The following is a 72089-nucleotide window of genomic DNA, read 5'->3' as shown; positions in this document are numbered from 1 at the left end:
GTTAGTTACTAGAATTTCACAGTCAGTCACTTCTGTCAGTCATTTGGCTAGGCAACATTACTGGTCTTACATTTATAACAATTTTATATGCCAAAAAAATTCCAGAGATTTGGTTGAAAAAATGTTTCTCTTTTGAAATTATACAGGTCACATACAATTGCCTTTTACTGTGTGGATGATTAATTCTGGGAGAATGTAGCCATCCGTGGAAATCCAGCAGGGTCAGTTAAAGTCCGTTTCTTATTGAATACAGAGAGGAAAAGAGAAAATATTGAATACTGGAGACTGAACCATGTCTGAGTCTTTCTGTGAGGAAAGGTGGCACATCTGAAGAGTCTGTGAATAGATAAATAGTTTTGGTGATAGTGGGTGCCTTAAGTAGAATCAATTGTTTATGGTGCATCCTGAAGTAACTTTCTTAACTACCACTTCTTACCTTGTAATCTCTCCCTCTTTGTTAGACTATATGCCATCTAATTCAAAGAAAGGGACAAAAAGACATTGATTTAGGGCGAAGGAGGCACTGCAGGCTCTGGAATGGGATTTCTGGTGGGGATCAGTTGGGCCCTGAGGCTCAGTTACGAGTGTCAGGTATCAGCGTCTCTGGAACAGCATCAACCTGCCCAGCATAAATGCTATGTGGAAATATATTCCCAGGTGTTTGTTAGGATGGTAATGAAATCATATAAGTGATGAAAAATAGGCTCATGGTGAGGTGTATTAATGTGTTATCAATAAATCATTTTAAGATGTTGACTAATTGTGTGATGAAGTAAACTACATCCTCAAAGAGCTTTCATGCTCATGGCCTAAAGTTTTTATTTAGCATTTTCTTGCCCACAGTCGTGCTTAGAGGAACTGAGTAAAAGTCTGGCAGTTTTGCTTGTTTGATGATTATGTTAAAGAAGATAAGAATTCCAGTACAAATATTCTCATATATGAAAATCTGATTTAAAGATTCCCCAAGCAATTTTGAAATTAATTGGTTTTCTGTGTGTTAAAGACTTTACTTGTAGATGAGAATTTTTAGTAATGCTACAGCAACCTAGAGAGCTAATGAGAAAAGTGAGATGAATTGAGTGTTCTCAGAAAAATTAATCCAGAACACATTGAACTCAATCTAAATCTTTCGACTGACTCCAGTGGGCTTGAGAGGAGGTCTGTGTTTTGAGGGATGGTGGTAGATAATAGAGCAATTCTTCTGCTATCTAAAGTTTCTAGGCCATTTAGAAGATCATATTTTCATTTAATAGAAAAAGAGGAAAAGGGAAGAGAGGTTTAGGGTTTTTTTCTCTTTCCATGAATTAAATTGGCCCTATGGTAAAGTTGGCAGAGAATACATGATATACATGAGGAAGAAGCAGAGGATAAAAAGAACCTTATGTTTCCTTATCTTTCTTCTTGCCACTAAATTACTGCTTTTGAGCATCGAGGTGCCAAGGTAGTTGTGAGTGAGTCAATCTCCATGGGTGGCCGGCAACTACATTCTTGGACTCAATGAATACCTCTCATAGCAGTACCTGTGGTGTTGCTTCAGCTACGAGCTTGTCTGGTATTGATTTAACTTCTCCATCTAATATTCGAAAAGGAGTGAGTGGACAACAGTGTTTAGTTGGTGAAATATTAAGAGACAAAGGAAAGCAAGAATCACAGGAGAAGGAAACTATTTTATCTATGGTTGTATGTGAAGATGGAAAGTTTGAATATGTATCTATTATTCCTGAGCAAATCCAGCCTTACAACAAAGGCTGAAAGGTCTGGAAATGACTTGTTAATTGCCATTAGCTCTCTGTAGGCAATAGGAAAAAATCTTTATACACCTACTGTAAAACAAGGCTTCGGTTATTCACATAGTCAAACTGTTGAGTGTATCTTTGCACATCAGTGGTGTGACAGAGAAATAAGATTACAGTCACGGCTCTGTTCTCCAGAATTCTTATTCTTATTCTTATTCTTATTCTTATTCTTATTCTTATTCTTATTCTTATTCTTATTCTTATTCTTATTCTTATCCTTATCCTTATCCTTATCCTCATTCTCATTCTTATTCTTATTCTTATTCTTATTCTTATTCTTACAATGTTATTTGATTGAAGTCTCTTGGCATATAAGGTAAGGCTGTGTTGTGAGAAAATAATATTTTTCTTATAAGAATTATGAGATGGAAATCTTATACGTGATTTTACATTTTCTAAATTGATGTAAGCCGTGTACATTGGCTGAAGAAACACTGTTTAGTTATTACCTGTGCGATAGTTTCGTAGTGTGCATTCTGGCAAAAGGAGGATAAAATTGTTTTCTTCCATAAAGTTTTAATTAAGGATAGTTTTCAGGGCTCCGTTGTTCCTTGGTGTTTGAGCTGAGTCTTCTGAAAGACAGGGGTTTCCTTTGTGTTTGTGACCTACCATGGAGCCGCTCAAGGGCATACACTGTATAAATAAACAAGCTCAATAGAGCTCCATGTCACTATTTTTCCTTCTATCAGAAAGTTGCCTCTAAAAGGCCAAAATACCAGGTACTGCTTGACAAAAGGATGGGAATAGGATACACTCCATAGCTTTTTTTGCCAGAGCTTGAAAAATACAAGAGCATAAGAGGTAAATAAAGCAGCTTGCTGAAGTAAAATGTCAAGGACAGAACAGAGGGGGATGTAATAGATTCTAAGTAATAATAACAGCTAGTGGACCAGCCACCAGGTAGCTGTACCTTGCTATTTGTATTGCAGTTACTAGAAGTGGTGGGTGTTGATAAGTATTTGCAATAAAACCCCCGTAACTCTGAGTTTTTGTTGCTTTTTTTTTCTTCTGTCTATTTTTATTGATTTAGAAAGGCAGAGGACTTTAATCCTGCAATACTATTGCCTAGTTATATCTAAGGAACACTGTTTTCCCAAGTTTTAAAGTGAATGAAACATTCGGGATCTTAGCCTTAATTTACATTAATTTATTCAAAATCATTCTGTGTTTATACTCCAAATATAATCTATTTTATTGTTAGCTTTTCTGAAGAATAATGCAAAGATCTAATTTTAGATCTTACTAGCTGTTTATCAGTCACAGCCTCTCTCAGGAGCCCTCTTTAGAAGGAAATGGAAATCATAGTAACTTCTGTTACTTAGAGAGCATGTTGCTGGCTTTCACCCCTCCACAAACTGAAATTTAGTAGTTCCCTAATGGAAGCAAGAATTCTGGTTCCAGATACTTACAAGTTGAATTCCTCCTAGACCTCCACCTAGAAGAAGTTTATAGACTCTGCTTCCTCTTTCCGTACTTCTGCATCTACATCCAACTTTTGGAAAACTGCATGTAGATAAGTGCAGAAAAGCTGAGTCTTCGTTCCTCCTTCATCATCTGAAAAGCCAGGATATTTCAGTAATAATGCAGCTCATATAGCTACAACTTAGTTTAACCAGATGAACTCCGACAGAGGACAAGAAAATAAAAGTAAATAAATGATTGAGAAGTTAAATTTAGAATAAGTTAAAGTTTTCCACGAGTAAGAACAACTTCTCTGGCTGATGCCCTACTTAGGAGGGGAAGTGAGTTGTTCTGGAAATTATACAGAACAGATCTGTAACTTTACAAGAAAGCTGAAGAGTAATCTTGACTACTTGGGAACTCTGGGGTAAATACATCAAATGGCAGGGACTTATTTCCCAAGCTGTAACTTTTATTTTGGTGGATAAGTAATTACCTTTTCAAAGGTGTTATTCTGATATTTAGAAACTCTGGTTCCCTAGGGACTAGCAGGTTTGCTCCATCAGACTGTATTAAGGAAGGAGATCTGAGTTCTGCACAGAAAGCAATGCTGGAGATGTTTCAGGTATGAGAAAAGCCAAAGAGGAGGAAGGCATGGTGGCCACTCATCAGTGAAGAACTCACTAGACTTAATAATAGAAATGTCTTCTTTTCTCCTAATGTAACTTCTTGCTGCTACCAGAAAATAACTTAATTTCAACACAGCTCTTGCAATAACAAAGGTGAAGTGTCCCTTTAATTTTTTTAACTATGAAATTTATTTATAAAGTATTTCAATCTTTTAATAAAATATTAACTTTGTTTTCATACTAAAGTTTATATTTTTTAGAACTCCATCTGGTAAACAATTGTTTAGTTATAAGTCTCTGGTAAATTTCTAGTGTGATGGAAGTAAACTTGAATTATTCAAACAGAATAATTTGTATGGGCTTTTGTAGATAACATTTCAGGCCCCCAACAAGCTACTCAGAATATTTTTACTGAGGATTTCCATTGACTATGGTAACAAAGAATGCTGTAAAATATTTCAAGAGGGAATTAAGAGCTGCTTAAAACTGATGCTGTCAATAATTCTAATTTGTGCGTGTGATGCTATATACATTGAACCTGAACATTTTCTCTAGCTATTTAAAAGACAACTTGAAAAAGTTAATACTACCTATGGAAAGCATGGGAGATTGGAATCCAGGACAATCTTTTTCCCTATTTTTTTTTTTAATTTTTTTTTTTTTAATCAAGGCAGTAGCCTTGACTTTGGAAGATCGTTTTTCTTTTAACTTTAGCTTTCCTAGGAGATCTCAAAAAGTGAAGGCAGAACATGTCTGTGCAATGTCTCTGAACTCAGAAGGTGCAGCAGTGATGGTTTTGCAGCACCTGCAGAGAAACAGGCTGTTATAAACTGCATATCGCATAAATTTTGAAGCCATCTAGAGTATCTGCCCAGATCCGAACATCACACTCAAGCTCTAACGTGTCATTTGTTCAGGTTACTGAAACTTTAATATAGGATTGAGTTCTAGTCTTTGTGCTGAAACTAGCTAGTCTTTTATTTCAGCGTAGAGACAAGAGTGTTTCCTTAGGTCACTGCACTGTATTAATATACTTGAGTGGGTGGTGTTTCACCTAGTCTATTTCAAGTATCCAAGCATCCTTCTCACTTTACTAACCACACACTGAAATTTCTTACACATTTAATTTTACAGCAGGATTTGTCAGCTTCAGCAGTTCTCAACTCCCACTTTACAAGTTGTCAAATGTTTACTGAGGCATTAAAATAAAAAAATAAATACATCCATGGAGTTTTATTTATTGTTAAAAGAAAGCTCAAAATCAGCTTATCCATGTCAATAGTAAATAAAAATATAATAATAAAAAAATAAATTAACATACCAAAAAGAAAAAGGAGAAAAAAAAAGAGCAATGACCTCTTTACTACTTTGCTGAAAAGACTGACAGTACCATATATAGAGTTATAATCAATAAAAAGGAAAACTATATCATTTGTGACATAATGTCCATTCAATCTGCTCTATGACTTATATAAATTATGACTTTGTGAACGCAAAGTTCCAAGTGACTATGAAGGGTCATATTAGAGCTTGTTCAATATTTTTTGTATTATGCTTTGTCATGCAAAATAGATATGACCTTACTTTGCTTCTGTATCAGGTATAACATGTGTCGGCCTTATTTTATTTAGGTTCCTAGGAACAAAAATGTTAATTCTAGTGAGCCTTTCTGACTTTAAAGTGGTAAGGACTATGTAAGATTAAGATATTCAGGAAGAAAAAGCTCCCACATTCACATGAAGTTAACAGGCTAGAAATTCAGAAAATTGCAACCTGAGCTTTTAATGCTACTGTTCTCCTATAAGTTCCACCACAACGTAGTTATGAGAGTCTCTTCTAATCAACAAATGAATTAGGAGAAAAAGGCAATTTCTGTCTTCCTTCACCTCTTCTTAAATGTTCCAGTTGGATCTTCACAGTCTCCAGCCTCCTAGACCAACACTCGGTGCTTTCAGTCCTAACAAACTGACTTCAGTGTACACTGCTTTAGATATTCTTATACTTGGAGACTATATGCTAAAGAGAATGTCCCAGACCCTAAGTTAAAAAGCATCAGAATTTGTTACTATGATAACTGATTTTATGTCCATGAAGAAAGCGTTAAAATAATATGATCAGAATAATTTACCATAGAAAATACATGGCAGATCAGCTACTGTGAGGAACAGTTCACAAAACCATCCTCTGCAAAAAAGGTCTCTTCCTGTCAATGGGAACTAAGTGTAATTTAACTTTCTCCCATATAGGTTTCCTTTTCTAAGGAACCCTTCACCTTCGCCCTGAATAATCTCAGTTTTCTCTGAGAAGAACTGAAGAAGCTATGCCAGATCTCACTGATAACAGTGGCTGGATCTCATTTTTGAAGAGCACTCCAGGCCAGTAATCAAGCTGGATTTGCTTGACTACATAGACTATGTAAACAATAAATAAGATTATAGGTCTACTGTGGCTTATTCAGCTCTAGAACCATGTTGTTTGCAAGGTTTTATCTTCTGTGAATACTGAAGTGTTTAAAACCATAAACATGATGTAAAACAAACATCACAGTTGAGAGGTTTTCCAGTGAATTTCTCCTGTGCCTGACAGTGAACTTGTGTTCTACTGCACCTGTAGTGTGACTTCAACCTTCATCAGCAATCACAGAAACTTCAAAGAACTGAAATCTCAAAATGGATTTTCTAGTGTCTAACAGGGTACAATCTCCAAATATATTTCTGGCTGTTCCAGGATCCATGACCTGTCTCTTGTATATATTTTTGTTTGAGTTCACAAAGCATTCTTTCCCTCACTGATAGCAATAATACAGTCTCTCATTTTCTTCGCTCTTCAGCTGAGCTGCCTGTTTTCAGAAATTGTGTCAGAAAACAGTATGCTTGAAATCTGTCTTCTGTATGGCAGTACGTTAAATTAATATTAAATGATATTCTTTAATAATATTACTATTTCAAATTGACATAAAATAAAACAATACATTTGACATTCACAAATTTCTTAAAATTAATTTTAAATTGTCCCATACTTAAAAATTCAGGAGAAGCAGAATTTAGAATGAAAATGAACGGAGACAAACCTGTCCATAGAAAGTATAGACACAGGAATTTGAGAAACCTAGGTTAAAAAAAGTGTTTAGGAAATGCATTTAGAAGAGTATAAAGCAGTCAAGTCTATGCCTGCATACAAATACGGGAAGTAGTGCCATAAAAACCATAAGGTTGTTAGCAAGTAAAGTAGCATGTTATTAGGATAGGAAGAAATGTATGCTGAGTCTACAGGCCCTAGGGGGAAAAACCATCTCGTCTAGTCTATAAACGTATTCTATAGCAAAAAAAATGGTGCTATCTTATCAAGTGGTTGCCAAGGAAACCCTGAATGAATGTGCAAGAACAGGACAGCTCATCACTTTCCAAGAACGCATTGGAGCACACAGAGGGACTGAGATCACTGCTTGGAGGTCACAGTCCGAGATAGTCTGCTGGTTATATTGGAGTGAACAGGTAACTATATAAACACCATTTCTGCAGGTGCTAAGTTTTGTTTGAATAAATCTAACACACACAACCTCCTGTTATTAGTAATTTAAAATTTTGAAAGGCAAAACTAAAATTCAATAAATCCCAATCAACAGATAGATATTAATTTCCTTGAAATATAAACAGAAATGTGAATTCATTCCAATTAATGCTTGCTAATTATTCTTGCACAAGATTTGTAAGAAATCTATAAATCCTCATCCCTTATTTGGTTCCAAATCTGCGCAGATTTTAATTTAATTTAATTCTGACTTTTTTAATTTGAAGTATATCAAAACCATTACTTTTTAAATATAGCTTCGATTCCTGTTCTGAGATATGAAAACTCATATTAAGTATGGTGGTATGGTAAACTAAACCAATATTCTATAAAATCATTGCGTAAGGCTTATGAATAAACATGACATATTTTTAATGAACATGTATCGAGACTTTTGAACTTGAAGTCATGTTTTTCTGTGAAGTCTGCCATAATATTGCTGGGTATGCCCAAATCATAAAGTACGATAATACACAAATTTAAATTAAAATATTAACTGAATTATGAACCCATCTTGAAACGTGAGATTGTTTCTAAGTTTTGTATTTTTTTTCATACATATGTAACTTTATTTCAGTTTTCAGTAACGAAATACAGACTTAAACTATTTGCTTAAAAAGCTGTCTGGTACTGTACATACACATTTAACAGGTTATAATTATGAAAAAAAAAAAAAGCATAATCTTTCAAAACACACTTGAACCCAAGTCTGGTTAGATATGATCAATTGTGTTAGCAGATTTGTATTTGAACACTGCAACTCACAAGATATGTGCTACTAAAGAAATAAGAGTTTTTTTCCTGAGCCCTCCACTTTGCCTTATACAATTTTCTGTTCCAATCTGGCTTGCACTGGAACAGCTCAAAGAGCACCAGCGTAAGCACAGGTCTCCCTGAAAAAGTCTATTTCACTTTAATGTTTTGGCAAGACCGAAAGACCAAATGTTGGGTTCAGATGCTTTGTGTTAAGCAGGCAGATGATAAAATAAACTGTGCTTTCGCTGTGAGAAATCCACAGAGCTTCCATTGTCAACGCGAGAAACTTGCTCCGTGACTTGCTGTGTCTGAGATGAGCAGAGGCACTTGACCTAAAGCCTGCGTCATACTCAAGGAGCCATAGCTGGGAATGATCTCCCAGAGGTCTATGGCTCTTTGCTTGCCTTTCTACTTAGCTTGAACTCCATGCCCTGCAGAAAAGAAAGGGAGAGATGTGATCATAGCCAGTTGCTGGAGAGAGATGTGGTTAGGCTTTTCATAATAACCGCAGGGCCTGAGGGAGAAGGAGAGAAACTGGTTACACTGAGTGGTGCTGTTGCATTTCACCTAAGCTGGAGTTGATGTTGTGCCTGTGAGACTACTTTGTAAAAATTCATTTAGCATTTATCACATGGTGATCTGCTTAAGTGCTAGTGTTTGGAGGGATAAACTAAGAACTGATACCGAAGTCTGTTAATATTCTTCCTTTATAATGGACTAAAAAAGTTTTCATTTAGTTCTGAAGATTTTTGTGAAAATATGTAAAAGTAGCTGCTCATGTGTGAGCTTGTGAAAACCAACTATATAATTGCCTTAATTATATGATAAATATTGCAGCCATTTAAAAAGACATGCTAGAAAAAAGCATAAATTTTTATTATTGAACTTAGAATGCCCCCCATGGTAGCAGGATTGGAACTAGATGATCTCTAAAGTCCCTTCCACCCCCAACTATTCTATGATTCTATGATTCTATGTATTTCTTTCTGTGCAAGGACCCTGCCATAACATCAATCAGCTGTAGTACTATGTTTCAAGCACTTTGGTGCAGCAGTAAAGCTGTATGAGTAAAGCACTCACCATCAGGTTTGCCAAAGCAGTGACAGAAAAATCTGGTGGAAATAAGTTTTATTTAACATACAATAATTTTTATTTATAAGAAAAGGACTGATTGTGATTCATGTTTGTTGTTGAAAAAATAATTTGGAAGCTAACACAATGATTTTCCCCAATTCTCTAAATGGGTACAAATTACTTTAATGTGTTACACCAGTATCCTGAATCTACATTTTATCAGCAATTTGTCACTCTTCTCCTGTTTCACATCTTCTTCTCTCGAATGTAATTATTTCTTATGTTGATGAGAACCTAACTCCTGTTAAACCTTTCAAGATAATATGCATGAATATGTAATTGCATGAAAGGCAGAACATTCATAAAATCATAGAATCATCGAATCGTAGAATGGTTTGATTTAGAAGGGACCTTAAAGATCATCTAATTCCAACCCCTTGCCATGGGCAGGGACAAGTCCCACTAGATCAGGCTGCCCAAAGCCCCATCCAGCCTGGCCTTGAGCACTTGCAGGGAGAGAACATCCACAACTTAAAGAACAGAACATATCAACTTCTCCAAAATATCTGTAAAAGCAAGTGAAAGAGGGCTTCTGACTAAAAGCAGAATTTGAGCTAAATCAAATCCCACATTCTCACATTGATGATAGTAGTGGGTTTAACAAACATTAGTTAATGGTAGATTCAGGAACTATTTCATTGTACTTCAATGAAATATCTATAGAAATATGGGGGTATGTGAGAAACTATAAATTGCATTATTATGAGTTTAAAATATATCTATATAACTTAACCAGAAAGATAAATAATATAAGTAGAAACCCATTGTTCCAATTTGTCCGTTCATTTACAATAATGAAAATTGTTCTAACTGGCAGATATTTTCCATATCTTTCACTTTTAAAATATTTTTACTATACATTCCCACGTATTCTATTAAAAGACACCTCAGAGGCGGTCTGCTTGTCACCTCTCCCAAAAAAACCACGCTGAAGTAGCAAGTTTTGGTTTTACTCCACTGACTTCACTGCTGGTGAAACCGAACGGTACAAATCATCAGCCTTTCCAGCCTGAGCAATTAGGCAGTACATGGAGCATTTTTAATTATATTTAATTGATATAAAAATAATTTACCATGTGATTCCAATGTTCCACAGGAGTAGGTTTTATTTGTTTAATCATCTCACCTTTCTCCCAGTATGCTGAGAAGAGGCAGCTAGTGCTTTTGCTCTAGTAGCCTAGCTTCTAACTAGCCTTTCCAAGCAGTATTTTGCTGTGGAGGGTGACAACCCACTGTTTCAGCATTTAGTTAGCACTTAAGAGAGATTTAATTCATCCTTCTGCTTAATCTGAATTAAGGGTGGTGAGCAAGCCTCCACTGAGATATCACTAAGTAAGGAGCAAACTAAGTAGCAGCCAATAAGACAACTGAACATAAAAATACACAATTAATTTGAGGAATAATGAGATAAGGAAAGGAAAAGCATGTCCGAAATGTATTTATGTTTGCATATATATGTGCAAATATGTGGTAGGCACACAGATAAAATTGGGTACCATGAAAGATTAGAGACTGAAGTGTCTAAATTTCCTGTTACCTAAGTTTTCTAATTTGCAGAAACCCTTTGTTCGCTGAGCTGTTGAAGCATGCTGGAAGTCTTCACCTTATTGGATCAGAATGCAAAATAAGTCGGTGTTTTTCAGGACTTTGCCTGTTCAGTTCCTTTTAATCTAGCAAAAATCCCCTAGTTGGTGAGTGGTAGGAAGATACGATCGTAGCACTTTGTTATGGAAGATGAGAGGAGGAAAGTGCCATTGGCCCTGATGTTTAGAGTATAAAACAGGGCTTGATGTCTAGAGGATACCTTGTTTGAAGTCACATTCTGTATGTGGACAATACAGAGGCTATTTTCTGTGTTGTTAACCCTAAAGGAACTTCATATGTCCAGCACGAATTTTGCAGCAAAAGTAGTTTTTTTGGGGTTAGCAGTGTATTTGTACATCTGTGTTCATTTCATAAAATACACAGAAGGCAGAAACAGTCACAATCCAAGAGAAGTGTAATTCTTGAAGAAAAGAATATATGGTGATAATATATGGTGATAATAATCCAGAAAACATTCCATTAATGTATTACTGTTTTTAATTATTCATATATGTAATTATAATAATTTATAATATAGGTATATTAATTTATATACGAAATATTTGCATAGTGTTCCCTTGATGCTGGTCGCTTTGAATGTTAAAAAACATGGTGAGTAGGCACATGCAATATATGCATTAAATACCACTGGACTGCACTTCTGAATCTCCTCTTCTGTTTGTGGCCTTTTGTAGTGACCTGGTAAAAGAGGAATGTGCTACCCACCCAGGGAAACCTCCCTGGTGCTGATGTGGAACATCAAGGTAGTTAAGTTCAACACGAGGCAACTGAGTGTACTGTAGCTTTTGAGAGGATTTCTTACCTGCTCTCCTCTGACCTTTCAGTTTATTTGCAAAATTTAAATTGAAATGTGATTGAGCTAGCTTTTTTGTAGCTAGAACCTCTGAAAAGTTTTCACGCTTCGAATTATTATCAATGCCTATTTTCAGTGTCCCTCATGCTCAGATGTTTCTGAGATAAGCCATTTTGTTTTCATCATCATATTATCAATTGGTTACAGAAGGAGTACTTAATTCAAAAGTATTTTGTTGAGTTTTCAGAGAGAAATAGTAGTCTACATATGGATTAAGGCATCCAGACTCTAGGACCAGCAGACTTTATGAGGTTTATGACTTCCATTTTGACAGGGATCCATTTCTTCAAGATGCTGAGCAACCCTTGAGGGTGACCATCTTAAAAGCCTGCAGCTGCTGGGGTCTCTGGACTAAGATGATTTGAACCTCAGAAAAGCCCTAGAGTTTTAAAATATCTCTACTCTCTCTACTGTGAAAAAAATGGGTAGAATTCTTAGTTTCTTTGCTGATGCTCAGGGGTGGGCAGCAGTGAAACATGGTAAAACATATATTTTTTTCACTGGCTTCTAATCCCTTCAAAGTCATACCTGCTTTCTTTTTACCTTGTCCTACTCAGCTATTATAAAAGCTTTTCAAGAAGATCATTTACCTCTAGAGTTTTGCTTGCAAATCATAAGCCACATTTCAAGCAACAAAAGCTTGAAGGTCAAGGGTTTTAAAAATGGTTATCTGTGATTTGTTTAAGTTATTTTAAAGCCTATGGTTGTAATTTTGTTGTTTCAGAGGTGAGAGGGGTCTGATGGATTTATTTGGATTTTAAGATTGTGTTTTGAACACAGCAAAACTGTTTCAAGCATTGGTTTCTTATTTTATGTGCGGATATCTCTGTTACTTGAATTAGCTTGGTAAAACCACAGTAGCTTAACTAAACCACAGTAGCTTAACTAAAATCTTAGGAAACTTGAATTCCATACAAGCTGTGTTTGCATAGCTATTGCCATCTGCTGACCCTGCCCTGCTGCCTATTGACTATGTGAACACAGAGGGCACTTTAACCAGTCTTTGAATTCATTGTTGTGCTTGTAATATAGGAAGTTGGATGAGATAGTTTTGAGGTTTGCTGTAGGGCTGCTTTTTAAAAAAACAAACAGTAGACTAGCCCCCACGGTTCTACAGCAGGATTAAATTTCTTTTCCATCTCAAAAGGATCTATGAGATAAAAGCATTCACATATAGAATGTTCAGGCACTGTAATAATGTGGCACACATATACCTTCATAAAAAGTAATATAAATGCATTATTTATAAAGCAACAGGACACTGAAAAATAAGATGTGGAAGCAAAGTGAACAGCAACAAAGTCCTCCATTGCCTCTTCTTTTTCTTTCTTAGAAAAACAATGCTGCTGAAGCTATGATGATTTGTGTTGTCTGGTGTAGCAATTGCATTTGAGAAATATTTAGCAAGAGCAAGCCACAAATGCATAGCCGTAACTATAAATACCAGCAAAGTAAACTGAGAGCTCAAGTGTTGTTTAATAGCTTGTCTCCAGACAGATTTCATAACTGAACAACTTGGTTTCCCTGTTATTGGATTTCTGCCCAAGAAATATTACACCACTAAAACTGTTATGCTGAGATTTGCCCAAGACAAAAACATCATTACGTATTGGGATAAAATTCATTCTCTATTCCTTGAAATTATTTTGATTCGTAAATGAGAGAATACCATGTTAAAATTACTATATAAAGGCAGTGCAACTTTGGTTCAGCTGAACAATAAGGTGGCTGATTTTTTATGATTGTATTTTGATAGTAGTAGACACATTTTCATTGAAATAACTTTTTTTGGATTAAAAGTCTTGATTTTTGTTTTTAAAATTTCATTTACATTTATTAACAAAAATTTTGATGCTGTAGCCTTTCTCTTTCTGTAGTTTGTATTAATACTGTATTGATGTATGGATATTTTGACTTTGTTAAAAATATTTACATTGTGACTTGTGCAAAGTGACCTCTTTCAGAATGAAAGAAAGAATAAAAATGCCAGATACTGCATGGATTCCTAAAGGTAACATCTCTGTCATTTACTCATATTCTTAATGTAGAAGCTAATATTTAGCATGACCAAATAATCCGTCTAAGATTGACTTGGGAGTTCGAGAATATGTATGTTTATGGGTATAAACGTTTCAGTAATGGCCTTCAGCAGTTTTTGTTAAAACAAACACTTTATTCAGAAGGTCGGAAAATATTTGTGCTCTTTACATAAATTGCCTTCAATGTGCAGCCTTAATAATATTAGAACTGGTGTTTACTGCAGCTGGCTATCAATTAACATTGTAATTAATTTTGTCAAGACACTTCAAAGTGGTGTGTAAATATCTGATATAAAAGCAAGACAACATTTCATTTTGCATGTAATACAAATTAAATAATATTGTTTTTAAAACCCTTCATTAATAAAAATAAAGCTAAAATATTGTCTTGTTTACAGTCTGGAATTGATTTTCCTCCTGCTGATAACTGGTAATGGAGACGGTTTGTGAAGAGCAGTAATGAAATTGGGGCTTCCAAGAATAAAGGCAAAGAGATGGTTGTTTACTGGGAATGAAGATTCTACGTTTAAAAAAAAAAATTAAAGGTAAAAAAAGGAAAAAAAGAGAAAGAAAATGTTCCTCTTGACAGGAAGAAGGTCGTAGGTGCTTCTGTAGAGGGAGAGGGTGTTTGCAGTGGAGGATTAGTATTCTATCCATTCACTTTTTGTAATGTTTTCTAAGCAAAAATAAACAAATGGATAAGTAATAAAAATGTTTTCTTTGTGGAGATTAGAGAGAAAAAACTAAGCAGCAAAAGACTGTCTCTTCTTAGACTGTGATTAGAATGACAGCTCAGAAAAAAAAATGGATTAGTGAAACAATGAATTTACAGACCATCAGAAAAACAGTGTATGAAAGGTTTTTGGTCAGAATGATAATTCCAAGTGGAAGCAGATAAAATGCTGCATAGTAAATTCTTTCCAAACTGTGAAAAATGATAGTTTAAAAAATGTTTAAAATACTTGCAGAAAGCCAGGAGACTGAATAAATTAGGGTAAGAAATCAGTAATTCAGAGGACAGACTATAAAAAAAAAGGACATGTTACGACTATCAGTGTCCAGGCAGCATAAAACTATTGGGATAGTTTTGAATGGATATGAGATTATTCTTTACAAATTGTGTTTCTTACATGAGCCACATTATTTGCAGTGGTTGACTCATTAGAAGAGCCATATATTATGACTTTATGCTTTGGGGTTTTTTTTCTGTTATAGAGTATAAAATCTACAAACTGATGCACTGGTTTTTAGGCATTCTGTGTTTAAAGCACAGGCTCCCTCTGTCTGTATATTTGAAGCTTGCATTAAAAAGTTGGTTTGATCAAATGGCATGATAGATCTGAGGTTTCATATTGAAAGACATAGTGACATGGAATGGGTATCAACATTTTTTTGACTTAATGTGCTCTTTAGTGTAAGAAAAAAAGTTATTTAACGGCTTGCTTGCATTTTCCAAATTTTTGCATGCAAAGGCATCACATCTAAGGCTTCTCTCTCTTTCATTTTTTTCCCTCAGTGACTCACAAATTTGACTGAACTACCCTTTGAAAACTTTGCCTTTAGTTTGCCTTTGCATGAAACTTATGCTCTTATGCAGTAAGACATCTTTCATAGCATAGGTTGACCCTGGCAATTATAAAAAATGAACAAGAAAGTGATTGCATTTTTTTTTTTCAAATTCTGTACTATCTTCATTGGTACACTTCATCTTTCCTTCCTGTGCAATGTGCAGTGCAAGGTGTATGGATATTGACCTCTTGCACAGAGTTGTTGTGTCATTGTATTTATAGAATCATAGAATCATAGATTCATAGAATCACCAGGTTGGAAGAGACCCACCGGATCATAGAGTCCAACCATTCCTGTGTCTTTCTTCAGAAGAATAAATGAAGCAACCCCTGCCTGCTGTAGATGTCTCAAAATATTCAATTAAAAAGATGGGAGACAGTTTCAGTGAACAAGATTTACACATGGATTTTATTTAAGATTTTTTTTTCCTTTATTATAAGTGAAGCATTTAATGTACCTTAAAAAGAATCAAACAACATCCCCCCCTCCCCTCCCTCCCCAAGAACAAGCATATGTAAATAAAAAAGAAGCTGAAAAAATTATCTGCAGTTCAGGATCTTTATAATAATTCTGAGCAAGATAGTTTAGTTTTTAAACAGACCTGAAAAGAGAGCAGGTGCTGAGTTTCTAAGGGTAATGACCAGTAATCTGTAAACAACCCTGTGTGACAGAGATAGATACTGCAGGCTCACAGGGAACCAAAAGACCTGAAGGCAAAAAAGAGATGGCTGATTAATTGGTGGCAGAAACAAAAAGTCACACTGCTGCCACATTCAGGTTTTGGATTAACAATGCCTGAAACTGCAGGAGAGAGAGATCTGTGATACAGAGGTGGTGGTAGATGTCAGACACATCTCTGAAGCATGTGACACCATTACAGTTAACCAAAATAAAATCATCAAGTGCAAGGGAGTTGTTAGAAATGGACTTTCTCCCTTGGGGAAAGGAAGACATTCAGTCTGAAATTAGCTGCTCCCAGCAGCTGATGTAGTAATAGGATAGGGCAATATTTATTAAGTATTTCCTGCTCTCACATGTGCACTCTCAGAAGATGCTTGTTCCTGACTAGATAGAGACTGCAAAAAAATAGAGTTCTTACTAAGGTAAACTTAGTCTAAAGAATAGACAAAAAACCCATCTAAATTTAACTTACCCTATGTTTATTTGCCAATCTGAGAGGGATGTTTAGCAAAGTTTTCAATGGGCTGATTAGTATTAGGGTGAAGTTTGCATCTGAATATCCACAGTTTGTAACATCCCAACAAGCCCCAGCATCCAAGAATATTAGAATGACAAACTGCATTTCCTTCTCAAATTTCTTCTCATCTTCTCATTCTTCTGAGGAGGAGTTCAGTGAGTGAAAAATAAATAACAACTGTTCATTTCATGTATTCTCTGGGCCAGGATTGTTCAAGCCAAAAATAAATGCAGGAGGGTGTGTTGTGAGTTGTCATACCATCCTCTCCTCCCTAGAGTCTCCTAAGAGCTAATACGGTTACCAAGCAGAGGTGTTTTTCTGTATGTAAAAGCAACAGGGAATATTATCTTAGATTGATGCTCTATTCATCATCTCAGTTTTAGACTAGTCTGCCACATTTATTTGTACTTATGGGTGAACTAAAAAAATAGCATGTGATCTTCATATATGAGATTAGATAAATTGATCACCTGAAACAACTGAAAATGGGTTCTTTTCTATGTCTGTAGTTGATTTCCAGTAAATCCTTTTTACTTCAAGGACTGAATAGTGCCATAGAGTGTCTGTGAACTTCTGTTGAGATTTTATCACAGATGTCAGTTACTAAATTTTATCAGCTTTGCATGACAGAAAGATAGCGAGCATTTTATTTTAATGCTCTGGGTAGAATAAAGTTTTCTGATAGGGCAGCTACCGCCTGTCTTCAACTTACTTTGACCCTAATTCCATTCCTATCTGGAGATGTAAAACAAAGAATTTCAGATTCAAGTATGGGCCAAATTAACCTCATAGGTCTTGCTAGGAGCGCTCTGTCCTTTCCCAGCTCCTCTGTGCAGCAGCAAGAGCAGACAACATTAGCATTAGGTTTGATTTGTTTTTTGATAGGAATGAATGGATGTTATTAGATTATATGAAAGGCTGCCGGTCTAAATCCACACTTTTAGCTGCTTATGTATTACGTTAACTTTGGCAGGGAAACTGTTAAAAACGTTCTTCAAAACTATTGTCAGTGCTAATCACTGGCTCATGTCACTCAGAGCAACTGTTGGAAATCCATCAGCCTTTGCATTTCATTTAGGAGTTACACATAATTTATTTTGCCATCCAACAAAACAGATGCCACAAATAAGCTGTTGTGTTTGCATGAGACACTTTTTGCTTCATGGATGGCTCCCACATTTTCATGTTTGAAGGGAAAATATTTCTTTCAAAGCTTTTAGACTGTATTTGAAGGCTATAAATTTTATACCTGTATCTTTGTTGGAAACTTGCTTCATACCGGATTATTAAGCAACGGATTCAGTACAAACAACAGATTTTATTAAACCTTTTCCACCCTATCTTCTAATATTGCCAGCATGAATGTGCTTTACACACACTGTTGGACTTTCATCACTGTTAAGCCCATATATATACTGTTAAGCTCACATATATGCAATTATATTACTCTTCATTTGCTGTTCTATACATTTTTTACTGAAAAGATTTTATACAGATTTCATGTTCTAACTGGTCTGCTAAAAATCAGAATATTTTTTTTTAATTTTACCAATACCATGAAAGCTTAAAGACGTACCAAAGCATCATGCAAGTTGTTTAACAACATAAACAAGCATTGACTTTTAGGCTATAAAACCTAATTTACCACATGAAATTTCTCTTATGTAGTTCTGTTTATATTCTAATACATTTGATTATTCCTGGTAAGTGTGAAATGCTATTCATAAAAACAACTTTTGTTCAAAGTCATGTATGCATATACAGATACCCAGTGCAAGTGAATTAAGTTCGATCACATAGATAAACAACACAACTAAGAGGCAAATTATGATTTCCAGCATTAATTGCAACCTGTCCATATTTAGAAACCATATGGTGCTATATGTAGCATTTATACTCATTATAATCAAAAAGCTCAATAAAATAAATGTATGATATTTAACAGCAGAGTATAAATGCTACACATGGCTATAGGAAACTAGTCGTTTATATAATAGCACTTTTTACTTAATTTGTCCCTAGGGTTTGTTTAAAACTATTTGTAGAATATTAAAATGATCTCCCTAGATCACAAGAGTGTGGATATAAATGAGAATTCTTTTGATTGATTAGCCAATTACCACAAAGCACAGTAGTTTATACTCTGTGTATTAACAGATATGTTATTAGGAGATGGAGAGAATTAAAGAGCTATAAATACACCAAATGGAGCACGTATGCATAGTTAAATAAAAATAGCATTCTGAAGTCATATTCTTCTGGTTTGCCATCTGTATTTTGTGTTTTGGTGAGAGAAAGAGATTCATTTGCTTATTTACTTAATGCAGTGTTTACCAAATATGCTTTCATTACATTCCTCCTGACTCTTTCATTCTTTTGTCCACTTACTTTGCATCTTTGCATCAGTGCGTATGGTGGTACTCGGACTCCTGTGATGCCATCCATGAGCTTCTTTTAACAGGATGTGAATGCATGGGTAGGATGACCCTGCTGCAACCTAGCACAGCTCTGTGGCCAGTTTCATGTTTAAAGTCTTTTCCTTGGGCCAAGTGCAGCAGTGCCTGTGATGCTATGCAAGTGCAGAAGTTGATAACTTTAATGTTTTCATTTTGATATACACCTAAATTAAGGATAGATGACTAACTCATAATATTCGCTCCAATTCTCCTTTTAACAAGCATAGACTCCTTAAAATCGTGAGGTAATTCAAAATATCACATAGCTTTTTAATTGTTTCAGTACATACTATGTGTTTAGAAAGTGGAACCCACTTGTCAAGGCAGGACACAGAGGAGTGTTACAGACGTCACACACGCCTGTTGCAGCTGGAAATTTGCTTTCTTGATATCCAGCAAGATGTTGATATTATTTATTTATTTACTTTAATTAATTTCTAGGTCACAGAAAGAATGATATATTTTGAGAAACCTTGCTTTGAGCAGTTTGAGAAAATTAACCTCAAAAACTTTTGACATCAACCCACTAAAGAACATCTACTCTTAAAATTAAAAGAATTGCCTGAAGCCCATCTTTTTTAGTTCTAAAACAACATGAAAATGCTCTTTTTAGTTACAGGAATATTTTTATGCGTCCAAACAAAGGAGGAAGAAGTACAACCTAGAACAACATCTCAGTATGCATTTATAAATGTGAAAAGCATATCAAAGTATATGATCAAGTGTACAGAACCAGATGAATTCTTATGAGGAACAAATCCTGCTACATCCGCTGCAACAAAAGGTGGATAGCAGTAAATTCATGCACTGTGCAAATATAGCTTCCTACTAAGTAGCTCTTCCACACCACCTAGTGCCTAACTCTGATTATGGATTTCTTTGTCATGTATATCTTGAAGCATGAAATGTCAGTCAGAGCTATAAAAGCACATTAGCCAAGGAGCTGAGCAAATGACTTGTGGCCTGCAATATCTCTGTAATTTAAGTATTATAATGCCTACATTGCTTGTGTTTTGCATTTGAAACATGTTAGCTAGACTGACTTCTCTGAGCAGCAGCAGCATGTTGTTTGTGCCCACAGCCTCATTTATTTTGCTTGCAGTCTGTATTGTCATGAAAACATTTCATATGGACATTCTGTTCCTTCAAAAGTATTCAAGACATCTTCACCTCACAGGCATTTAACCAAACTGGCAGAAGAATTGTTTGGAGCCACTTCCTTCTCAAACTGCTGGTGAAAAACAGTAGCAGGAGTTGACAATACGCTGCTTCACCCAGAAGATCAGTCCTAAAATTGTGGTCCTTGTAAGCATATGTATTCACAAGAAAAACTGAAAAATAATATTCCTAAGTGTTGTTTGTCTTTGTCTTTTTCTGTGCTGATGCCAGGAGAAGACCCTACAAGTCATGGATGGCATTGATCAGGAGGGTAACTGTTTCTGAGCAACCAATAATTTGATTTGTTGTGATTATTCCTTCTCTGCGAACACTGAGGGCAAAATGTTCGACTTGGTGCAGCTCATGCTTATCATATAGTGAAGTTAAACTATTTTCTGCAGAGCATTTGTACTTTGAAGTGAAAATGGTTTTGCCCCTGTGGCATCGCAAATATTGTGACACAATTTTTTACCACTTTAAAATAGAAAAGTTTTTAAAGGAAGCATATTGATTCCTAAGATAAACTATGCCTGGCCTTATTTCAACCACCTTATATCTTTTTATTTTTCTATCAGACACTGGAGATTTTGCCAGAGCTTTTGAACAATGCAAATGCCCCTGAGTTTTGCTTTTCTTTGGACCAATAGCAAGTCCTTCTGTCCTTCCCTAAAGCTGATCTTTCATAAGAGACTAAATGCAGATCAACATCCCATTGAGAAATACTCAATAAGTGTCTAATAAGTTTTTTACTAAGTTGCTGAATAGGGAATAGTAGAAACAGAATTTCCATAAATTGACCTTTTAGCTTCAGCTGAGAAGCTATCTGATGAATAATAAGTAAATAAACTTCAACAAAAGGGAAAACATCAAACAGACGCTGGGGAATAGCGAGGTTGGGTTGCTTCATGAAGTAAAATGTAAGCAAGCGCCGATGGTGACAGTGAGACAGGGAGGACCGATGTCTTCATCACCAGCGAGCAAGAAGGACAGAGCAGGACCAATGAGAGGAGACAGGTTTGGGCAGCAGCCCTGTGGTGGCCATGCAAGTCTGCAGTGATAAAGTAAGTTCATGGACATTCCCCACTTTTTTTTTAGGATATCAGTGTTATATTGCATTGCAGGATCTCTGGAAAGGTGAACTGTATTTTTTCACTAATTCCCTGTTTCTGCTTCTTAATAAGCCTCCCTTCTCCTCTCCCCAGTTCTTCTCTCTCTCTCTTTGCATTTCCATTCCTGTAGAGGCATGTTATTGCTTTCCACAGTTTATATACATATGCATGTTTGCATTTGTCACGAATCAATAGTTGTTTTATGCTAATAGAAAAACTGAATATGTGCAAACGGCCTTAGAATTGATAAATTAGTTAAAACCAGCCACATATCATTGATTCCATCTTAATTCACTTCTCAGAATTCTCTTTTAATGAACCACATTCCCCTTCCACTTGCCAGGTGGGAGTGAGACAAGACAATGCCAAATATGAAAATAGAAATGGGTAATGACTTCAGCTTTAGAGAGCCTTAGAAAATTTAGAAAGATACCTCTCTCAATGTCTCTCTCTCTCTCTCTCACACACACACTCTTAAGCAAATTGCCAGCTGAAAACCCTTATAGCAAAGACTTCTTAATTGGGGTTTGATTTGTAAGGAAATAAATTAAAATGCAAACTATTGTAAGTCTTCCAATCTTTCTTCCACAGAGAAATAAAAAAAAAAATTAAGCTGATTATTTAGGAAGGTTGATTTCCTACAGAGTCTAAGGTAGGTAGCTAATTTTAGATTAAATGAATACTCTTTTTCAAGGTCCTCATTAATGTATGAAGTGGAACTGAGTGACCCTGAGTGTGCTTCCTTCAAGAAAAGTCAGTAGAATTTGGGAATGTAATCTTTGTGTTATTCGAAAATTATTTTTAAACTCCATGACTTAATGTATAATTTTTAGCTTTGCTCATAAATTCCAATCATTTTTATGACTGATCTGTAATATTATTTTCAAAATATTTTTCCAAATCTGAAGCTTTTCTTTAAATATTATAAAGGAAATGTTCAAATCCAAGTCAGTCTTAGGAATTAATGTAATCTAATCACTGTGAGAGCACATTTGTCAAGCTGGTTTCCACATAAACACAGAGAATATTGAATTATGTAGTCATAATTGCTGAAAATTATGGGGAGAAAAGAGTCATACCATTAGAAGTAAAACCATTTATGTACAGGGAAAAAAATCAAAACAAAACCTGACCTTATATCTGCAGTTTCTAAATTTACAAGAACATGTTTGCTCCTGATTTTACCTGTAATGTTAGATTGCAAATACTTTCCTGTATTTTTTTTTTAATGACTCTTCATATATTCCTGCCAATGTAGCAAGACTTACTGTGATCCTGAAACAAAATATCATAGCACATTGGCACATTCTAGAAAGCTGGATTTTTGAGACAGTGCGGTGTGAGGACTTAAATCTTTCCAGAAGTTTCTACCGTGATCTAATATAACAGGCTTGGACAAGATGGAAAGAATGATAAGTAGTGGCTAGAGATCAAAGATAAATACAAGCAGCAACTGTGAAGGAGAATATGAGAGCAAAAGATGTGTGGTTTTGTGTCAAACTAATCATCCATTTATCTGTCTTCAATATTTGCAGTTGGAAATACGATGCTGGAAGAAACCATGACCCAGGCTTCTTCTCTGTCTTGTAGACTTCATAACGCTGCTAGCATCAACAACCAACAGAAATATTAGAGAATACATCCCTAAAAAAGGACAACGTAAAAATAATAATTCAAGGGTTCATTGAAAATGATAAAATGGTTTGAAATTTTTGCGTTTTTTTTAAACTTATATAAAGATTTTCTCTCCTGAGGTCCAGAAATTGCTTTTAACAAAGTAGAACAGAGACTCTTGTGAGATGTGCCTTGCCAAATGCCAAGTAAACAAATGAGATAAACTGCATGGCATGGCAATATTGTCAGGTATCGGTGTTAGTTTTACGGTTAGACTTGATGATCTCAAAGCTCTTTCCCAACTTCATGATTCCATGATTCTGTGACTCCTGCTGGACTGGATTTGTAATATTTTTGTAATAAACATTCCCAGCTTCACTCAACCAAGCTTAGACTCTTAGACTGATCCCATAACATTCATTCGAATGTCACAGTTTCCTCAGATATATTCTTTTTTTCAGTTTATGGTTTGTTCATGAATAACTGAAATGACATCTTTCTGTATTGTGAGCATTAACCTTAAATCAAGTAATACTTTTCAGATGTGAGGACAAGTTACATGGACTTTTAACTTCCATTACATTTTGTTCCTATAATAAATGTCAATGATATTACGAAAAATGAATCCTGAAAATTTTAATGCATATTGAAGTCAATGGGAAGACATTTTTTGAAGGAAGGAACAGTAATTTAGGATGCTTCCATCTAAGAAGACATGTAAAAAGATTTTATTGGTAGAAGAAAACAATCGAGAGGCGTTTATTCCATGAAATAGATAAAAAAATGTTGGAGTTAGAAGTCAGGGTAAATTACTGGCCAATGAGATGCATACTGTTCAAAAATGTAACTTAGTGGGAACATAACCCCAGGATTATTTAGTTCTAAAAATATGTTTGTTCACTTAGTTAAATATGCCACTTACTATGATTCTGTTATTGCTTTTCTGAGTACTTCCTACCAAGTTTTCAAATTAATGTTTTTATACATAGTTATCTGTGAAATTTTCATTTCAAATATGTTGGATAAACCTTCAGTTCCTGCTGAGCACACAGCCACTAGTGTGACATTGCCTGGAGAGAAAAAACATTGTTATTCTGCATGATTTTGTATAAGGCAGTACTTTCCTTACTTAATCCAAGGTCATTATTGTCAAACCACAGTGTGTTTTCACAAATATCAAGCATTTCCTCAAGAAGGAATAGTGGCAACATGGAAATTAAAAAGTTAAAAGCTGCTGATCAAAGGAGAGAAATCTTGTCAAAGGAAGAAATGGTACTTTCATTTAAAAGACTGAGCTGCTTACACAGAGAAACAGATAACAATGAGATACATTTTGGAACCAGGGAAAAATTATTTGTTTCTTTCATATGAAAAATGTTTTGGTTTTATTGTTGTTATTTCCTTTTTTCTTTGCCCCTCCCACTCCTCCTTTCCCCGCTCCCAACAGGAAAAAAAAATTAAATGACTTATGCTGAGACTTCTCTATGCTGCAATATAAACACTTGTGTCAGTATTGCTCTTAGGTTAAAACATTAGATTATACTGTTAGATAAAATGCTAATTTCTTAGCAAATTATTTATGGTGCATTTAAACCAAAAAATAAAATTTAACTACATAGTGTTCCCCATTTTATTCTAATGTGTTTATCTATTTCTTAACAGAGCTTGATGACAAATATTGAATTTTCACTCAGAATGATTAGTACTCTTCAGAAGAATGAAAGATGTTATGTTCAAATTATGGGAAGGAAGTGGAGGTAAAGTCATTGAAGTAGGCTGAAGCAAGCACATGAAAGGTCAATGTTAAATAAAGAGCTATACATGAAACTAAATAAGACAGTGGAAGATAAAAAAGGGGTTTCCTGCCTTTCTGAGATGTTGAACTGTAAATGTTACCATGCTGTAAATGTTTCGTGATTTCCATTATTTGCTTACATCACTGAGTACCACATTCTGATCTTCCTGTTACTGATGCTCCCAGGATAAGTTGATGATTACTTAGGTTGGACGTGCAGATTCCTGCAACAGACTGGTTGGATAAAATCCAGCCATGGAAATAAGCAAAAGATAACAGATCACTGTTCAGCCTTCCAAGAGCCTCTTCTAGTAACTGAAACACTAGTGAAACTTTGAAAATTAAACTAGTTTTGAATCTTCTTTATCCATCCAGATAAGCTCATCAGACATAGTTTAGAAGCATTTGGTGTCAGCTCGAGGCACATGCACAGTCTTGGTTAACTCATGTCTTCCATCTCTTTGACCCATCTTAAAACCCACAGATAAGGCATATGTCAAAGATTTAGCATCTTTTCATAAACACTTTTCTCAATGCAAACATTTCTAATTATGGTCATCCCAGTTATAAATAAATGCACGTAGCTGTCCCTTCAAAAGAGCTTTTTTACTTGAAAAGTGTTCTCATAAGCTTTTTTTATTCTTGCTCCAAAGTGCATATGTTCAAGGAGATTTTGCAGCATTTTGGTCTTCTGAGCTAAAAATGCTAGAAAAACATTATCATCTTGACTTTTTAGATTTTCACCTCTTCATCTAATTATGAAGTAAAAGCTATATTGGTTGCTTGGTTTTTTTTTTAATACTCCTTTGACATTAAATAGCATCCAAATAACTTCCAAGATTTTAGCCTTTTGTGGCAAATAATGAAATGCAGAAAAGAAATTTCTGCCAGGTAGCTAAATTGACCTTCTGCGAATAAGCCACTTTTTCAAAACAGTGATTTTTATCACTCAAGAATCTAATCTGAACCATTCTGAAATTACAATTTTTATGAACTGTATTGGCATCTTTTGTTTTCTGACATTAATGCCTTTACCTTTACAGACTCTACTATCTAACTTACAATAGCTCAATGTTAAGAATACATTTAAATATATTACTGTACTTGAATAATTATGTATCTGTTTTTTTAAAAACAGAATAGCATCAAATCCTATTATGAATTAGCAAGTGTATGATAATATATTCTTATTTACTTTTTTTAATAGTTATTTAAATGAGCTGATGTTCACAGTAGTTAAATTGGAAAATTCCCAGAGGTCAGCAGTATTACCAATGCCTTGCATTGTAATTTTAAAATTACTTGAGATAAATTGACAAGAAAGTTCATTAATACATTAATTTGCAATACTGTGAATTTTTAATGAAGTGATACATAGGTAGACTTCTGCATTTGTGCTATAGCAAATCATTTGCACTGCGAATAAAAAAAATGTATGTATACATATACATAGATAACTTTGAGGAGGAAAAACATGGACATGCACATCTCATACTAAAATCAAGAAGAAATTAAACCCTCTGTTGATATTTCTTCTGTAAGTAAGTACAAGTGCATGCAAGCAACTTGTAAATAAGGTTCTGTAACAGAAATATAAGCATTAATGCAAGAGTTAACATACCTGTCAGATCAAAAATTGTCTATCTGGTTCTGAAAGAGACCAAATTTCCCTGGTATTTGCAATTCCTTCAGACTCTTGTGGGTATTTTCAGTATTCCATCTGATTTCCTTATTTTGCATCCCAAATTATCTGTATCTTTTACCTTACAATAACACTTAGAGTAAAAGTAATAGTAGCTATGTGCCCTTCATCACTAGTTTCCCAGTCCCATGCTTATTTGCTCCCTAAATTGATAGGAGGGGCCTCAGAAGTATCTGAGAACTTCTTTATATCTTTCTTTTCTCTCTCGAGTTAACAGTACGCAGATTTTCCACTTTCTATGGAAAAGTTCTAATTGTCTCATTAGGCATTCTATGATGTAACACATGGTAAGACACAATGATGTACTACGGTTTATTTATAGAAGATGTCAACATCTGACTTTTAAAGCTATTCCACTTAGTATTAATTAAATAGCTGTCTGTGGATGTGAGAAAGTCAGGGGAAAATTCTTTATTGCTTTGGTCTAATAATCTTTTCACTATTATTTGGGCATTCACAAGAGGTAGAAACTGTGAACATTCATCTATAGCATCCTTCTCATTCAGATTGATAATTCCATTGTTTCCAGAATCTGATAGCTAAGGCAATAGGAAGAGAATGATCTACATATAAAATCCAAATGAAAAGGAGAAACTGAAAAAAATCTTTCATGTATTGAATTTCTGAACTCTGTGGCTGAAAGAAAGGAACCATTTTGGAAAGCCTAACTGATTAGGCAAGTTCAAAAACTGCCCAACAGGTTCCATCTCTGAAAAAAAAATAAATATACATATATACATCCAAAAGAGTGTAATCATAAGGCACTTGTTTGGGCTGCCAAAAGGAATTGCTCTGCAATGTCACAAGGGGAGACAGTGAAGCCCAATGAGCAGCAATAAGAGAGACTAGCTGATATTTGGAATGAGGAAAACCCAAGCAAGTGAGAAATCAAACAATAAAAGAGAGGGAAGCTTAATGAAAGCATAAAATGTAAAGGATAAACACTTTGGCAAGTCAATGAGCTTAAGTAAAGCATCAAGGTAAATGAAGTCAGAACTAGCAGTGAAAGGGATCTAATGGATCATTAACCAAGAAGCCAAGGAAAAATACAGGAAGATGAGGGACGGAGCGAGATATTAGAATCATAGAATCATAGAATAACCAGGTTGGAAGAGACCCACCGGATCATCGAGTCCAACCATTCCTATCAATTGAAGCTGAAGTTGGAGAGGAAAGCTGAACTGTTGATCTAAAAGAAAGAACCATAAAGGTTTAAAAATTTCTCTCCTGGAAGATATACGAAAGCAGCATATATCATTAAGTAGGCTTTTGCATGCGTTCTTTAATGAAAGATGAAAGCTTTCCATCTGAATTTAATCTGCTTACTCAGATTCTACATGTGCTCAGTATGTGCTCAGAGCATGTGTACCAACAGCCTACTGTTGCCAGGCCAGGCAAATATTGGTTTTACATAATTATTCAAGTTCCTTTTTGAGTCAAACCTGCAGTCATTATGTTTACCCAGCACATGACTCAACCTGTATGGCAAATCATTGTGTAGTTCTCGTGAATAAGTGAAAAATTTTGGATGTAAATATAATATAGTAATAAAATCCTGTTACTGCTATAAAATAACATTTGATCCTAAAATCTTAAGTTTAGAGCTTGCATACCGCTTGTGGATGCACTATGGTAGGATCCAAGCAGTGTTTTCTGTGGATATTTCTGTCATCCATGCAGACAGGACTATTACATCGCAGTTTGACTGTTGCTTGCTCATGCTAGAGAATGTCAGAAGGACAACAGCCATCTCTCACGGTGTTACAGAATTCTAATATAGAGATTGAGCTCCATCTCGTGGAAGACAGACAAGGTTACAGTGATTTATTTATTTATTTATTTTGTTCCCCTTCAGAATAGGCAGGCTCATTAATTTCCTGCTGAAATATTTCCTTGCTGAAGTTTTAAACAGATAGGGGAAAAAAAATGTTGCAACACGCCTCATATTAATAAGATGCTCTAGGACATGAAGAAGTGAAAATATTGGGAGAAAGAGCCACAGCAGACAGTGGTTTAGTGAACATTGTGTAATACAGGAGATGAGAAAAGCACAGCTATGCATATTTCTGCATATTGACATAAATGCTGGCTTTCAGCACTCAGGCTTTTAGGTTCATTAATAATTCACTTTACTGACTCTGTGAAAAAAATTCTCAGGTGTGTCTACTCTTATTTTGATTTTTCAGTTATAATGTAGAAGATAATGTTACACAATCTTTATGTAAATAAGTGAATACATTCTCAGAAGTGCATACAGACAGTCCAAGCAGATTATGAGTCGTAATCTGTTCCGTTAAACTTTTCTGTTGAAGACTATAGTATTAAAGACAGCTTAGGGAGTAAATGAAGTAATTTTGTGTTTATAGCACATACTGCTAAACATTAAAAATGTTGTCAACACTGAAAAAGTTCATTTCTGGCTTTAAATTAAGTATAACACTGCAAGGCATTCAATATGGTATGCTAAGTGGAGTTATTAAAAACTGAAGGAAATTTCCAAAGATTCACTCATAATCCCTCATGCCTATATATATATGACAGAAAAACCTAAACTGTACGTTTTTGGCAGCTGTAAACACACAATCATCTGACATTACATTTTTTAAATTCAGATATTCCAAGATAAAAGTTTTTGTTTGTGGTGGTGTTTTTGGTTCTTTTGGGGGTGGTTGTGTGTGTGTGTGCATGTGTTTTTAATCAGTCCCTTAATATTGAAGCATCAAAACTACAGACAAGCTCTGAGTGGGGGTTTGAAAAGTGGCAGGTATATAATTCTTGTACGAGTTCTAGAGCTTTTACAAATTCTCTCGGAAGCTGTCTGTGTCCCTTTCCAGCTTAATACCTTTCCAAATATGGTTAAAAAAGTATATGCTAATTGAATTTTTGAAAAAAACCCTTTCCCTGCAATTATAACTTCAATTTTTAGCAGTTCTTTTGAGAATTTATTGAAGTTTTAGTGAAAAGTATGTTCCCAAAACTTACCTGGCTTCTAGCTTTGTTCTTGTTCGTGTGATATTTCTAAAGCAAAGGTTTGACTTGAGGTTTCACTCAGGCTCAGGCTTTAGTACTTACTGTAAAAACTAAATATGAATTTAGAGCGAGTTTTCCAAGTGAATTTCCTGTGATGTAGATATGTGACTCGTGACAAAAGACATGGACGTAACTCCTCAGTGTGCAGGAGAATAAAATGAACAAGTCACATAAAATAAAATAAAATAAAATAAAATAAAGCACTAAATTAACAACCTGTAATTCCTTCTCTCCTCCCTCTCCTTCATCTGTTTGAGCTAATTAAAGGCTGGACTCAGTCTTGTGTATTGAGGGGGAGGGAAGAGAGAGAAAGGGGGGGGTGGGGGAAGAAAGTCCTCCCTGTTTCTAATGGTATGAGTACTGGTACCAAGCTATTTCTTTACATTTCTCTTGAAAGAGAAGGAAAACTGCCTCTAGCATGAAGGATCAATGTACCTGAAATGCTACACAGAGTCTTAGAGCAGAAAGTAATGAAATATGATCTGTACGAGGAAGCATTTGACACTAGCTGTCCTGCCTGGACTTAAATTTCAGGTGCTCAATACAGATACGGCACAGCTGAGAAGTCCAGCACTTCATGATGGTAGACACTCAATTATGTGAGCAGATTCTCTAGAGAGCCTTTCTGCAGGCTTAGTTTGCTTGAAATGAGCAGGTGAGTTAATCCTTTCCAACTCAAAGCTCTCTGCCAGCAAAATAACTGATAAAGACTTCAGGTCTTATCAGTCTCAAGTAGGATTCTTTCTTCTACTTTTAAATTAAGATTGTCTTAGCACTTTTTAAGCAAATGATTTCACAAGTCAACCAGAGAATAATTATCTCTAATGCCTAAAATAATCTCTATTCTTGTTAGATGCCCTCTCAAAAGACCTGGAGCTGGAAATTACCTCTGGTACAAGACAGGGCACCACAGGTTCTCTTTCTGAGAAGAATGTTATCTTCCTCAGTTTGAAGAAGGGAAAGTTCTAGTCCAAGAGAGCCCCCAGAGCTGGTCCTGGACTCTGGAATGCTGTATAAAAAGTTATATTAAAGTTACACAGGAAAGCAAGACACACACACTGAATTCTGTCTGCAAATATCCCAAATGCCAAGCACAATTTTTGTAAGGAACTTCTTTGTCTCTTCTGTGAGAGTGATTAAAGTTTCCCTTCTCTTCAGCTTGGGCTCTTCTTGTGTCTTTCTTCCCAGCTAAGTAGCCCCATGTGACCAATTCTTTTTTAATAACTTTTCATTATTTTGCAGTTGTTCTAATTCTTCTTTTAATCATTACATGAAAATGTTAACATTTTTTTAAGAACAGTGACACAAGAAATTTTAAACCTTCACAGCTCCAAATAAAAGCTATAAATGTGTTCTATATATGGTTGGATTCGATGATCTGGTGGGTCTCTTCCAACCTGGTTATTCTATGATTCTATGATTCTATGATACATACAGAAGCAGAAAGTTAAATTTTGTACTTTTGATCAAATTTTTAAATATATTCCTTTGAGATTTTGAAATTTTTATAGATTTGGGTTTTAGATTCTTGCATGGGAAAATTTTTAAAGGATGTTTCAGACTTTTATGATACTTTTATAACACACTATGAACACAAGCAACATTTTTTCATAAATCATGAAACTTTTAGCAGTAGCAACTATCTGAAAATTACATGTTATGCCAAGATTAAAAACATATCTGCACTGTGGTTTTCTGAATATTGTCTTCTGAAAGAAGCAGAAAGAAGAAATGAAAGAAGGAGAGTTCTGCTGTAGGAACAACATTTAAACTATAGTCAACATTACTTAGTGATTACTGATTCATAAACAACCTGATATATCAGAGATATTTCATCCACAAACATACCAATCATTTGAAACAGCACCACAGGCTCCAGGTAACAATGTGAAATAATTTTTTTATAAAATGAAAAATCTTTCTGGGCCTTAAAACAGGTAGGAATTGAGATACTGAAGCATCTTTCTTCATGTAAAAATACCTATTTTCATAGTTCAAAATGATCTTTTAGGAAATATTCCATATGATACTTCTTAGGAACAGATTGTGCCTTAAGGACTCTGATATGTCATATGATATGAGCCGAGTGTGGCTTTCAGAGCTATTTTGATTGCAAAGAACTTGAAGTCAGTATGCATTTTATGTAAGCAAGAATGAAGAATTGGACATTTTATGATATTCTAATGTATTAAAGCTGTAATGCAATTAATATGATCTGTAACAAAGACAGAGAGTTATTTATCAACACTCAGTAAAATCACATTCTGGATTAAGAACTTGTTCTGAAATAAGTACCAGATGGTGATAAGATGAAATTCACTGCAAAAACATCATTATTTTCTGTATAATTCACTGCATAAATGACTCATATTCAGTTCTGAAATAAGTATTCTGGCAGCTGTAACTCAGTATGTATCATATATTTGCTTTCAATTTATACTGGCGTTACTGACAGTGGAAAGTTCCAGGTAATTTTATCTGGAATAATTAAGAAGTCAAAAGCATGAAAAAGGGAATTCAGTCTCCTAGATGTTTTTCTAAAGGAAATTACAATATTCTTAATTTCAAGATGAAATTCATATGGAATGGTTGGACTCAATGATCCAGTGGGTCTCTTCCAACCTGGTTATTCTATGATTCTATGATTCCAAGACAATATTAAAGCCTCTTTTCAATGTAGATATTTAAAAAGATTTATTATTATATTCATGTTTGACTAAAATGTGAAAATTTCTTCCTTGTATAATCCAGTGTACAATGATGCCACTATAGAATCTGCTTAAGGACTGTTTTCAGAGACTCATGGAAAGATTCAGTTTGAGTGCAAAGTCTCGAGGTCATCCTGTTGAAGATCTAGTCCAAATCTGAATTATATTCATCTTGAAATTAAGGGAGAATGCTGAGAAATTAACCATGCAAACAAAAGAATTTCTAATGTAGAAGTGAGATGCAAATTATTATAATGTGCTGGGATCATCATCACAAACAGAAATGAATACACAAACTGTTATTAAAAATACAAACGTTAAATTGAATATAGCTCAGCAACACTATAGTGCATCTCTGTAACAAGAATTCAGGGAGAAAAAACATTACAGAGTGACTAATGTAAGTTAGAAGCTAAATACTGCTCGTCATTATATTATTTTTTTCATATTGGATGGTTTATGTTTTAGCCATCAGTTGTTCACTACAGTAAATTAGACACACAGATGTTTATCCCAGTAAGGTTTAATGTCAAAACTGAAATAATTCTTTTATTTATTTGCTAAAACATCGTAGCTTATTTTTTCTTATCCTAACTATTATAGAAAAACAACTTGCTTTATTTTGGTTAACAAGTTCTCAGAAATTCTTCACAGGTGGGAAATTCATCCATTTGTTTGGAAGAAACACCTGGCAGATTGACAAATAAATGCATAATTATTTCAATGATAACTTTTAATTAATTCTCAGAAATCCTTTTAATGCAAGGACAAAGTTGCAAAGGAAAATTCGTAGCAGCTACTTCTTGGATCTCACCTGGACCTGGAAAATTCTCAGACATTTTAAATGGACATTCTATTTCTTCTGCAGAAGCAATTCTTGGATATTTACTTTGTCTGATCAATAGATTTCTCCAGCCACTTGGCAGTTCATTATGGCATTGTCGGCTTTTTCAATGACATCTGCTGTTCAGATAGAACAGACAACATCATTCCTGCAATTTTGAAATTAAGTTTTCACCAAGGCTGTGGGAGATACAGGCTCCATCATTTCCTGGGTTTTAAACTAGTATGATGTCAAACAAAAAAAACCCAAGACTGTGCCTGTAACTCTTTCTTTTTAATACATTAAGAAAGTCAACTGTGATCACTTTCAAAATAGTTTCCCTCAGAGCTGACATGTAGCTGCATATGATGGTGACGATGTTCAAAGCAATTCCACAGATCATTTTCTGAAAGGCTGTTGAGGAACTTTGTTGTTTTTGCTTTCACATCTACAGACAAAAAATGGGTTCCTTTGAGCACCAACTAGATCTTTAGGAAGAGGTTTAAATTCCAGGGAGGCAGGTATGGAAAATAGGGTGGATGCTCAAGCGCAGTGTTGTTACTAGCTAAAAAATGCTTCACAGACAGAGCCTTGTGGGCTGCTACATTGTCTTGATAGTAACTCACTGTTCACTCTTGCACAACAAGGCTTTCCAACCAAGGGTAAGAAAACATCTATATTTTAAGGTGCATCCACTCAAGCTGAGTGAAGCAAATGAATTGAGCCTTCGTCTCACTGTCACAAGTTATAAAATGTTTTATAACAATTTCTATGTCTCTCTCCTCCCACTCTTGAGTCCTGAGGAACAGGGTTACTTTGAGGATTTCTTGTGTCAGACCTCGTGTTCTTTACTGATTAAGAAAATATTCCAATCACAGTCAGCTTGACTGCACTTTCTACCCCGGCTGGTTTGTTAGACACTGAGCAAGGATATGACAAGAGGCTAGCCTAAGTGCTAAACTGTAGAAATAATTTACGAACTGTAAATACTAATCTAAAAGAGGTTTCACATGACAAGTTCAATGCTATTGTGGATAAAACAAAAATAATTTGAGTGTCTAAATCCTAGTTTGTCGTACTCTCCCCCACTGTCTTGTCACTTAAACTAGGGTAAATACATTTCTATTTGATTTTAACTTCTCCTCATCTGAGTTTTCAATATATATGAAATTTCACATTCTTACAATCTTAGAAACACTTATCTTCTGTTAAATTCTGTTATGACAGAGAAACACGGTGTTCTTCTAACTAAACATTATAAGGGATTGTTTCTAATAATGTACAGTACTGAACCTCTCTCTAAACAGAGCTTAGTTACTATCTTAGGAAAAAAACCCCACACAAATCAGTGAAGCAGCAAACAGAAAACCCTTGGAGTGGGTTTAAAGTATCACAGTATTCTATTTATCTAAATTATCATCTGCTGTTTAAATAATTGCCGAAGAGAAAGACTCAGTCCTAGAGGTGTTCTCAAAATTCAGATTTTTTTTCTTTGCCGAGGAAGAAATCTTTCACAATGCTTTCACTGCTCCAGGTAATACAGTTCTCTTCTTCTGATACATGATTATGATAGAGAAAAACTTAAGAATTGGAACAGAGAGGAAAAAAAGAGCACAGCTCCATAGTTTACTTGCAAGCTCATCCGTTAAGTAAAGGAAATTCTTGGGTAGAAGTGTTTCTGGACTACAAGCATCGTGCGTATATATCCTATTTTACAGATTAAGGGAAATGCTTATTTTTCCCATCACCATCATTTCCTTCATAATGGGAGGCTCTCAGCCTTGAAATTCTCAGCCTAAAGATTCTCTTTAAGTGGCTGAACAGAGCTTTTCCTCTTCCCAATGGAATGATGATTTCTACCTTCTTCCCTAGTCCCTAGTTAGATTCAGCATTATTTTTCATAAACACACTGTGCAGTTTATTTGTCAGATCTGAAATACCATTCAAGCAGATTCTAGAAGCAGTAATTTGAGGACAATCTCCCCTTCCCTCCTCCCCAGGGTAAGAATCTGTGAGTTTAATATAAACTTCAAGAAACAAGGTGAAATACATAAAAGATTGAAAGGACTCAGACTGAGAGTATTGGAGTATTCTGCCTTCTTTAGATAATGATTAGCTGTTTGAATCTGGGAAAAGAAAGAAATCTCTCTATTTATTTTCCCACATCCAAAAATTTCAGGCAGAATTAGGTGTCTGTACTGAATGTAGTAGAATGGAAGCCAGATGTTTTTCCAACTTGTATGGATTTCATTAATAAAAGTTAATAACAGCACTATCCCTTTCTGGGAAACAGGCAATTAAGTAAAGCTTTACTACCACCGAGAAGTAATCTCAGATTTTCAATAAACTGTCCTTCTAATAAGGCTTATTGCTATATCTTAAAACTTTTAAAATAAAATGCCAATGAGCAATTAAATTGTCACTGCTCTTCATTGTACTGTCTGTTAGTGAAATTACTGAGAGTAGCTAGTGGCAATTTTTGCAAAGCCAGTAATAATAATTTCATTATTGTCAGATTTTAATCTTTGACGTTAGATGCACCTGTTCTATTTAAGTTGGTTTTGGAGTAATATCATTTACTGATGGACTAACACAGTAAAACTGAATATCATACATTGCAACCAAACATTAGAAATGGTAAACATTTCTGTTTGGGTTTTTTGTTGTTGTTGTTGGTGTTTTTTTTAAATAAATAACAGTATGGGAATATCCAAGTCGAATGGAAACTCCATTCAGGTCTGTGGATTTCCCAGCTGTGACTTAACTTGGTATCAGGATTTCTAGTACACACTTTGCCACCAATTTTTTTAGAGAACTTTGGCAAAATAGGGACAGTAAGAAAGTTAGGCCATGACATTCTTTCTTTAGGGATGCTCTTAAAGGACTATGTGGTTCCATGACCTCAGTAAATCATACTACCTAGCCAGAGGAATTTTATAAGCTTTGATCCATTTACATACCCTTTTCTGAAATATGTGATTGGTGTGCCTGGAAAGTAGGCCCATGGGATCAAATTATTCTTCACTTCAGGTTTTCAAACTATGTGCAACAAATTTTATTCCATGATTACAGCTATTTTTCCTAGTTAACACAAAATTTCCAGTCAAATGAAAGAGAAAGGGATTGGTATCAGCCTATGAGCTGCTGTTCATCTTTTCATCGTGCTTATTAAGGTGTGATATATGACTGGAAATTATGTAGGTAAAGTAGCCCCATCTCCTGCTATTCTATAATCCCTGTCACACACTTGTTTAGATGTGTCTTGAAAGCTAGTAGGTTTTCCTTCACTAATCCCCTTGGGAGTTTATTCCACATTCCTTTAGCTTAAATAGGTCTTTCTCCTCCTGGGAATTTTGCTCTCTCTCTCACTCTGAGGTATTTAGAATACAGCAATCATGTCTGTTCCCGTTATTTGTTTGAATATATGCATTTTTTTTTTAATATGCTGTAAATCACGTGGTGTTGCTGCTGGTCCCTGATTAGATTGTTGAATCTGTTAAAAAGCAGGAGTTGGGTTGCTTGTACTAGTTACAAAATGGTTGGATCAGTAGCTGGGGAATGATCCGTTAGGCAAACGCCAATTTATATAAAGTCCTTTGAGACTGAATGCTGTGCTACTCATTATATTATGTCATATCTCTTATTTAAGCTGCTCTTATCAGGAGTTGCTTCATACCTAAAGAATGTCACCTGCCATGTTACCACAGCAGCTGGAACAGCTTCTTGCAGCAAGCAGCCTCCCTCAGCAACTGTCTTCACTGACACAAAAACAGGATGGGGAGGGAGCAGCAAAGAAAGAGAAGGGATACTGTTTAGCTGGTGTTAAAAGCTATTCATTGGTGTAATCTGCTTCAGTGCATTTTAGTGGCTTTTAATCCTTTTAACTCTTTTCTGAGCAAGTGTTTTCCCACAATAAACTTGCAGTTCATTTCTCCCTGTACAAAGTGATGCTTGTTTGATCAATGCCTGATGAAATCTTACCTAAATCTTTAAAGCAAATTATTGATTGAACAATTATACTTCATTTATATTAAAGTACTATCTGTTTCCCCATTCAGTCCTCCGTTCCTTTATCTGATATTCTGTAGACCCTCATTATAACTCTATTTATAAGAACTGACACATTTAGACTGTAAATCAATTTTCCATTTTCATTGTATTGGAGAAATTGCTTTTCAATAGGATTTTGCTCCCTCAAAGGACAGGTTTAATATAGCACTTCCATTTAATTGATCCACTAGGTTTGCTATGGAAGTGCTTGCCAAGGTTACACAGGTGAAGTAACCCACAGTATTCTTATTGCTGAAAAAGCTATTTCAGTCTAAAATTAATGTTGAACTTTCTCACCTAGAAAATGAACAGCTATTAGGCTGGTTTGTGTGATGCTGAAATCGTTTCCTGGTTCAACGCCATGTTGAGCTTGTATATCCTACTTGATAATTTGTATTTCAGCTCTGTGAAATGACTGGGACTAGCCATCTCCCTACAATTTAGAGACATTTATATTGATCCTTTATAGAGTCACAGAATGGTTTGGAAAGGGATCTTAAAGATTATCTGGTTCCAGCCCTCCTGCCATGGGCAGGAACACCTTCCACTAGGTTGCTCAAAGCCTCATCCAGCCTGGCCTTGAACACCACAAGGGATGGGGCTTCCATGACTTCTCTGGGCAACCTCTTGAGTGCCTCACCACCATCACAGAAAAAAAAAAAATTCTTCCTGATATCTAATCTAAATCTACTCTCTTTCATCTTAAAACCATTACCTCTTACCTTATCGGTGCACTCCCTGATAAAGAGCCCCATCTCAGTTTTCCTGTATGCCCTTTTAAGTTCTGGATGGCTGCTATAAGGTCTCCCTGGAGTCTTCCCTGGGCTAAACAAGACTAGTCCTCTCAGCCTCTCCTCACAGAAGTGCTCCAGCTCCCTGATCATCTTTGTGGCCCTCCTCTAGGCTTAGTATAATCCACATGTTCCTTGTGCTGAGGACTCCAGAGCTGAAGGCAGCGTTCCACGTGAGGTCGTGTGAGAGCGGAGGGGTAGAATCACCTCCCTTGACCTGCTGATCACACTTCTTTTGATGCAACCCAGGATTCAGTTGGCTTTCTGAGCTGCAAATATACATTGCTGGCCCTCGTTGAGCAATTAATTGATGAATATGAATACGTAAGTTTGTTAATATGTTAAAAGTACTACCTTGAAGAATTTACAATCTCATTAAAATCTTGAAGAAGGAAGAGCTGTCTTCTCATCTAAGTATTTCAGAATGATGTCCAGAAAACTTCCTGGAAAATCCCTCATTAGCAAAAAGAGAAGAAACCTTCTCATTCTTTATTGCTTTATACTAAGACTTCCAAGTTGGAGTGATGTACCAAGGCCAGCTTCTCAAAGCCATGATGGGAAAAAAAGTCTGAAAAGAACTTTTAAATCATAATTTATGTACCTGAAATCCATTAATAAACAGTGATCTTAATCTAGATTGCACTAGATCATAAGCCTTATGATGACTTTCTACACAGCCTTTTCACAGTCATCCATCCAGTCAGGTTGGTCTTTTCAGCAGAGCACTAAAGGAAAGCTGCTTATGCTATTTTCAGTACATAACTAAGCTTACCAACTTTCTTTTCATAATTTGTTTGGAAATTAACTACTACATGAAAGAAACAAAAAAAATATATTCTTCACATTTTTTAATATTTTATTTCTTGGACAATATGTTGAATATAAATGCAAAACACATCTGTGTGTTTCCTGTCTAAAGCGTTATATGTAAGAAATGTTCTATTACAATTTTTTTTTATGCTTTTTTAATTTCATTTTAGATCATCATGTTCATTGTAACTGAAAATCCTTACTTGGGTCAGTATTATTTACTATCTTTTGAACAGCAGTGCTTTAATTAGGCCATCATGAGGGTTCTTCATTTCCAATGAGAATAAGCTCAGCTTGTTCAGTATTTCCTTATGAGTTGAATCTTAGAAGTTTGGCATCTGTTTGATTGTACTACACTGCATTAGTGATGGCATGAAAGGTATGAATAAACATTGAAATGCTTGGATCTGAGAATTTCAGCTTCAGATCATTAATTTCAAAGTCCTATAAGCTGTTTGTAGTCACTACTTAGATTTTCAAATATATTATTTCTATAGCCTCTGTAAAGCATACAGAGTCAGAATTCTCAGATGGTCCTAAGTGAATGGAGGTAGATAAATTAAATAAATACAGCCTTAAGTCACTGTGGGAATATGAATGCAGAAAAGCTCAAATATTTTTTAACACTCCAGTACTTGTGGACTTGAAACACTATTAAATATGACTGCATTTCTTACATGTTTTATAACTATAGGAAAGTAGTACTTTTAAGAGATTCCTTTAGATCTCAGCAAACTTATCATCATAACCTTGAAATTCAACTTGCCCTCTCTGGTCTTTTCTGATTTGAAGTAATGAATTCCATTTGTTAGTGTTAACTCCCTGAAAATAAACACCTCAGTTCAGTACAATAGTTAGTTCTTTTAAATTTCAAAATTAGAAAATTAATGTGATATAGGCCTTTTGGATATTAAAGACTGTGGGATTACTGTGTTATAAGAGATTTAAAAATGAAGAATACACATGAAACAGTCTTATACTTACAAAAGGACATAAAGCTACATAACTTATACATAAGAGAAAAAATAAATTCTGAACATGTTTGTTTCATCACTGTTAGTATCTAGTATTGTTCTCATGTGGTATTTTGCACTTATTCCTTTTTGAAGTAAACTTCTGAAAGCAAACAAACAAAAAAATAAATAACAAACTGTGTTTATTTTTATTGAGGATTTCCCTCTGGAAACTGTCTTTGTTCCTATATTTTCGCTATAATAGTCACTACCTAAACTGTGATAGTTAAAATTTTTTTCACTTTGAATTGTGATGAACTACTTGGTCACTGTAGATTTTGTGAGATTGTTTCACAGAACAATATACATTTTCAGGAAACATTTCCACGAAACATTTCCACTCACTTTGGCATCACAAACATAAATGGTTCATTCCTACATTTGAATAAAGTTGTTTGAATAAATGTGTTCAAAAAATTACTAGAAGTTACTCACACTCATCCAATACATTTTGAAAACTGGTGCTTTTTAAAAAAACAATGAATCTCAAACACCATAGGTAAGTCAGGGAAATACTAGCCGAATTTCGAAATATCCCTGCCAGGAGTCAAAGAATATAGAGATACTTAGACTAATTTGCACTTAAATAGAGATGTTTGTGGACTGGGACATTTCTGCTGCTATGAGTGCTGAAATAGAGAATCTCTCCTTTGCCTGGTGTCTACACCTGAGTAGCTGTACTGTACAAAACAGGCTGCCTATTGCCATGAAAAAAAGCAGCAAGACATCTTAGATGAAAATTATACCACAAATTGAAGCTTACACAGTTCTAACCATGTCTTAAGTGTTATACATGGTAATTTCAGGTTATGGTGAATTTCAAGAGTTAATTTCTGAAAGGATTATCTATGTGGAATGCAAATGTTTGCATTTCTGCAGGGAAACGTGGAAGTCTGACAGCAGGTATGAACAATGCAATGTACTAATTGCTGTAATTTAAAGATTGCAACCATGATGCATTCTGGTGGCAGTGTGAAAATTATTTATTAATTTCAGTTGTGATTTGGGAGGCTGAATTTGACTGGTACCTCTCCAACATGTCATATTCCCCAAACCAAATGCAGTGGAATATAAGTGAGGTTATTGAGGAAGATTTTTGTGTCCTAAATTCATTCCAGAAATCATCTCAAATCTGCTACCACGATGCCAATTAATAAGAAGAGGCAGGGTAGGAAGTGATAGACAACCACAGAGAGGATTCTGCTACTGCTAATCAAAAAATTAAAGGCAGTAACAGTGACTGCTTTAATGAGGATATAGCCCTCTCCCATTATCTGCTTTTGCATCTTCCCATGTTCTGCAGACAGTGATGGTTATTCCAGCTTGAGAAGGAACTATTTGATTCCCTGAGGAGGTATGTACAGCTGCTTATTCTACTTCCTTCTAGGGGTGGTGATCTCTTTTATATAGTCAGTTTGTTAGGAGCCTTCTTAAAGTTATCCTAGTAGATATCCTAGTAAATAGATTTGGCTTTCAAAGCTCTTGTGCCCATCTCCTGCCACTCTCCCTGCTTCCATGGGAATTTATAGATGTAAGTGCCTTAATATTGAATGATCTGAATTCTAAAATAATGGATATTTTACTGACAATGTGTCAGTTAAAGACATTCACGAAGGTGGAGGGTGGGGGGCAACAGCAAAGCATAAGTTAAAGACATTCAAGATGGGGGTAAAACCAAAACCTAACTAAAAGACACAAGTAGATTGCTAAATTCGTAATAGTAACTCAAGAATTTCAGAGAAAAAAAAATTGAAGCAGAGTAAAAAGCAGAGCTGGAAGATGGCAGTTTAGCAAAGTGGAAGCACAGACAGCTATATCTTCATGACCTGTTTGGTCTTCAGAGACTATTTCTGGGTGTCTACACTGGAAGTGGTGAACATACTCGTGTTTAACTTTGTGGCATGCTAGTCTAAACTACCTATTGTGTCTCTTATGTCATGATTAAATTATGGGTTCACATAAATTGTGTATAATTCTGCTCACAGTCTTTGAATGCAGCTAAGAGTGTCCAAATAAAGTGGGACTAAGAGATGATTACACCTCCCCCAGCACCCTGACAACTGTTATTGTAAATTTGTTCCCATTCACATGAAAGGAAGCAGCCCTGCTATGATGCAATTTCTATTCTTTCCATCCTGCACTGAGGTTATGGGCTATTATATTAGCAAACAGAAATTTAACAGTGAATTTTAATTTAGCCTGGAAATGGTGTTATGGGCATCAGCCAGCACTTGAAAGAAGCCAAGAAAATACACCTCAGATTAGCATTTTTCTTATAGGAGTTTTATTATTCAATCGTATTAACCTGCACTATCTCAAAGCCCTGGGTTTAATTTCTTTTGAACTTCAACCATCTTCCTAGATTTCTTTCAATTCTTTCTCTAAGGCTCATTACAGATGAAAGAAATATTTCCTTTTGCTTTCATTAGACAATATTCAGAAATTGAATTTTTTTTCAACATCATGTATTAATATAAACTTTTTGATCACCTCTGAAATTACAGCATGACATTTATTCTAATTCTTTTTTTTTTTGTTCCATTGGTGAGATTTTAGTAGAAAAAAATATTGTTATTGGTGATGTAAATGAATTACTTGGTTAAGAAAGGAAGTGAACTATTTATGTTCAGAAGATTATATCAGATTACAGGTTTCTTTTCTATATGCAAAGAAAGAATTATGTGCATAAGCCTGTTTTCTATAAAGCCAGAAATATTAATCTATGACTTTTAAATTAAACTTTACTTATGCTGTTCTTAGGAAGCCCTAACTCTTTTAATTCATGGAAAACAGGTTTTCTTTTAAACAGTTTTTGAGTAAAGTAAACCAGCCTCAATATAATGATAATAGAGTGATTTTGCACTTCTAAAGGGGATTTTCACTTCAGGCTTTCAAAGCTGCTTAGAAGCATTAAGGATGAGATTTTTTAAAAGGAAGTCATATTAGCTTACTGATGCTCTTGTTAAATTCTGGAAAATTCTCAGTAACTTCAGTCAGAGTGAAACTAGGCCAATGCTGAAAATCTTGGGGCACCCTTCCCCCACACCTTCTACACCTTTAAGTTATTTTGCATAACTGATGGGTTTAGGAAATAAATACTCCTTATTCTGACTTCACACGGGATCACAGATCCATCATGCACTCAACAAGCAGCACAGAAAGAGCTGTGGTGACCTCATTTAGAGATCTGGGCTTGGTATCATAAATATATTATGATGTGCTTGTCTGTTTGACTCATTCAACAGTTATATGGATTCATTAAGCAGCAAGAAAACTTTTAAATGTTGATTTTTGATCCCCAGATAAAAGTCAGGTAAATCTTATTGATAGGCATTAGGGACTCCTAATTTCTTCTCAGTTGGTGTGTGGGGTGGTATTTTTCCTAGAAATATTATATGAAATGTAAATCTGTGCAGAAACTTGCTGTATGGGAAGGGAAATAATTTTAGACTGTTATTCCTTAAAAGGGAAAAAACCATGTCACAAAGTTAAAAACATGATTTTTGTAAGTATTGAAAATTTCCGTTCTCAGTTTCTCCATTTGTGGCATCTTATGTCTCTGTAGACAGAGACAAGAGAAACAAGTCATTTCTCACTTTCAGCAGCATCTGCTGATTGAAATTGCCATGCTTTTTCCCAGTGGATCAGATCTGTTCAGTAAAGCCGAGAGGAGACAGAGAGCAATGCTGTGAGCAGCGTCCCTCTGTCCCCTTCCCTGGAGGGTTTAAGGGACGGGTGGACGAGTTGCTGAGGGACATGGGTTAGCGATTGATGGGAATGGTTGGACTCGATGATCCGGTGCGTCTCTTCCAACCTGGTGATTCTATGATTCTATAAAGATGAGGGGAAGTTGCAGAACTTCTTGTACTCAGGGCCCTGATGGTCTCATTTATTTAAGCAAAAAAAGTTTTCAGTGTTCTGTATTCTCCTGTCTTCCCAGTAATGTTTGTTAGTCATAATAACAAGATCCCATGCATCAAAAGTGAATCTTTTTCCAACATTTCTGATTTGAGCTCTCTGCTTATTTTCATATGTCTAGATGATTTAATAAATATAGTTGAGTAATTTTCTAAAGTACCTGCGGTACAGATCTTGATCATAATCTTTTGGAATTCTTGGCCATTATTCTTTTCTTTCAGACTATGGGACTATGGGTAATATGGACTACTCACCATGTGTGTGAAATTGAAGTCCTCCACAGTCCTCCCCAATTCCTCAGAAATATTTTCTAGTTTATTATCCAAAATTAGCTCATTGCAGATGCTACATCTGGTGAATATTGCCTTGGTGATTCACTAGAGTGCTGGCTAATCTTTTGATAAGTTGAATTACTGGGGAAAATATGACAGCATAATCAGCTGTCAGATATTTCTTCTACATCTGAATAAATCATTCGCCTGTTGATGCCAGATACATCATGAATTGTCAAGGAGAAAAATAGCAGTTTAATACAAAAGATGGAACTCTGGGACATACAATATTCTATTAAAATTAGAGGATGATTTTTTTTTCTTCACAACCAGAACCAAGAAAGAAATAATAGGCCTCTTAGAGTAACAGTGAAATACTGGAAGTCGGAGCAGACTATGGATTTTTATGCATTTCAGATTTTTCATTGAATGCCTTTCAGATTCAAATTTTGAAAATAATGTCCAATGCATCTTACCCGGTAACATCAATGTTTTGAAAATGTGACAGTCAGAGGTGGCAGAAATAATTTGATTTGAAGCGATTTACTATGTAATATGTAAATGAACTTTTATAGGAAAATGATGATTATATTTTTTCAATAGGAAATTATCAAAAAATCTGAAGCCCCTCTCCTCACATCAGGCTCGGAGCCAGGCATTAATCAATTTCTTCTTTTTGACTTCTTGCTCCTCTGTATTTAGCACTGGAATGGAGCTAAATACTATTTGAGCCCCAGAGCCCTCCATCATCCTCCCTAGAGCCCTGAAGTCTCTCTTAATGGCTTTGGGCTTTCTGTTCTCTATGTCTATGTCTTTATTGTTTACCCCTATTTCCATTCCTTTTATTTCCTAGAGTTGCACATCCTACAGTTGCAAAACTTTATGATTTTAGAAAATTTTGCATGTCAGAAGGAAAGTGTTTTAATGATATAAATAGGTTTTCAAATTCATGTCTTTAACAACTGCTTATCTTTGTATGTGAAGAATTGTTGATGTACCCTTGATCATCTGGTGCTCATAAAGGAACTGGTCATAACACAATTATGTGTTTTTCCCCTCTTATGTATGCTTAAAATAAATGTTTCAGTGCTGAACCTTCTTTTTTTCAAGTAAGTCCAAATATTTGGCATACTCACATAAATATGTATATTATTTCTAGTTTTTTTCCTCTGATTCCCTGCGCTGACGTGGATTATTACAATTTGATGCCCTATGACATGTTCCATGTTGGTTTAAAAACAGGTTATCACTAAAGTCAGAGGGACAGTGTGTCAGTACAGTGTGTTTGTCAGTGAGCTACAAGCAGATGTAGGAAATGTACAGCCACTGAAGTCCATGAATAATGGTTCTGAGCTTTCAACACAATAGTTACTTACAAAAAAAAAAAGTAATAATAAAATACTGCCTTTGCGTGTCCAGAGAAGAGCAACAAAGCTGGTGAGGGGGCTGGAGAACAGGCCTTATGAGGAACGGCTGAGAGAGCTGGGGGTGTTTAGCCTGGAGAAGAGGAGGCTGAGGGGAGACCTCATTGCTCTCTACAACTACCTGAAAGGAGGTTGTGGAGAGGAGGGAGCTGGGCTCTTCTCCCAAGTGACAGGGGACAGGACGAGAGGGAATGGCCTCAAGCTCCACCAGGGGAGATTTAGGCTGGACATCAGGAAAAAATTTTTCACAGAAAGGGTGATTGGTCCCTGGCAGAGGCTGCCCAGGGAGGGGGTTGAGTCCCCTTCCCTGGAGGGGTTTAAGGCACGGGTGGACGAGGTGCTGAGGGACGTGGGTTAGTGATTGATGGGAATGGTTGGACTCGATGATCCGGTGGGTCTCTTCCAACGTGGTGATTCTATGATTCTATGTCTAATTCAAAGCAGTGAATCATTAACTGTTTTCACCTTCACAAACTAAGTATAAATACCTCCGTATAGTGTAATTGTTTAGTAACACATATATTCAGTGACTCAGCAAACAACTTTGTGTACTTGGAAGGCATTTCATAGTCAATATTTCTCTCCAAAAGAAGAATAAAGAACGAACAAATGCTAGTAATTTTTATTTGTTTTAAAATACATTCAGGGAAGGTTTTCAGGTATGTTGCTGGTAAGAGCCTGGGTAGATGAAGGCATAAAAAAGAAAAGCAGAAACTTGTTCCTAGAGTAAATAGCAGCACTCTTGGACTGCAGCCTCAGCAGTGCCATGTGTTGCTCACTGAGACAAGAAATTAGAGTGACAAGTGAGGTTTAAGAGTTAGCAAGGTTCTTACCGGTTACCTTCTCGACATGTTTAGTTTGGTGAAATTGGGTCTGCAGCTAAAAGTAAATCTGACCACTGCTCAGTTCCTGAAAGCAGGAGGAATTCACATCCCTCTGCTTGGTCACACACCTCAGGGTCTTCTGGAGGAATCGAGAGCTCTGAAAAAAAACCCAAGACTGTTATTATGCCGCTAGATGTCCCTGTGTAACAAACTTTTGTACTGGAAGATCTGCTGAGGCAGAGCAGCAGTGAGAGGATATGCAGAAACAGCAAGAAAATTGGATAGAAGGGGACTTTTTTCTTTTTCTGTTAGGTGATAATTACAGTAAATAGAAACAACACTGAAGATTATCCACTCCGTGCCAAATATTCATTGACACAAATGTAGGGTCCGTGGCATGGCATTGACCTTCAGCATCATTTAATTATCCGTGTAATGTCTTTGTCCACAAGAGGAAAAATGATGCATTGAAATCAGCCTGTGATGCGTGGCTGCCCTACCTGTTCATCCAATAAACTGGAAATGCCCTTGGTGCTCTGGATGGAAAGACAGATTTAAAGCAACAACAGCCACAGATATTTACAAAAAATAGCAATGGTACTACTTTAATTAAAGCAAACATTCGCATGTACTGATTTGAATATGAAAAAAAGATTGGAACTGTACAATTGCATTGAAAAGCACCATGTCTATATTACACTGATTTAGAGCCAAAAAAAAATTCTGTTGAGAAATTAGGATTTTGTAGGGATTAGAAATATGTCAAATGTTTGCAAAATAATTTGGACAGTAGTATGCTGCAGGGATACTCCTGTTTGAGCAGCACTGGAGAGCTGATGTGTAGCAATTATTTTGTTGTCTCCTAGAGAAACTAAACTTGGCAAGAAAATCATTATATAAACCCAAACATATTAGATGTCTGCATGTTATGGGTATAATTTTGTTTGTTTTCTTGAAGAAAGCTTTTAGGCTTGGCTCTTTCTCTTCATAAACACTAGAATATTGTTTTGAAAAGTAGGTTTCCCATGGATTCCTGCTTCAGACATCCAGCTTCAGGAAAAGAGGAAGGTCAAATCCACAGGTAATTTAAAAACATTGCTTCTTTCATTTAAAAATTAGGGTTATTTTTGTTTGGAAAACCACATATATTAGACCAAGACTTTGGTGTAAATTCATTGTTTTGCTTTGTCTTTCCTCTCACTTTTTAATTTTTTCTCTTTTTTCTTTTCTTTTTCTTTCCCTGTAAAGGAGGATTTTATTCATCCTCTGTCAGTAGCTCTTCATTAGGTAGTAGAGGCATCACATAAAGTAATTTGATTATTTCCAAGGTATCTTCCACAAAGCACATGACACACAAACTGTCTCAACTTTAGCAAAGGTAATTTGCAAATAGTCATTTAGTGTATATGAGTAATTTCTTTGCTCATGTGTTTGAATGTAAGAATAAATATTTAGATAATTGTCTAGGTTATTTCTTCCTGTAGTTATTTTCAGTGATGTTAAGGTCAACTAGGTTTAGAGGAGCTGATAAATATAGAAACAGAAATATAGATAGATATCTCTTGTGAATTTGAAAAGGTTTCCCTTTGTGTAGATCATGAAATCATGAAGAAATAACCTGTAAAGGTTCCAGAGACCAAAGACCAGAACACTAAGTGATGGAGTAAATATACATATAAGCCAGAATGAGTATAAAATAATAATAGAAACATCACCAATAAACATTCACAAGCACTTGATCCTCTATATGGTTATTTGCATATTCTTGCAGTTCTTAGTACTGAAACAGTGGAGTACGATGATGCAAAATGTTTTTTTTTTTTTCTAAGGGTTCTGTTTTTCTGGAAATATCCCGAGGATCATTTATTTGTTTAATCTTATATAAAAGAAAAAAAAATCTTCTGATCAGCTCTGGTTAAGACTAGCTGTTAAGACTGCAAAGTTTGAATCATACGCCACTCATGTAGGAAATAACTGAAGAGTAAAAGAACTATCATTAAGTTCAAAGCAACTCAAAGTATTGTCTCTTTCACAGAAATGAATCAGTACTGCTTCTTGTTTTTTCATGTAGTACATTGTTTCTGTTCAGTCAGCTGTTGCAGCTCCTTATTTCATCTTGTTTGATCATGGAAGTAGGTAAAGATCAAACACTGTTTGCTGTTTCTCCTACTGTGGAAAATGGTGCTGTAGATAGCAAACGCTTCCTTGAAAATGGAATTTGTGAAGGATTCAGAAGCATCTGGATGCAGAATAACCCTTTCCCCTGCCTTTTATTGTTTTGAATAGAAGTTATGATATTTAGATTTACTCTGACCCTGCCATCTTTACTTTTTTATTACATATTCTAGGGTAATTTTTCATTGGGTTTTGAGTTTGGTTGTTTTGGGGGGAAGGGGAAAGATTGGGACATATTTGTGTTGGTTTTTTTTTTTTTAAGCCCATTGCAAACGCTCTTCATTTTCTCTTCAGGGTCAGGAAGACAATAGGAAGGTGTAATCAAAGCCTTTTTGAATCTGAATCATGAAAGTGTGAAACTAACCCATATACATGCAAATTATGGAGAACACACTAGGGAAACCTAACTGTATACTTGTCCTGGTCTTAAAGGTTCCCTAGACAATTGCTGTTGGCTGTTGGTGAAGAGTGAATACACAGATAGAGTGACTGTGAACAGTTCTTTCTATACAATGCAAGACATTTCACTTTTTCTCTTAAATTCAGAGCATGCTTTTTACAGAGACCTCATCTATCTGAAAAATTTGTGGTTAGAAGTAATTATGAATTTTTCATTTCACTTGGTACTGTAGACTGAACTTCTACAGCCTGTGCACAGAGAAGTTTAGTATTGGGCTCAGATTTGAAGTAGGTGTGAAGATGCACCTATTATTTCATTAGAATTGCAGTGGGAAAGCAGGTCAAAGTATTGATTGCTCCAAGGGAAAAGCTCCATAGTGAATGTGTGCAAGAGTGTGTCCACTGTGAGAGAAATTTAAAGGAAATTATTTTCCATTAATAAAATTCCTTTTTCAGTTTTAGAAGAAATTAATAGCTTTGTTCTAGTAAGGAACAAATGACACATGGATCTTCTGTGTTGCAACCTAACACATTGTTCCTAGACTGACACTGCTGTGCTCAGTTTTGTTCTAAAGAAAGTGGCACACAAGTAGCAATAGTGCTATATTTATAGCCAATCCACAATGCACTGTTTCTGTGACGCTTCATTCTAGTCACTGCACCCTGTGTGATCAGCAGGAATTGTGGAGAGATAAATAAACCTGTGACTTTGTGTTAGGATCCCCACTGACATGTGTACCACTAACTCAAACAAGTACGTGACAGCAACAGCATATTAGGCAGGAGAGGCTAAGAGTAAAAACCAGATGCTTCTTCCTTATTCTTTTTCTCAAACAGCAGAAACCATATTTCAGGAATATGTTTAGGTTTATGCATCAGATTGTCAGATAATTTTTCATTACCATTAGTCAAGGACACAGCACATGGCAATTTTTCCTATTGATTGTGCCGATTATTTATGTTTCTTCTAATGGATATGTTTGACTGATTTGAATGTTCTATTAGATAAAAGGCAAAATATACTGGAGCCATAGGGGAGAAATGTATGAGTCAAGAATCTTTAGAGAAAATTTCTCTCAGGTTTTAAAAGGATGTTTAGGTTGAGCCCCATCTTTGAGATTGTCTTAGATCTCAGAAGTAGAGAGATTTTAAGTAAAACTACCATGGAATTACACTAAATTTCAATTTGCTGCTACTGTCAGATGGTCATTTCTGCAGGGGAACACAATAACTGCTCAGTTGATTACAACAGCGCTGAGCATATCTGGAAGGGAAAGTATGTAGTTGAAACACATGAATGAATTTTATATTGGAAAGGTATAATTATCTACCACAAATCTGGTCGGTAACTCAGTTCTGATATTGCTAATTTTGTGAAAGTGTCTGGAGATGTTTAATACCAAAATGATGAAGACATTAATTTCCCATCCCATACAGAATATGTCAGTTCCATCAGTACAGAACAAGGTGATTGATGATTACTTGCTAAATAGAAATACTCCCACATGCTGAATCTCCAGTGTCACTTCCCATAGGTTCCACAATTACTCTACAACCATCAAAACTTCCCTAAGGAAGGAAAAAATACTTTAGGTGATTGACAATCAGATATTTAAGAAAGAAGTTAAAAAACATCACAAACAATGTTCTTCCCTCCTAACCTCTATTTTGGCTACCAAGGGAACAAGAAAGGCTAAAATAGCTTTTACTGGGGTCATGGATCACTATAGCAGTGACTGTAGCAGTAGGAAAGGGAGGTTTAGAAAGACTCTCCTGATATTTTAAAATTAAATTCTCTATAATTACATAGTACTATAAAGGAGAAGATTTAGTAAAGACTAGTACTATACTCGAAGTTGTTGTGGGGAGCAGGAACCCAAACACACTGAACCATGAGAAGACCTGGAAAAACTGTTCTGCAGGGTGACTCATATACTGATTTAATTTTTAAAAGCAAAAAAAAAAATGGGAATGGAAGTTTCTTTCTTTGAATAGTTCAGTTCTTTATGCTGACATTTTGGTCTCCTGGAGCTTGCTCAGCTCTTGAGGTTATGACTAGTTCCTGATGAGCTGTACCCAGCAAATGAAATCATAGCTCCCTTTCTTAATTTGCTTCTTATTTTGATACTGTCAAGATAGAATCAAACATACTGACTTTTAAGAGCTGATCCATTAGAGATGACTATGTCAACAGTATGTCATACACTTTTTAACAATTTCTGTGCATTAGACATGCACAGAGAGCTCATCTGGGAAAGAAACATCTGAAAACAGGATTTTTTTTTCTTGCCTTTTGTGACAGAGAGTGGTGGCACAGTGATGGCAATGGTATTACAAAAAGGTATTAAAAACTGGTTCAAGACAGACAATTGCTTATAAAAATACAGATGTGGGAAGCTGGGAATTTAAAAATTCCAAGGTTTGGTTCTCCAAGGAGATTTACTTTCCTGATTGGAAACTTCCATGGATGTTATCTCAAGGAAGGGAATTCAAGGTCTCTAGACTTTCCTTGTCAAAGAAGATGAAGCCCTTGGATTGCTGGCTCAAAATGTAAACCCCAAATCTATAGGATTTTCTCGTGTCAGAATTCACTGGGGGAATTAGAAATATTTCCAAATCCTTTACTCCAAATAGAGTCAGAGACCTTTCTAGTCCTCCTCCCCTACACTTACATACACAGCTGAAGAATCACAACATATTTCTGTTTTGCTTTATTGAGAACTGAGAGAGAGAAAGAGGGAGAGATATAATTGATTAGAATTTTACTGAGTTTCAGGGCAATGAGAAATGTCTCTTGCCAGTCCATTGCTATCCATCTGTGTACTAAAGACATCTAGAAGACTTGTGTTCTGTATTTTCCAAAGGGTCAATGTATTTAAGTGTCTTTAGAGGTCACTCTTTAAACATTACAGTTTCTGTTAATCTTATAAGCTTTTTGTAAGCCACCAAAGTTAAAACCACAGTTTTAACTGTCTTGGAGCCGCCATATACTTTTGTTCCCTACTTCTCTAATTTCTTACTATTTTATTTGCAGAAAGAATTTAGAAGGCCTATACTGAGATCTCTCCATATTTGATTATGGCAAAATTATGTTCTTGTTTTCCTTAAACCCTCTGTGGTTAAATAAGCAACATCCTTTTAATGAATACTTAGAGAAATTCTGCTTGTCTAAAAGATTCTTTGTCAGATTTTCTTCCTTCCTTTTCTCCAGATGATTTACAATATCTTCACAATGACAGGAAAATAATGAAATGTTACACTGGCATGTAATCAGCATGGTGTTTCTCCAGCAATATATTACATCAAATCTTCAACATAGGAGCATTACAGCAGAATCACTTTGACAATGATTTAAACTAGCATATCATCAGCGCTACTGCACATCACTTCAGAGAGAGAGTATGTTAATGCATCATCAGGTTGATGTTGCTGTAGCAAGAACTATTAGCATAATGGAGAGGTGATCTAAGTACAATAGGTAAGATTTCTGCTGCTGCTGTAATATTAACTATTAGCATAATGCAAAGGTGTTTTAAGTATGGCAAGTCCCTTTTTCCTCTTAATCATTTTTCCAATTAATTTATGTGTGGAAAGTCCATATGCATTAACTTTACACATGAAGGACAGATTGTGCTACCCCGGTGCTTATAATTAATTTAATTAGGACAATCAAGCCTGATATTTGCATTGCTTAAGTGAATGAAAATTTTGCTGTTGACTTAAAAGAAACAAGATAAATTTTGGTTGAGAAACGCTGCCTTGTTTGTTATAAGGTGCAGGTGCCTTCTGCTTGTTATAAGAGGCAGGTGCCTTCTGCTTATGGTGTTTTTCCTGTACTATTATTGTGTTCATGATTTGGTGTGACAGCAAACTGACTATCTGACTGATCTTATATGGGTCATATCTCGCTGAGGAGTCTGTCTTTTCTGCTGTGTGTAGGGGGCTTTTTGTTAATTAAAAATTTTGTTTTGTGATATTTTTACCATTAGTATTGCACACCAGAATTGCAATGCAGGTTCCACAGCCTTCTAATAATACTCAATTAATATTTAATAAAGACTTAATAAAGTGAACCAGAATAGGAAAAAAATTCTTTGTATGTATTATTCCTCTTCATAGAAAAAAAAACTTTATTATAAAATATGCTTCTAAACTCAACTCAGTAATTTTGTCTGTTACAGCTGCAAAATGATTCATACATCATTAGAGATGTAGAGAGATGGAGAATTTCTAAGTTGAAGAAAGCAGATGAACGTACATACAAAAATATTTGAATTCTTACTGAGAAAAGCCCTTACCTCATGCTCCTGAGAGGGCTGCAGAAGTGATGTTGCTTCTCAGAGAGAGAGTAGGGGAGAGGAATTGAGTTAGCAGAGTGCTATGGTTCTGCCCCAAGTCAAGCAGAGGTAGGGCCAGGGGTTGAGGAGATGGGAATAAAAGAAATAAGTCAAAGACAGGTGGAGGAAAAAACTCATCTATTGGTCTAAAGAAAGGAACATAATGTTAGAAAGAGGAAGACTGGAATTGCAGCAACAATGAGACCAAAAGCATTAATCAGCAGCAGGATCAAAGAAGTGGATTCATACCAGGTTTTGGCCAGTAACCAAAGCAACAAAAGTTTCTAAATCTACTGCAACTCAGTTTAGATCCCTAAAAAAAGCCTTGACCACCTTGATCTCCTCGCTGCTCTGTGATGGAAACCAGCTGCAGAAAGGGCAGAAAGGTTCTGGCTTTATTCCTAGCCTGAATACATTGTTATTGGTTATATGTTCCTGTCCTTGTGCTGGGAAAGTCATGACCCATGTACTTTTCTCGCAGTTGGTGTCTGAGACCAACCGGGCTCTGAGACAGCTGAAAAATGACAATATGGTGATTTTGAGTAGAAGTGGAAACAAAAAACTAGCCCTTGGCTTTTTAGGATTATTTCCAAGCCATAAATAATATTTTCCAGACATTCAAACCTGCATCAAAACCTCATTATTGTTTACCCTGTAGTTCAGTACTTCTCACAACATTTGCAGAAAACATTTTTGTTTCCTTGTAACACCCTTATGCACAAGATTAAGTATTAAATCCTTTTATATAGCACAAGGTAACTTAGTGATACTCTGAAGACTTCCAGTACTTTCATAAGGCAGGAGGGGGTGTTGAACAGAGGCGTATCTGTGTTCCTAACTAGCACATTTCCATACTATATTAAAAAAATCCTGCCACGTAACCACACTCAGTTCTACTCTTCATATTTAAGATATTGCACTGTATCAATATTTCAGTAGAATCCTATGCCTAATGTCACTGACATTTAGTGAAATTAGAAGTCTTAGGTGCATCAGTCCATACTCAGATATCAATAGTTAAAATTCACGAAAATCTAGATACAGGCTTGTGTGACTTAAGCACCTTAGGAAAGATTATCCTGGGAGTTCCCTTTATGGAAATCATAGTAGGAATTTTTAATTGGATATATTTGAAATGTCAGTAGACAGCATTGAGATTTTTTTCCATGGTTCATAAGGAATTTGTTGAACATGCGAGAACATTTTGCATACTCCTGTTCCACTGGCAAGCTGGAAGTCCCTTGTAGCTTTCATCTCTTGAGATTTTGCTGCTTTGAGATTTAGACTGTGAGAACAGATTCCACTGAAAGGAATTACAGGGCAAAGGCAGGTGGGGCAGAGGTGCCTGATAAACGTGATTTACAGCAAGCCTCTGACTCAGCACGTCAGCTTGTTATCTGATAAATATTACATGTGCAGCCCAGTATATTCACTGTCCTCTAGCTGTGCAGAAAGCGAACTTTAGAGCAACTTTTCAACAGGCTTGCAGCAGGTTTGCACTGGAAATCAGCTCCCAAGAATCCATTAGCATTCCAAGTCACTGAGCAGCAGGGCAATTCTCAGCCTCCCCTTGAAACACCTCACAAGTGATTTAATGTCAACACTAAAAAGCGTTGTTGTGGCTAAGCAGCTCCATGAATGTTGTGTCACCTACCTCACTGCTCCCAAATGATTTAAACAAGACTCCTCTGTCTGGCCTACTTGTAATTTGAGCTGCTAAATGATTATGTGCAGATTTCTGGTTTGGTTTTTTTTTTTTTTTCTGCAGACAAGCAAGCTGCAGGACTGAGCATTTTACCTCTTGCCCACCTAGTGTTGTCTCTGAGCTCTGACCAGACTTGACTCAAATGTCTGTGACTGTTACAGTGAGAAGACAGTAGCATTTACATCTGAAAAGCAGAATCACCAGTCTGAGCTCATGGGATACTGTGTGCACGCAAAGAGTAGTGATGCTACCAAAGTCAGGGGCACTCATTACTATGTTTTTCTCTTTTGCCATAACAGTACAAGAATTTAAAAAACGATGAAACAATCTTTTATTCCTTGCAGATACAAGGCCTTGAAAATATATTTCAGGCAGATGATGAGGTGTTAAGCGTCAACTTTTTATTCTTTCCATCACAGAATGCGACAAAAACTGGAATAACTGCTAAATACTGGCAGATGTTAGCAGCACCCAAGTTAAATGACAGGTCTGAGCAGCCTTCATCTAAACAAGGTCTGTATTGGTGGGTGTTCCTTCTCTTCACTCAAGATGTTCAAAGCTGGCTCTCAGTTTCTCGGAGTACAAAGGCTCAGGAAGACTTCTGTTGCAGTCTGACAGATGTCATATTCTCCCCTAACAAAAAGCGAGTGGGTGGTGTTAAGATAAAAGCATTACCTAGGTGCCTGTTATAGTAGGCATCAAACCCTGGTGATTAGAAGCTGCCCAGAGAAAGGCACTATGTCAGCTTTCTTTAAGAAATATAAAAGTTCTAATCTACTTTATTATAAAGAATCCTGACACCGCACTACCAGCAGCAGGGTCAGTGTGCAGATCTCAGTACAGACTCACCTCAACTAAAATGTAGTACAGTCCTCTGGGGTCACTCCCACAATGACTCCTGTGGAACCAGAATGCCACTCAGTCAGAGACATTTCAGAGTAAATACTCTCTGCTCAAAGACATCATCTATTTGACTCTTACTCTACAGTGTACATGTACATGAGGCCAACTTAGTGTGAAAGAAAATAATGGTGGGATCATAATATAGGTGTTTGTGATGATTCACTTGTTATGCTGTTTCAAGCTATGTATGTATTAGATAATGTGACTGTACAGTGAGTTCAGGTTTGGTTCTTGAAAGTTTTTTTTTCTCTGAGATGGTGTGTCTCCAAGTACTCAGGTTGCTTGGTGGATTCCTATATTTTAGGAGCTGACTTATCCAATCAGAATTCTTGCAGGGCAAGAGCTGAACTTGATGCTGTGTATAAATTAGGTGTGACTGTTTTAAAGTGTGATGTCCATTCATGACTTAAAGATGTCTTATGAAGGGATATTCACTGCCCTCGATATGCTGGTCCTGTGGTTAAGATTCTTATTAACAAAAAGCAGAGATTATTGTTCCAGAACCAGCCTTCACATATTAACCATATAAATTATTTCGCCTGTTAAACTCTTTTTTTTCTATGGATGAAGTTAGAGAATGTTTGATTCATTTAATATTCTTTCCAGCAAACTAATTCACTTGAGCTCCTTAAATGTTTTACTATGATAAATACTCTTCCTCTAGCAACCTCCTTAGAAAGAAAATGTGTATATTCTATATATTATATATTTATAAAATATTTAAACATATATGACCAGAGATGAAGAGGCAATGAGCAGTGTAATGTCAAATACCTAGTCCTATTCTATTTCTTTCCATTCTGCACTGTGATTAGAAATGTTAAGTAGTTTGAACAGGATCCATATCCTTTTGTCTCTTTCTATGACCTTACTCCATCTTGTCTGAAAGAAATCCATTGATCATTGCATCTGAAATCCCTCTTGTCAGCTCATAACGAGAATAGAGGAGGTTTTGACATGCAAGAACTTCAGAATGCCTTTTCATTTCAGTTTATATTTCCAGGTAATTTTTAGGTAGAACAATGAAGAAGCAGTAAGCAAACTGATTGCTTTTACTGAGGTTGCAGTAAAATGACCTCTAACCATGCTTAAGTGTTGAAATATAGTACGTCTACTGTCATTTAAAATTAAAATTTTAGACTTGATTCTTCCTGTATCTTCTAATAATCCTTTAGGGCTCTGGAGAAATGGGTAGCTTTCACACTTCGTTTATTAAGGATATTTCCCTGTACCTTTGCTGTTTAATAAAGCTCACATTGATGAGAAAGGATGCTGTGACACAAAGGAGATATTGGGGAATTTTTAAAAAACCTTCTTGTTTGCTTATCAGTAACTAGAATTTATATTTTCCAGTTCTTTAAATGAGTTTTGGGTTACCTCACTCTGTAATCAAGAGATTTTTTTAGTAAATATTGACTAGATAAAATACCAACATTACTTCCTTTCAGAAGCTGGTGACAGCTCTGGATACAATGACTGAACTGACCCAAACGCTGCTTATTTTACCAATAGGATTACAACAATTAGAAAAAAATAGCTGACTGTCACGTGTGTACTGTAAACTTATCCCCTGACCCACCACACTTGGACTGTAACCTGTGAAAATGTAACTTCTATGGAAACCATCGGCAGGTCTCCATTTGCTAACCTGGTTCCTTGTTCAGCCCTTCTCCCTCTCTTTAAAACTGCAACGTATCCTTTGGATACAGGATTTATTCTATAGCAGACCACCAGATATTTGTTAATGATCTAATTATCTACTGCCTGCTTTTTTCTTTCCAGGTTCTTTCTCCCTAATGGTCATATTAAACAAATTTCAGTGTGTCTAACTAAGAAACAAATGTCTAAATATGGATTTTTTTTTGGCTCCTTCATAGACAAAATAGAAATGATTTCCTGATACTATTTTATTATTAATTTATATCTGTTTAGTCTAAGCAAGAATTCCAACACATGACTAAAATAACAGAACACATCACACTGGCTTTAAAGTCTGTTTATTTAATCATAAAAGTGTAGACATATGAAAGAGAAGAATTTCACAGTAAATGTATCTGGAATATTTTTTCCACTTTACGCTTTCTAATTCTGACCTTCAGAAAGTTTAAGTTGTTAAGGTTTTGATATTAAGGTAATATTGGCTTCATCGTTAAAGAAGAACAATTATTTGAAGTTAATGATACTTCTGACTTTTGTAGGAGACAGGAATGGGAGTACTGAAATTTAAATAAATATCACAATTTCTTGTGAAGGTGACTACAGTTGATTTTTTTTCATGCTGAAGCTAGACACATGTTTACATCAGAATTAAAATTTGTGGCACTGGTATTTTCCACTTAACTAACCACAGTATAGTCTAATTTACATCTTTGACCAAGTAGAATAAAAACTGATTTTGGGTTCATGACTGGATAAACAAGTACATCATGTGATGGATGTGGAGATTGGACAGCAGAAATATTTCAGTTTAACAGTGTCTTAGCATAACTGGATATGAGATTTCTAACTCTTCCATGCAAGCTTGACTATCATGATAAAAATAATATGATTGTATAGAAACATAGAAGGGAAAAAGTACAGTGCAGCCCCTTTCAATGGCTGGAAACAACACAGTCTACCTGTACTTTTGAAAAATCTACAGAACAACTTTATTACATACTGCAGATTGAAAAATGTTTCCTAGAAAAAGTGTTAAATTTGTAAGAAAGCCCCAATGCTTCAATTATAATGTGGTGTAGGAAGAGAAAAGGAGAGAATAATCAGCCGTGGTCTGCATTCTACGCTTGCAAGGAATTTCTTAAGTAGTTAAATATTTACATATTATGTTTTCCACAAATTTTGCTTGGTATTGTACAAAAATCTCCTTAAAATTTATTTTATGCTGAGGATATATGAATGAGAAGGAATGACACTTGGATGCATGTGCATGGTTTCTCTCAAGTGTTATTGTGCTCCATAGTCTAGAATGATGTACAGAAGTGCAGGTCAGTCTTAGACCCGTGTTTATATTTTTAACTGTAATGTTTTAGCCCGACAAGTTTTTAGGCATCTAGTTAAGATTGCATGTTGCATTCTTGTTTTAATCAGTGTCATAGAAGGTAATTATAACAATATTCATCAGCTTATTCATAATTTTGTCCTGTATATGTCTGTATTAGAAAAAAACAGAAGTTTTTAGCATTTTTCTTTGAATGACTTTTCATATTTTTGTCATTTTATGGTCATTATTAATTTAAGTCTACATTTAGTTATTCATTAAAAGCTGATAATTTCATTTCACTTATACAAAGTTCTTTTTGACAAAAATAAATCATCATGCCTTTAATTAGGAGAAGTCTTAGTAACAGTGAATATCAGTCTTTCTATTCATTTTATGTCTTCTTTACAATGTGCTATCCAACTGTCAAAAAATCAAGGCTGAACACATTTTTTTTTTTTTTTAGCTTGGTTACAGTAATTTAAGCCACAGGGTTTGATTAACTAAAGAAATAACTTCTTCAAAACACATGGAATTGATTTTGTGAAGAGGTAGATGTTATTACAGGAGGAAGCAATAGCAATTCCAGAAAGGAAATTAAAAAAAATAAATTGTTTTGAATGCATTGCTTATTCAAATAAGAGCTACAACTGATAAAGTTTAGATTTTTTTTTCTTTTTAATCTCTGTGGAAAAAAGAACTTTTAAGATCTGATGCTTGTTCAACCACGAATTGTGTTCTAACTTGCTCTGATACTTTTCAGATAATATAATGAACCAGTAGTGTTCAGCAAGTTTTAGATTTTGAAGAAGCTGAAGAATTTATTTTATCTTATTAACTATATTTATGACAAATATGTAGTGTTTAATGATTTTCATATATTTTTTTGTAATTTAAAACTGAAAAGAACCTGATGAGTAGTGATTACATGTTTTACTTCTGTACCACATTTTTCTTCCTAAAATCTCCGTATTCAGATTTCCATAAATCAATAAAGATCATCAACAGACGCATTTGTAGAACATGAGATTGCTTTCTCTTTGCAGGCAGAAGTTATACAGCAAGACAGAAGTGATGAAGCATGGAAGTCAAACACATCCAAAAGAAAATCTGCATCCAAGTTGCATATATCCTTTTTAGTTAAAGTTGCAGTGCCTGTAGTTGCATTGCCATCTCCCATACATATAGGTCTTAATTTTATGTTTATGTAACCTTAGTTGCCTAAACGGCATGCTCCTTGCTCTGACTGTGAATGCAAACCCTTCAGTTCTTGAAAGGTATTCACTATGAAGACTAGAAATCATGTTTACCTTGCTCATCTATTACTACATGTGGTATTTTTTTCACAGTTAGTGTGTTACTAAATTTGATTTTGTTTAAATTTATTCTTGAGGGATTGCAAAGACTAAATTGCGAGCAGTTAGCTCTTCTCCCAAAAGATATTATCTAGCAATATTCTTTATAATGGGTCTATCGAGCCTATTGCCTATTTAAAAGGTGGGCTGCTGGAGAAGATCAGTTAGGAGAGTGGATTTTATTCAGCATATTGTTGACACCCAGCTGTCTGTCTCCACATTATCTGACCTAACAGCCTGATTTTGAAGGTGAAATCACGTCAATGAAAATAATTCACCATTTCTTCCAAAGGCCTTACATACCTGAAAAATGTAAAAGGTTGAATTACTGCACATGAAAGATTATAATAAGAAGACTTCTTTTGTAAATATACAATAATTGTGTTGTTTATCTTAGGAAATTGCACAAGAAGTGTGATTAAAACCAGGAAAAATAAAACAACTAACAAAACAAAAAAAAAACCCTGTAAGGGCTTAAAAAATACTGAAGCAAAAATCTTATTTGCTTTTATTTTGTACTGAAATGGTGTAAGATCCGTGACACTACGGTTCTGCAAATGTCAGCATGAGTGTGAAAGAGAAACGTGTTTATCATTTGTTGACAGTGCTGCAGCTTGAAGAGAAAGTTACTAACAATTTCTAGAAGCATTAAAGCTTGTGTTGTTACTCCTCTCTTGTTGCATTTGTGATCAGTGGTGATTTCAGATAATATACAAGAGGATCTTTAAATCCAAAGAAAGTGAACTAGCGATTTTTTTAATCTAATCTCCAGCGTGTTTGCTATATTGTGGACATCTACTATGATTAACATTTTGCTGGCTAATAAAAATGTCAGTTGCTTCGAATAGACAGTTACTAGTTGTGGAGATTAGCGGAAGACAATCTTTCACTCACACGAGTAAAACCTTTGCTGTGACCTTGTAAGTTATATATTTGCACAGATAGTAGTCTGGAGTCTGGTTGACCTGGTTATTTAATTCCCTTGTAACTTCATAAAGCAAAAAGCTCCAGCAAAAAAATACAAAATTCTTCCTCCAGTCACTGCAGAGTGTTATTGCTGTGCCACACATGGACTCATTAATTAGTGACATATTTTAAAACGTCCTTTATTCCTCTGCCATGACTGTTATCCTGTTGAATTATGGTTCTCGGGTACCAGGGGATGGTAACTGGAGGCCTCTGCCAGAAAGTGAATCTACAGAGTCTTGAAAACTAGTGAGGCTTCCCTGCACAGGTACATCATCTGGAAAAGTTAAGCTGTTAATAATTTATCATCTGTGAAGTGAGATGAAAGCATATTTATTATCCTTAATATGATTTTGTCATTTTTTCCCTAAATATTTGCACAGTGCTCTGCATCTACAAAGGCATCATTTGGAGGATGGTTTTCTGTCATTACTACTTTGTCCGTGCCCACAATCAATCATCAGAAAGTTGACTCAAGAGCTCACTGGTTCAGTCACCAAGCCTGTCCCGGCTGCTTCTGACTCTTCGATAGCATATTGAAATCATAAACCTGTCATTTGAGGCAAAGACTTGAAAAATATAGTAGTTTCTTTACCTGTCAGATATTTCAAGTCCAAGTAATCCCATTAGTTTCCTTGGGCTAAAAGAACACAGCTCATGGTAAAACTGTTTTATGTGATTGGATAGTATCTTGAGTATCTGAAATAGATACATGTCAGATACACCAGGTAAAATGGCAAAGCTCCATTACATTTATTGCACTAATTAAACTCATTGAAGTTACTGACAATTTTTAAGTGCTGATGAACCAAGTCTTTCATAGAGTTGAAGTTGTGGTACTCCAGGTGTGATCCACAAAGGACTCACCCTCAGAAAAGGACTTAGAAAGTACACTTAAAATGTATTTCTCTTATCTGTAAATCGTAAAGGTCTAAGGCAGGAGAGTATGGCAATTTATGGCTCTGTTCTGTAATGCTCTACATACTAGATGGCATTTTTAGCAGACCTGAGAACAATGTATGGACTTAGATTTAGAAACCCAAATATAACCATTGCTACTGTCTGGACCATCACCAAACACAAGTCTAAGGACCTGAGCTTAGAATCTGAGCTGTTACTCATTAATGTATCGCTCCCTTTGCTGATTCAAACTATGGTAATAAATAATTCATAAAAATAACAGTTCCCATTGTATTCTGCCTGCAAAGATTTTGGCAGAGGCTGTTTTTGAATATAGAGCAAATTGTACATCTCCCCACGTCGCAGTTCATAATAGGTGGAAAGTGAAGATATTGTTTTACCTCTGTAATACACTATTAATTGTAAAAATATTAAATATGCTCTATGCAGATTTTTTTTAACAGATATTTTCATTGTATATATGGTAGTTTTACACATGGTGGGTAGACAATCTTCTCCCAGAAGGAAGAAATAGATTATTTTAGAGTCTACCAAATGTGGAAGGTCTGAAAAACAAGTTTCACTTGTGATTTGTGCTTTCCGTGGCACAATGAACTGTCTGTTCAAAGTCTGTTATTGATAAATACTTTGCCTTGCATCCTCTTCCTGCCCCAGATAATGTAATTTCTCTTCAGGGGAATCTTTGCTCAAATTCAAACTCCGTCGCTGCCTACCTGCAACTAAGAGCTTAGAAGAATTAATCAGCAAGTTATATTAATAGAATCATAGAATCATGGAATTGCTAGGTTGGAAAAGAACTCCGAGATCATCAATTCCAACCTGTCCACTACTAAATCATATCCCTAAGCACTTCATCTGCCCACCTTTTAGATACCTCCAGGGAAGGGGACTCAACCAGGTCCCTGGGTAACCTGTTCCATTGCAGAGTAATGCTTTCAGTGAAGAAATTTTTTTTTTTCCCTTGGACTTTGATTGGATTTTGTAATCTCATAGCTTAAGGTCTGTTTTTCTTGCTGCCTAGCAGAGTTTTTTTAACCCAAAGTATTGTGAAACAAGAAATCTAAAAAAGTGTGGAGCTTGCAGCTACCATATGTGCTCTGTTTATAATTTTAAAATATATCATCTATATAAAATGTGATTTTGGTTGGATTTGCGTTTTTATTGTGTCCTTTTTAGTACTGACTCACTTTCAAAAAAAAGTTCTTAATTTGGGAAGAATTAGAATTTCTATCAACACTGAAAATATTAAAACTTCATGACTTCTGTTTTTTGAAAGATATGATTTCACTGCAGTCTTGTCATTTTTGTTACAATTCCAAATTAGATTTTCAATTAGCAATCTATTTATTTTTAAACTAAGTCTGTTGATGTCATTGTACATTCAGTGAGGTAAAGTCATAACATCCCAAATCGCTAAGAACAAAATACAGAAAACTTAGGAAGGATCCAGGGAACAAATCTTGAAAATCCAAATCACTCCAAACTAGTTATAATTTATATTTTAAAACTCTAAGCCTTTTCCACACTTTGCCATTTTTATACTTTGGATACTGAAGAGGAAAAGAAAAATTAGTAGTCCTTCAACCTGTTTGTTTCACTGTTTTTCCAGTGTTTTCTGCTTTTAGTGATGTTGACTACAATAATACTTTGCCTGAATTCCTAGTTCAAGACACCTTTCAGAACTAAGGTTTGCAGAAGTTATAGTTTTTGTCTATTAACCTTCATGTTAATTTAGTCTTTATTAAATAACAAAACTAAAAAGAAAAAAGAGGGTACAGGTTTTGAGTAATTAGCAAAGTGATACAAGGTGACTTAATCTATATTAATTCTACCTGTTCCTTATAAATGCCTGTAACACTTTCCTGACTATACTGTGTAATACACAAGAATTATAATTTCATGTATTTCTTAATGGAACATGTCTCATAATAAAAGCATCTTTTCAAAGCTATAAATATTTTTCAATATTCCCATTGTAACAAAGGATGAAAGCCAAGTAAGCATTACAGCAACAAAAAAATTTTGAAACACTAATGCAACTTTGTCTATTTGAAAATTTCAAATGTATCAGCTGTATGTTTAATTTGGAAGACAGGGTTTATGATGCTTGAACCACAGAAGGATTTGGGACTTTCAGACACATAGTTCATGCTCCTCTCCTTCCATCTTCTCCACTTTTGGCACTTAAAAAGCAACCAAAAACCACCCCTACCAAAAAAACCCCTATAATATTTTGTAACAAATCTTACTTGCACATGCACCTATAAAAAAGTGTAATCACTGAAGAAAGATTTATCTCTAAGCAAAGAGTTAAAGGGAAAGGAATCTAAGTACTTATGAAGAACTGAAATCAGCTGTCTCTTGTTCCTTTTGCCTTAATTTAATTTTGGTTTTCTTCTGAGAGACTAGATTTCCAGATGTCTGGTTTCTGCTGCTTAATTTTTCTTTATTAGAAAAGTTTTAATTAAGATTTATGGAAACTTATTATGGAGAATGAGACATTAAAACATTCAGTGAGAAGAAAGCTACTTGCTTTAAATGTGGTATAAATATCAACTTCTGTCAGTTGCAATCGTTTCTTAAATTAAGCTTAATATGTATCTTTCATTAAATGCTTGAGAGACAATATATAAATCAGAGTTTATACACAAGAGATTAAAGACTGAGGCTTCTTCTCAATTTGTGAGCTTTTAACTCCATTAGAGTTCTTGTATTTTGCTCATGACTGTATTACTGAATGAAGATTAAAACCTACTGAGACAAGGTTTTAGCTGCCATTATACTTGATTCTTTTCTTGATAAGGTCATATCGTATCAGTTAATATAGCTTCATAGTGCTGCCAATTTAAACATAGTACACGGTGATTATGATAACTTTGCTATGCTCAGCAGGCAAGGATGTGAGCATTTCATAGAACTGTTTCTGTCCTACAGTTTCCACCTCACACAGAAAGAATTTCAGTGCTATTCCTATAAAAATTCAGTCAGAAGTAAAGCAAACAAAGTTCATTTGTGCATCAAAGCATAAAAATCTGGAATTAACATCTGAGAACTTGAGATTACCCAATGTTCTACTACATCTGTGGATAGTTCTCAACATGAGACCAGTTACTAAGGTGGAAATCTATGAGAACTGATGTAAGACATAATATCTTAATGTTTATTCCCTAATCATGCATTGATTATAAAATTAAGCCTTTATAACAGAAAATCATCGTAAATTTTTGGGGTCCAGTCTGAGGGTTTTTAATAGGATTTTATAACTATATTCTGTTAAACTTGTAACTACAATACTGCTTTAAATTTAGTGCTTCTTATGCAATGACATAATTCCATCCCTAACTTCATGACCAAAACAAATACATTTTAAGGTTACTACAGGGCTATTGAATCAGGAACATGGCTTCGTCAGTCACTAAGATCTTTTGCAGATAAAGAAGCTAAATATTAACCTTGTCTTTTGAGAAAAACCCTCTTTGAGAAGTCTCCTTTCCTGAAATGAAACATACAGAGAAAGGAAGAATTATTGCAACAGTGCAGTGTTTGCTTAATTTGGGCCTGGTGATGGTTAAACTCAGTACAAAATAATACCTGATTTCATGGCATTTCCAAGAATTTCTAGTTGTAGAAGAACAGGAACCCAAAAATGTGTCTCTGATCACAGGGAGAGGGTTCCATATGGTTAGAAACTAAGGGATTCAAACACTTATTCATCTTGCATATTGATACTTCCTTCTGAACTCTACTGCCCAGTTCTAGATTTCACAGACCATTTCTCAGTAATTGACGTTGGGAATTTAGCTAGAGCTTGCCTAACATCCCTTGCTTAAATATGAGAGAGAAAGAAAATCTTCTATCTAGCACCATGATATTTATATGACAAAAGATTTAGTGAAAGATTCTTTTAAAAATGCAACACATATTTCACTATATCATACTACGATTTTGAAATGCTTTCTGAGTTATACTTATGCTCTTACATTTGTTTGGAAACCAAGAGGAGGTGTGGGCACACCGGAGTTTGGCTTTGGTAAAAAATTGGGCTTAAAAAAGGAATTATATCCAGATTTGAGAATTTAGGAATATTCCCTAAAGCTGACCTATTTATAACACATCATGGTTCATGGAGCCCCTTACTCCTTTCCCTGGTTCTTTGTCTTTAAGTGGCTGATACTGTCATCTCTGTAATTAACTTCATTTACAATACAATATAGAGGATCAGAGAAAGTGCACAGTCTTTTTGTTCCCTATGGTATGAAAAAAACAGAAGGTACTTGCAATCTAGCCCATCTGTAACTAGAAACTTGTGAAACTTTCATGTTATTCTTGTAAATGTGTTTATTGTTTAAATAGAAGTAATTATTTTTCTTCTCCTGCTGGAAGCTTCAAATTCAGCTAAATGTCTTTAGCATTCTGCTAGCAGATATAACATTTTAGAACTGTGCACATATGTTCAATTGTTTTTATAGAAGAGATGGCAGGTAGTAACAGTTGCTTAAATACGTAGATTCAGCTTCTAGAGAAAGAATGTCTATCCAGCAGTATCTTGATTAAATGAGCAAATATTCAGTGAAAGCTGTTTTTAAAACTGCAGAACTTTCATTGCACTGTATCATGCTATGATGCTGAAGTGGTTTGTTTTTGGTTTTGTTTTTTTTTTTTTCTATTGTTTGGTTGAGACTCTTGTCCCTAGAACTGTCAAGTGCAAGTTTTTGTGATCACAATGGACTTTTCCTACCTACTGAGATTTATGGAAATCACACTCCAGTGCAAGAGGACAGAATGCTTCAATAGGTTATACAAAATATTCTATACAGCTGAAAATGTTTTTCCTCACTGCAGGGCTAATTATTGGATTAAAAAGATCCTACATTTAATTACTAATAAATTAGATCCTATAGAAGGAGCTAAATACTTTACATACCTCTGGGAAAGACCTGCAAATGCTTCCCTGCTGAGCCTGGAGCAGCTCCCCAGCCCTGCTTTGACTTCAAAACTGAGGAAAAGCTGTGCTTTCATTAAGAGCTCTTCCCATACTTTAAAGGTCAGTCTTAAGCATTATCAGGCAACCACTGATTTCATTGGATGCACTGTTTTTTAGGTTTTGATATTTTAGGGTTTGATATTAATGACAGTGCTTATTTCTCCTGATGTATTGTATAAAGGGTGATGACCTTTTTATGTCGTCAGAAAGAAAATTTGCTGTCATAGACATGAACTAAATTTCTTAAGGACATACTTTGTTGCAGTTCCTATGATTCAGTAACAGCATATTTCAAAATCAAGACTTTTTCAACCCACTGTGAAAATTTGACTTAGTCAATAATTTTCCCTTCTTGGAAGTTGGTAATAGTCATTCTTTCTTGTCCAAAAGTCTTTAAATAATTATTAGATTAAGCAAAACTTTAAAAATCTCTCTAGACAGACAGACTCAGAGATGTAAAGGTTACTGTTTCCCAGTAAACATAAGTGATTTTTCAAAAAATTGCAGAAATTGCATTTCAGACTGTCTGGAGCCTTTTCTGACAAAGAAAACAATGATTTGGTTTTTTTCCATAGTCTTGATTATTTAAAATAGTACTGAAATCAGTCATATCTGTTCAAATTTCTCCAACTGAAAGATGCAATTTAACTAATTTTAAATTAAATCACTTGAGAGTTATGTTCTCTCCTCTTATTCTTACCATCTATTTAAGGTATGTCCCATCTATAATTTTACCTCCTTAGAAAAAGGAGACAAAAATTAATTCCTTCACAGCAAATTCAATTTCATATCTTTGGAAGACTTTACAGACCATAAGCTATGCTGGACTAATATGTTTTTTTATAAAAAATCTGTTACTTGCCCTCCTTGTTTTTTTCTGTTGCAAAAAGATTGTTCACACTTTGAATGCTGTATAACTATGGGTTCCTAAAACTCTGCACATTTTCTCTGTCTTGCATCATGGTTTGTCTGTTTCTTCGTTTTACTTAATTTTTCCCTCTTCAATCTTCTCTCAGGCATTCATTACAGAAAACCTAGAAGGTAGTGTTTGGAAGCTTCTGTGAAAGTATAGAGTTATAATTTAGCTGATTGTCATTTTCCTTTGACCTGATTACACTTCTGCCTTGGAAGAATTTGTTATTGTGCATGTAAAAATAAAGGAGTTTTGTGTATGGAATGGTGGATGGACTAACTACAAGGGTTGGTTCTTGTTACTGAGATATCAAAATTTCTCCTCTGATCTCTCTTGCTCTGTTATGTCCTGACTGTACCCTGCTTCCTGAGCCAAAAAAGTTGAGGCAATAAAGGATAGGTACAAATGTAGGATTACAGAAATACAGGAATCACATTTTCTACAGAAAATACTAGAACTTTATGGTGGATCCAATACTATATAAAGGGATTTCAATATTTGTTCAAAAATTTAATTCATTATTTTTACATTTGTTTCATCAGTTTATTGTTACTGGAGTATATCACATTTTCCTTGTTCTCTGAGATGAGAAGATCTATTTTTGAAAGGACACAGTTTTATTTTCCCGCATGGACATTGCTTCTGCTGGCTAGTATGTATGTGGGTGGTGAAGCCATCCACCTCTTTCTATCTTTCCACAGACTTTGGAAACATCTAAATAGCGGCTCTATTTTCTGTATGACCTCCAAGTAATAGCTCTCAAAAATGAAAATCTACAATGTTATAAATTTCAAAGGAATAATAATTACAAGAGAGTTTTGAAGGTGTCATCCCTTTAGTTTGAGATTTTTTTGAAATCCAAGCTTTTCTCTTGAAAGTATGAAGTATACATGTTGCATTCTTCAAGAATAAATGTCAGTAAAACATTTTGCAAACAAAAATCAGTTTGCCATAACTTTGAGTTTAGAAGGTGAAAACAATATACAAGTTTAAAGTACTTTTTTTATCAGAGCAACAATTCAGTTTCCAGAAAACAGTGAAAATGAAGAATGATGATAATGTATTAGATGGTATAACACAACATATAAATAAACGCATGCCTTCTAAAACAAGGTCTTAGTTTTCTAGCAAACTGACTACATAGACATAGAGCTGAAAAGAGAGAAAGAGGAGGTAACGCAGGGTGGGGAAGAGTGGAGGGAATCTGATGAAAGAAATATACAAAAAATGTGAAGTGAGGAAATGATAAGAAAGAAATATGTAGACAAGGAACTGTGATAAAAGGAGAAAAAGGAAAGAAGCAAACTTTAATGGAAATTTTAATGAAAGAAAACCAAAGCACATCCTCTTTTAATGTTTTTTGTTACCGTTGGCTTTAGTTTCAATGAGTAGGGACCAAGCACAGAATGATCTTGATCTAAATACTTAATTTGCTGCCTTTACCTGGGAAAAATAATCATGCTTGCAAAAATAGTGAATGGCCATTGGCAAAAATAAGAAATGCCTTTTTTACTTTTACTTTTTTGGACAACGAAGCCTGAGTTATGACATTAGCTTTAGTATTTTAAAAGATCCCTGAAGCAGGCTCTGAATCCATGCTGAGGCTTTATCACCCTGAGCGCCTTTGGTAGTGCTTCTGGTTTCATTAGCCTTATTGTCTCATGTAACTTTTGTGAATAGAGCTAATATTTTAAGTACATTATTATTTTTCACACAGTATTTGGGGTTGTAATCTTGCTTCAGGTTTGGAGTTTGATTTTAAAGCCCAGACCTGCAGCTGGTGATATAAAAAGCAAACTATCTTTGGTATCTATGGGGTAGAATTCCACTACTGTTAGGATACAATTCCTCCCTTTCAGAGGACATTGAAGCCATCAGATTTTAGGCTGTTGTTCAGCATCACAGCCACACATAAAAAAAAAAAAGAAACTGAGTGTATGTTACAGAATTTTTGGGCTAGATAACAATTTGAGTCAATTAATTATTAAGCTTAAAAAGAGTTTGAGTTTGCTTTTTATTTCACTGTTGTAATTTTTTTGAAGTTGATGAAAAGGTATGTTAGAAATACAAAACCAACTTCTCAAGCAGATCATCATATTATAGCAGAGCACAGCATTTGTTCAGGTAGTTGATTTTTGCTGCTTCACAACCATACCATAGCTCTAGTTTATACCTTGAGCTTACCAAGATGTTCCACTCTAATGTTCAATTTTAATTACAAAAAAGATGACTGCAGAGGTCAGGCACTACCATACACTGAAAATCCAGAGAAACAATGACAGCTAAGGAAAGACGGCAAGAATCACCAGTTCAAGTATTTGGAAAGTGTATTCCTAGAGCTCTGAACATGCCAGCACACATACCTATAATGTTATCCATTTTTAATTCTATTTTAATGAGGGGTGTAATAGAAAAATCACCAGTGCTTACAGCAACATCTTTTTTCATTGTTTTCTACTAACTAAGCTTGACTGCTGGTGAAAAATGGTGTGGAGGTGAATTGGACTAGAAAGATACATGTGTATAAATAACTACTCAAAGTAAACTTAAGTTAGAGTTGTAATGGCTGAGGGAAAATAGCCACAAGCTATAAGGATTACAGCAAACTGAAATCTTATTCTCCAGAAGTGATTATTTCAGCAAGAAAACAATGCAGTTCTTGTTTACTGGCTAGGAAACATGGATTTATAGTGATGATAGATATTAAATCCCCCTAGGGACATCACTATGAAGTCAGCCCCACATTTTAATTGCAAAGAAAGGCAAAGAGCTTACCTTGAAACCGTGCTGATATAGAAATAGTGAAATTTCTGGGGACGTGAGATGCAGTGTTTCAAAAATAATTTACTACCTTTTTCAAGTGGTAGTATGCTAAACACCCATCTTAGAAGGCTTAAATACTTTCAGAAAATAAGACAGGAGGAGAGATCATGATCGCTTTTCTAATTCAATAGTAAACACTACATCATGGATGGACACACTGACTACTAATGCTAGTTCACTTTCACCCTTGCATGTTCCAAAAATGTTATGGGATTGTGTAGTAATAGGCAAGAATTAAAATTAAATATGTCAGTCACCTATCTGTTTACCTGGTATCACACTGATGCTTTATTAGAACTGCCTTATAAAGTTCTTCACCTTTGTGTTTGATATATATGGGGGTTAGGATGAAATATTTAGGCAAATATCATAGAAACTACCCGGACTGTGCAGTGATGTGAATATGTTTGCTGATCTAACTCACCTCTAAGGGGTTCACTAAGCAAGACCTGAAAGAAATTTCACCGTGTGTTACACAACCTGTGCATCAATTCCCCAGTTTTCTGGCAGATGATTCTAGATCTCGATTATAACATTAACTTTGACACAGTTCTACTATCAACCTGTGGTACAAATTTTAAAAAGTGACCTTTAATAATTGAGTCCCTCAATCATGAATTTCTGAAGAAGGGCACAATAAATTTTGGAATACGAAAATTAACTCGAACTCTTTACTAAAAATTGTGACTGTCAGTATCTTCAAACCATTCTTTATGCTTGAATTTCTATGTCTACACTTATATGCAGGTAAGAAAAAATCTACTAATCAGAGACTCTTAAGGTTTTTTGTACAAACGGTTCTATACATTTTCATTAAATAAATGCCAATGATTGATTACATTATAAAGCTTTAATAAGGCATACCTCAAAGCTGAAGACAGAAGAAAATCAGTTCAGTAGTTTTAGATAGAAACATAGTATGTAAATGTCTGCTTGAGAATGAGAAAGGAACAAGCGTTTAATTACTGTCCTAACCCACTGAACACAAAGGATTCACAAAAGTTGTGTTTAAAATCATCCAGTTTCAGATGTCTCCATTATATATAGACAGCTGAATCTATACTAATGTCAAGTTTTTTTTCATGCAAAATGGAGAGGAAGAGACATCTTCCAAAGATGTTTTTCACCTCTTTTAGACAACTCGATTAGCATGAGTTGACTGAAGATTTATTGGTGCAACTTTCAGTAACTACAAAAAGAAGACAGGTGACTGGTTCTGACTTAGACACCGATCTTTTATCTTTTATGTTTATAAAGTTATCTGAAACAAAATGTCTTGTCATAGGTGACCTTTGCCTTTCTTTGAATATACAAGGACTTTTGCCTCCTACAAACTCCTCCTTTTAAATTTATTATTAGAAGGAACACTATCTAATAGGAAACAGATTAATTTTTTTTTCTGCAGGGCCTAATGTACAATGTATTTACTTTAAAAGCCTTGACAAATAAACAAATCTAGAAAACAAAAAAGAAGAGCCAAGGCAAAAGGAGGAAAAAACAGGAAAAGAAGGAAAAGAAAAAAAATAAAGAAAATAAAAGAAAGAAAGAAAAAAATAAAAAAATAAAGAAAGAAAGAGGTGTGAA

The sequence above is a fragment of the Phaenicophaeus curvirostris genome, chromosome 3 (assembly GCF_032191515.1).
Source record: "Phaenicophaeus curvirostris isolate KB17595 chromosome 3, BPBGC_Pcur_1.0, whole genome shotgun sequence".
NCBI lineage: Eukaryota > Metazoa > Chordata > Aves > Cuculiformes > Cuculidae > Phaenicophaeus > Phaenicophaeus curvirostris.
The sequence above is the reverse complement of the archived record's forward strand: the minus strand, read 5'-3'. Positions refer to the sequence as shown.